Source organism: Oncorhynchus nerka, linkage group LG19, assembly GCF_034236695.1.
Source record: "Oncorhynchus nerka isolate Pitt River linkage group LG19, Oner_Uvic_2.0, whole genome shotgun sequence".
NCBI classification, from domain to species: domain Eukaryota; kingdom Metazoa; phylum Chordata; class Actinopteri; order Salmoniformes; family Salmonidae; genus Oncorhynchus; species Oncorhynchus nerka.
In genome coordinates, this window is record NC_088414.1 from 1,531,795 (window position 1) to 1,603,883 (window position 72,089).

Consider the following 72,089-nt stretch of genomic DNA (forward strand, 5'->3'; position numbering starts at 1 on the left):
AAAAAGCCAGACTACGGTTTGCAACTGCACATGGGGACAAAGATTGTACTTTTTGGAGAAATGTCCTCTGGTCTGATGAAACAAAAGAGAACTGTTTGGCAATAATGACCATCGTTTTGCTTGGAGGAAAAAGGGGGCGGCTTGCAAGCCGAAGAACACCTTCCCAACCGTGAAGCACGGGGGTGGCAGTATCATGTTGTGGTGGTGCACTTCACAAAATAGATGGCATCATGAGGTAGGGAAATGATGTGGATATGTTGAAGTAACATCTCAAGACATCAGTCAGGAAGGTAAAGCTTGGTCGCAAATGGGTCTCCCAAATGGACAATGACCCCAATCATACTTCCAAAGTTGTGGCAAAATGGCTTAAGGATAAAGTCAAGGTATTGGAGTGGCCATCATAAAGCCCTGACCTCAATTCTATAGAACATTTGTGGGCAGAACTGAAAAAGCGTGTGTGAGCAAGGAAGCCTACAAACCTGACTCAGTTACACCAGCTCTGTCAGGAGGAATGGTCAATAACAAAAGTTTATCTCAATACTTTGTTATATACCCTTTGTTGGCAATGACAGAGGTCAAACGTTTTCTGTAAGTCTTCACAAGGTTTTCACACACTGTTGCTGGTATTTTGGCCCATTCCTCCATGCAGATCTCCTCTAGATGTTTTGTTTTGGGGCTGTTGCTGGGCAACACAGACTTTCAACTCCCTCCAAATATTTTCTATGGGGTTGAGATCTGGAGACTGGCTATGCCACTCCAGGACCTTGAAATGCTTCTTACGAAGCCACTCCTTCGTTGCCCGGGCGGTGTGTTTGGGATCATTGTCATGCTGAAAGACCCAGCCACGTTTCATCTTCAATGCTCTTGCTGATGGAAGGAGGTTTTAACTCAAAATCTCACGATACATGGCCCCATTCATTCTTTCCTTTACACGGATCAGTCGTCCTGGTCCCTTTGCAGAAAAACAGCCCCAAAGCATGATGTTTCCACCCCCATGCTTCACAGTAGGTATGGTGTTCTTTGGATGCAACTCAGCATTCTTTGTCCTCCAAACACGACGAGTTGAGTTTTTACCATAAAGTTATATTTTGGTTTCATCTGACCATATGTCATTCTCTTAATCTTCTTCTGGATCATCCTCTCTAGCAAACTTCAGACGGGCCTGGACATGTACTGGCTTAAGCAGGGGGACACGTCTGGCACTGCAGGATTTGAGTCCCTGGTGGCGTAGTGTGTTACTGATGGTAGGCTTTGTTACCTTGGTCCCAGCTCTCTGCAGGTCATTCACTAGGTCCCCCCGTGTGGTTCTGGGATTTTTGCTCACCGTTCTTGTGATCATTTTGACCCCACTGGGTGAGATCTTGTGTGGAGCCCCAGATTGAGGGAGATTATCAGTGGTCTTGTATGTCTTCCATTTCCTAATAATTGCTCCCACAGTTGATTTCTTCAAACCAAGCTGCTTACCTATTGCAGATTCAGTCTTCCCAGCCTGGTGCAGGTCTACCATTTTGTTTCTGGTGTCCTTTGACAGCTCTTTGGTCTTGGCCATAGTGGAGTTTGGAGTGTGACTGTTTGAGGTTGTGGACAGGTGTCTTTTATACTGATAACAAGTTCAAACAGGTGCCATTAATACAGGTAACGAGTGGAGGACAGAGGAGCCTCTTAAAGAATAAGTTACAGTTCTGTGAGAGCCAGAAATCTTGCTTGTTTGTAGGTGACCAAATACTTATTTTCCACCATAATTTGCGAATAAATTCATTAAAAATCCTACAATGTGATTTTCTGGATTTGTTTTCTCATTTTGTCTGTCATAGTTGAAGTGTACCTATGATAAAAATTACAGGCCTCTCTCATCTTTTTAAGTGGGAGAACTTGCACAATTGGTGGCTGACTAAATACTTTTTTGCCCCACTGTATCTCCATAGGCGTACAGAGGCCCATTATCAGCAACCATCACTCCTATATTCCAATGGCACGTTGTGTTAGCTAATCCAAGTTTATAATTTAAAAGGCTAATTGATCATTAGAAAACCCTTTTGCTATTATGTTAGCACAGCTGAAAACTGCGTTCATCCACCTCTGGCCTGCTCGCCTCCCTACCACTGAGGAAGTACAGTTCCCGCTCAGCCAAGTCAAAACTGTTCGCTGCTCTGGCCCCCCAATGGTGGAACAAACTCCCTCACGACGCCAGGACAGCGGAGTCAATCACCACCTTCCGGAGACACCTGAAACCCCACCTCTTTAAGGAATACCTAGGATAGGATAAAGTAATCCCTCTCACCCCCCTTAAAAGATTTAGATGCACTACTGTTCCACTGGATGTCATAAGGTGAATGCACCAATTTGTAAGTCGCTCTGGATAAGAGCGTCTGCTAAATGACTTAAATGTAAATGTAAATGTAAAACGGTTTATTCTGATTAAAGAAGCAATACAGCTGGCCTTCTTTAGACTAGTTGAGTATCTGGAGCATCAGCATTTGTGGGTTCGATTACAAGCTCAAAATGGCCAGAAACAAAGAACTTTCTTCTGAAACTCGTCAGTCTATTCTTGTTCTCAGAAATGAAGGTTATTCCATGCGAGAAATTGTCAAGACACTGAAGACCTCATACAACGCTGTGAACTACTCCCTTCACAGAACAGGGCAAACTGGCCCTAATCAGAATAGAAAAAAGTTGGGAGGCCCCGGTGCACACGCCTCACAAGTCCTCAACTGGCAGCCTCATTAAATAGTACCCGCAATACACCAGTCTCAACATCAACAGTGAAGGGGCGACTCCGGGATATTGGCCTTCTCGGCAGAGTTCCTCTGTCCAGTGTCTGTGTTCTTTTGCCCATCTTAATCTCTTATTTTTATTGGCCAGTCTGAGATATGGCTTTTTCTTTGCAACTCTGTCTAGAAGGCCAGCATCCCGGGGTCGCCTGTTCACTGTTGACGTTCAGACCGGTGTTTTGATCTTGTTTAATAATTAATGATCTGCTTAACGTGGACAGATTTTGGGCGGAGTAAACCCTTCGCCTCATCCTTTTGGATATTATAGTAGATATATAAAAGTCTAATTCTCACTCTGACCAGCGAAAGGCAGCAATAAGCAAGATAGCGTCTAGTCTGCCAAAGAAGAAGAAAGTTAAAAGGTGATGTCATCAAAACCTTACCACAGAGTTTCTAAACCCAGAGACGCAACATTGTGAGACGTCCCTGAATGCTTGCGAAGCAGTCCAAGCAGAACAGGCTGGGGGTTTGAGAAATCAAATCTAATTTTATTTGTCAAATGCGCTGAATACAACAGGTGTGGACCTTACAGTGAAATGCTTACTTACAAGCCCTTAAACAACAATGCAGTTTTAAGAAAATAAGTGTTAAGTAAAAAATAGATGAGTAAAAAAGAAAAATAAGAAAAATAACAATAGCAAGGCTATATACATTGGGTACCCGTACAGAGTCAATGTTTGGGGCACAGGTTATTCAAGGAGTCAATCACCACCTTCCGGAGACACCTGAAACCCCACCTCTTTCAGGGATACCTAGGATAGGATAAAGTAATCCTTCTCACCTCCCCCCCCTTAAAAGATTTAGATGCACTATTGTAAAGTGGCTGTTCCACTGGATGTCTTAAGGTGAACGCACCAATTTGTAAGTCGCTCTGGATAAGAGCGTCTGCTAAATGACTTAAATGTAAATGTAATGTAAATGTAATTAAGGTAATATGTACATAGAGGTAAAGTAACTATGCATAGACAATAAACAGAGAGTAGTAGCAGCGTAAAAGAGGGGGAGGGGAACGAAAATAGTCCGGGTAGCCATTTGATTAACTTGGCGCTCCAGTACCGCATGGCGCTAGCAGAGAGAACAGTCTATGACTAGGGTGGCTGGAGTCTTTGACTATTTTTAGGGCCCCAGTGGCAGGAGGTCCTGGATGGCAGGAAGCTTGGCCCCAGGGATGTACTGGGCCATGTGCACTACCCCCTGTAGTGCCTTGCGGTCGGGGGCCGAGCAGTTGCCGTACCAGGCAGTGATGCAACCAGTCAGGATCTTCTCGATGTTGCAGCTGTAGAACTTTGGATCTGAGGACCCATGCCAAATTTGTTCAGTCTCCCGAGAGGGAATAGGCTGTGTTGTGCCCTCTTCACGACTGCTTTGATGTTTGGACCATTATAGCTTGTTGGTGATGCGGACACTAAGGAGCTTGAAGCTCTCAACCTGCTCCACTACAGCCCCGTCGATGAGAATGGGATGTGCTCGGTCCTCCTTTTCCTGTAGTAACAATCATCTCCTTTATCGTGATCATGTTGAGGGAGAGGTTGTTGTCCTTGCACCACACGGTCAGGTCTCTGACCTCCTCCATATAGGCTGTCTCATCGTTGTCGGTGATCAGGCCTACCACTGTTGTGCTGTCAGCAAACTTAATGATGGTGTTGGAGTCATTCCTGGCCATGCAGTCATGGGTGAACAGGGAGTACAGGAGGGGACTGAGCCACCACCCCTGAGGGGCCCCCGTGTTGAGGATCAGCGTGGCGGTTGTGTTGTTACCTACCCTTACCATCTACGGGCGGCCCGTCAGGAAGTCCAGTTGCAGAGGGAGGTGTTTAGTCCCAGGGTCTTTAGATTAGTGATTAGCTTTGAGGGCACTGTGGTTTTGAACGCTGAGCTCTAGTCAATGAATAGCATTCTCACATAGGTGTTCCTTTTGTCCAAGGGGAAAAGGGCCGTGTGGAGTGCAATAGAGATTGCATCATCTGTGGATCTGTTGGGGTGGTATGCAAATTGGAGTGGGTCTAAGGTTTCTGGGATTATGGTGTTGATGTGAGCCTTGACCAGCCTTTTAAAGCACTTCATGGCTACAGACGTGAGTGCTATGTGTCAGTAGTCATTTTGGCAGGTTACCTTAGTGTTCTTGGGCACAGGGACTATGGTGGTGTGCTTGAAACATGTTGGTGTTACAGACTCAGTTGACAGACAGGTTGAAAATGTCAGTGAAGACACTTGCCAGTTGGTCAGCGCATCCTCAGAGTACACGTCCTGGTAATCCGTCTGACCCTGCGGCCTTGTGAATGTTGACCTTTTTAAAGGTCTTACTCACATCGGCTACGGAGAGTGTGTTCACACAGTTGTCCGGAACAAATTATGCTCTCATGTGTTTTTCAGTGTTGCTTGCCTCGAAGCGAGTGTATAAGTAATAGGTAGGCTCGTGTCACTGGGCAGCTCGCGGCTGTGCTTCCCTTTGTACTCTGTACTCTGTACTAGTTTACCACATCCGACAAGAGTCGGAGCCGCTGTAGTATGATTCAATCTCAGTCCTGTATTGATGTTTTGCCTGTTTGTGTGTTCGTCGGAGGGCATAGCGGGATTTCGTATAAGCGTCCAGGTTAGAGTCTCCTTGAAAGCGACAGCTCTACCTTTTAGCTCAGTGCGGATTTTGCCTGTAATCCATGGCTTCTGGTTGGGGTATGTACATACGGTCACTGTGGGGATGACATCCTCGATGCACTTATTAATGAAGCCAGTGACTGATGTGGTGTACTCCTCAATGTCATCGGAAGAATCCCGGAACATATTCCAGTCCCTGCTAGCAAAACAGTCCTGTAGCTTATCATCTGCATCATCTGACCACTTCTGTATTGAGCGAGTCACTTGTGCTTCCTGGTTTAGTTTTTGCTTGTAAGCAGGAATCAGGAGGATATAATTATGGTCAGATTTGCCAAATGGAGGGAGAGCTTTGTACGTGTCTCTGTGTGTGGAGTAAAGGTGGTCTCGAGTTTTCTTTCCTCTGGTTGCGCATTTAACATGTTGGTAGCAATGAGGTAAAACGGATTTAAGTTTCCCTGCATTAAAGTTCCCGGCCACCAGGAGCGCCACCTCTGGATGAGCATTTTCCTGTTTACTTATGACCTTATACAGCTCGTTGAGTGCGGTTTTAGTGCCAACATCAGTTTGTGATGGTAAATAGACAGCCATGATTACTATAGATGAGAACTATCTTGGTAAATAGTGTGGTCTACAGCTTATCATGAGATACTCTACCTCGGGCGAGCAAATACCGCCTACCAAATAGGGCTGTATACCACCCCTACCTTGTCACAACATAACCGATTGGCTCAAATGCACTAAGAAGGAAAGAAATGCCACAAGTTAACTTTTAACAAGCCACACCTGTTAACTGAAATGCATTCCAGGTAGTCACCTGATCATCGGATCAGGTGGTCATCAGGTAGTCATGAAACTGGTTGAGAGAATGCCAAGAGTGTGCAAAGCTCTCATCAAGGCAAAGGGTGGCTACTTTGAAGAATCTCAAATATAAAATATATTTTGATTTGTTTAACACTTTTTGGGTTACTACATGATTCCATATGTGTTATTTCATAGTTTTGATGTCTTCAATATTGTTCTACAATGTAGAAAACAGTAAAAAATTAAAGAAAAACCCTGTAATGAGTATGTGTGTCCAAACTTTGGACTGGTACTGTATTTTAGAGGGATCATGCAGACACAATGATTATTTCCTTTCTTTTTTTTCTTTCTAGGCTGACACGGACAGCATTTAATTATCTTTCTCGGAATCACGAGTCTAACATAGTGCAGCATTAGAAGTAGGAGCAGAAGTTGATACAGGATCAGATCGTTTTAAAACCCCGTAACGGTTAAAGTTAGGAGTGGGGATATGGTAATCTGACCCTGTGGTTAAGGCAAAGGAAACTCTAGCTATTGGGACACAGCTGATATGCCTTGACAAGACTTGACTAGTCTCAACATCTACTCTTCAGGCTCCTCCCCCGAAGATGATACACCACATATCTCTGTCGATCAGACCTTCATGGTGCCCAAAAAGGAGATCAGCATGGTTTCTGATTACGGGAAGTGAAAATGTTCCCAGGTACTCCACACCTATGATGTGTCTATAGGCTCAATTCTTAACCCCTATAGCCCCCAGGGTTTAGGTCTATTGCTAGGGTCTTGGAGACACCCACTACAGGGACTCCCTAGCCTTGTCCAGTAAGACACCCCCTTTTAAGTTTTCCATTGTAAAATGTTTTCCATGTCTTCCTTTGCATACCCTAAAGAACGCAACCCAGATAATCAGCATGCCTCAGTTTATGTTCATGTAGATAAGTCTTTATTATCCCAACCGAGTAAACAAATGGTACGGGAAACCTGTGGCAACATTGCAATCTCTCAGGTCCTCCAGAGTACTGACTTGCCATTGTCTCTCTCTTTTTCTCTCTGTGTGTGTGAAGGCGTACACTGATTACATAGGATTCATTCTGATGCTGAACAAATGAGTGAAGGGGAAGAACACACACACTACTATTGTGCCGCCTTCTCGTGAGTTATTGAGTTGTTTGAGAGGTGAAGGGCATCTGCAGCCATAGCGAAGCTGTCTATCAATCAGTGTGAAGATGGGCAATGCCCCCCTCTATAAAGGGTCCTTTCCATCATCAGGTTGACAGAGGGAGAAATGGGGAGAATGGGATCATATTAAGCCACAATGCCTTTGGCTGTTGTTGGTGAGCAAACAACCATTCGAGTTTTGGAAAAGTGTTCACACCCTTTGTGTTCTTTTCACATTTCTTGGCCACGACTGGTGTCAATACATGGTGAAAGCACCTTAGGCAGCGATTACAGCTTTAAGTCTTTTTGGATAGGTCTCCATTAACTTTGCATGTCACCTCAATAATAATTGCCCACCCTTCTTGGCAAAATTGCTGAAGTGCTAATAAGAATCAAACATACCAAAAGAAAAAGAGTTAAATGTCAGGAGGGTTTGTTTTGGGGTTTTATGTGTTTATGTTCTCATTTCAACCCATAGAGAAGCTTCTGGGGTTTTATGTGTTTATGTTCTCATTTCAACCCATAGAGAAGCTTCTGGGGTTTTATGTGTTTATGTTCTCATTTCAACCCATAGAGAAGCTTCTGGGGTTTTATGTGTTTATGTTCTCATTTCAACCCATAGAGCTGGCTTTGTTGGAGACTCTGGACCAGTCGATAGATGAGACCCCTCCTGCAGACCAGCTCTCTCGCTTGGGCGACAAGGCCTATTGTGCCTGGTACTCTCAACCAGGTAAGTACACACACACACGGACACAGACACACACACACCCATGCACACACAGAGAAAGAAAAATAATATAAAGACTACCTTCGTCTTCAGTGTTTTTTGCATAAGTGGGAAGCACACAGGTTCCTTGGATAATGTACATTGAGACAGGGAGTTTGCCTTATTTCTAGCTCTTCAGCATAGAAAGAATACACACACACACACACACACAGGGTTTATCCTATCCACAATAATAAAATATGAATTTAAATTGTTTGTGTGTGTTGAAGATTTTGTTGTGGTATGTGGTCGTTTTGCCTTTAGTTAAATACGGTGATTGTAAGTCGCTCTGAGTTTCTGCTATATGTATTGTGTGTGTGTGTGAAGGAAGCAGAGGCCCTGGTTGCAGCAGTCTTCCCAGAAAACAAGGCTGCTGCAACTCCAGAGATAGCTGTGTATTTGAAGGAGGCGGCGGGCACCAGGATATAATTTTTACTCCATGATAACCCCCTTATTGTGGTGACTGTCACAGGGAATATCAGATTCTGTGCTAAACAAACAGGCCTAGGCTAGCGCAGAATCAGCACAATGGACAGCGCAGTGGAGCAATTGCCCGTAAATCTGACCAGTAGGCCACCATGCCAGTGTTTTCCACAAGTCCATGGAGTAGCCAGCCAAATAGAAAAAGTAGCTAGACCGGCTCCCCCGGGCTAGGGAGGTCCCCCCGGCGAATAAGCTCTATTTTGGTGGCCTCTGGTAGACTCCAATGCTGGAATGTATTTTCAACTAGCAACTATCAGGACATGAAACTGATCACGTATTCACACTTTTACAGTGTTAGTTTCATCCGCTGTTGTTACAAGATTATTTAAGAGGCATTTTCTCAGCTTTCTGCGACACAGGTAGGATTGAAGGCCGAAGCAGGTGTTAAACATGGGCTTTACTACACAGAAAGCAGCAGTTGATTACTACATTGTCAACACTTTGATTAAATCAGTAGACATATATCAATATCTTTAATGATGCCATGTAAATATGATTAGCTTCTAAAACAATTCAATCTGTTTTCTTTTATCATATTTTGAACCGAAGTGAGGCTGTCTGTCCACTTGCTTAACTATTGTTCCCGCAGTGAGGTGGATTGACCATCTTCATAGAATGTTTTCATAATATTATCTGCAGATAATGGCTAAAAAGCCTACCCGTAAGCATAATAGGGAGCTAAATGAACAGCTCTTAACGATGCAATTTGCTACTGACGAGTCACTCACTTTAATGTGTCACCGTCTGGCAAGTTCCTTATGTACATCATGTCGAAAATAAAAACGAGCTCTTTAGTTTACTTGTCCGGATGCGATGCCACGGACATATAATTACGTTGTATGATTTATGAATGGTAAGGATATATGAGATCAACTTTATCCAATCAGTTCAACACCTTTTTATAAATCTAGTCAAGCTTGCACACATCAGCCCGCTTGGGCTAGTTGGCCAAAAATCTGAACAGATTTTCTACTGGCACGGACATTGTGTAGTTCTTAAATGCATTGGGGTCATATGTTGGCATGCTTTCTCTATGTATTTAGCTATTAATAGGCTACTTTTGGTTATTATAATATGTATAAAAAAATCAGTGTAATATAATTTAGCAAAGCAAGACATTACTCTATTCTTTAGAATTGCATTGTTTCTAAAGTATGTCATTGTCAGAAGATTTGAAAATGGGACGCTGACCCTTTAAGACAGGCATTCCAAAATAGATATCAACATGGCTACAGTAGGCTAGCCAAGATGAACTCTAGGTGTCTTTTTGTAGATTATCAACAGTAGCCAATATATTGCTAGTCTGTTAACTATTGAACGTTTACTTTTGGAAATGACTTTCCCTAAAATAAATAGGCTCAGCGAGTAGATTGATGGGCACTTCTTTTTGCTCTGAACAACTTGCGTGTGCTGTGCGAAGGCATCAACTCATGTACTGCTCGAGAAGTTATGACTTGCGGGAGCGTGTGTTAAATGAACGGCCAATCATATTGCTCAAGAACAAATCATATGACATACGAGTGTAGTCTTTGGTGGTTTTCAGTTGTAGACTGCGACCAAGCAGGTAAATGTTGAACTGGAAAGAAAAAGTGACCGCTGGCCCAACTGACACATGTTTTTACTGACCCCGAGCCATTAACCCGATAGCCTATTGTTTTCTGGCACATTCATTTATTTTCTAAGTGGATTTTGACTCATCGTTACCACATTATATGTATGGGATGTGGAAATTCATGCTCCCTCCCTCAGTGTAACTGAAATTTGACCGCAAACACCGAGAGGCGGGACAATACAGTAGACTGTCAAACCAGCAGCGTTTCCCTGTCATCGCTCACTTTGTGACTGACAGACTCCAATCCTATCAATAGATTGCTAGAAGATGCATGTCGTTCAGTCTAGCCGGAGAGGGCTCTGCAGACCTTTTTTCTGACTAGCGAATTGAAAAGTAGCCTAGTTCATTTAAGTGGAAAAAGTAACCGGCTGAAAAAGTGTCTGTAATCGGCCGTATGGCGGCGCTGGTGGAAAACACTGCCATGCCCCCACTTTTGTAAGCGTAGTGTCGTGAAACAATGTTGTGGACACTGTGTATTAGCCGTTTTGTGATTAGCAACAGTTTATATTTGAGCCTCTGTCAGAGATTTTAATGTGAGATGGAGGTTGCATCGAGCGGTCGTGTGTAGCCTGCAATTACTGTAGCCTAAGAAAATCATGCAAAAAGCATAAGGCAGGAATCATCAAATATATGTTTTTCTTGAGTGAGTGGTCAGAGGGATGGAACATAATTACAAATCATTTGTAAACTGCAAAATGACCTCAAGAAGCCCAGACAGCTAAATTATTATGTTTTAGTTAAATATTTTAAAACCTTGCTTACATTTTGTATGTGATCATATGTTATGCATGGAAATACAATGCATTTGGAAAGTATTCAGACCTCTTGACTTTTTCCACATTTTTTACTTTACAACATTATTTCAAAATTGATTAAATATATGTTTCCCTCAAATCTACACACAACACCCTACGATGACAAAGCAAAAACAGGTTTTTCTAGTTTTTTGCAACCCCCCCCTAAAACCCCTAAAATAACACATTTACATAAGTATTCAGACCCTTTACTGAGTACTTCGTTGAACCCCTTTAGCAGCGATTACAGCCTCTAGTCTTCTTGGGTATGACTCTACAAGCTTGGCACACCTGTATTTGGAGAGTTTCTCTCATTCTCCTCTGCAGATCCTCTCAAGCTCTGTCAGGTTGGATTGGGAGTGTTGCTGCACAACTATTTTCAGGTTTCTCCAGAGATGTTCGATCGGGTTCAAGCCTAGGCTCTGGCTGGGCCACTCAAGGACATTCAGAGACTTGTCCCGAATCCACTCCTGCGTTGTCTTGGCTGTGTGCTTAGTGTTCCTGAGCACTCTGGTGCAGGTTTTCATCAAGGATCTCTCTATACTTTGCTCCGTTCATCTTTCCCTCGATCCTGACTAGTCTCCCAGTCCCTGCCGCTGAAAAACATCCCCACAGCATGATGATGCCACCATCATGCTTCACCGTAGGGATTAGGGTCCTTTAGGTGCCTTTCAGCAAACTCCAAGTGGGCTGTCATGTGCCTTTTACTGAGGAGTGGCTTCCGTCTGGCCACTCTACTATAAAGGCCTGATTGGTGGAGTGATGCAGAGATGGTTGTCCTTCTGGAAGGTTCTCCCATCTCCACAGAGAAACTCTGGAGCTCTGTCAGAGTGATCATCAGGTTCTTGGTCACCTCCCTGGCCAAGGCCCTTTTCCCCGATTGCTCAGTTTGGCCGGGCGGCCAATTCTAGGAAGAGTCTTAGTAGTTCCAAACTTCCTCCATTTAAGAATGATGGAGGCCACTGTGTTCCTGGAGACCTTCAGTCTGCAGATATTTTTTGGTACCCCCCCCAGATCTCTGCCTCAAAACGTCCTTTCGGAGCTCTACGGACAATTTCTTTGACCTTGTGGCTTGGTTTTTGCTGACATGCTGTCAACTGTGGGACCTTATATAGGCAGGTGTGTGCCTTTTATAAATCCAATGGAAACAGGATGCACCTGAACTCAATTTCGAGTCTCATAGCATAAGGTATTTCTGTTTCTTATTTTGTATAAATGTACAAACATTTCTAAAAATCTGTTTTTGCTTTGACGTTATGGGGTATTGTGTGTAGATTGATGAGGGAATCATTTGTATTCAATCAATTTCAGAATAAGCCTGTAAGGTAACAAAGTGGAAAAAGTCAGGGGGTCTGAATACTTTCTGATTGCACTGTACTTTGGAACAGATTTTCAAAATTAAAATCTGTTGGAGCTGATTGGCTGGTGTTTCGACAGTAAATAACGAAATATAAAAACATATACATTTTGCCTAGAAAATGTTGCGGGGTCAAATGGCCCTGCTTTCTATTGGGGATTTTATGTTGAGTAAATATGGCAGGTTGCTAGCGTTGTGATGACTGGTCTAATGTATGAATGAAGCCAGAGAGGTGATATGTCGCTCGTGCATATTTTATATTTTTGCATCTCAGCTAATTTACCCTCATCTTTCTTTCTTGGCATATCCTCTCACCAGTTGTGATGTGTTCAAGGGATTCTTTGGGAGGGTAGGCTATAGCCATGTTTTTTTGCTCTGATCTAGGCCTACTTGCTGTTTACAATAGAACGGGAACCCGTCAAATGCAGCGCTTTGAATTCATGCCGACTTTGTGTAAGTAAATAGGTCTACGATAAGCAACAACAGCACACACACACTCAACGTAAATGATTGATTATGCAGAAAGCAGAGAAGGATGCAGAGAAGCCTGATTTTAGACTTTGTATAGCATTTAACATTTCACGTCTCGCTGTTCATATAAATAAAAGCTAGACAGTCAAAACATATATATATATAATTTAGCAGTATTGATTTTGTTATGTTTAAGCAAAATAACACAGCATTAGCCATAAAAAAATGCATAGAATTGCAGGAAATTAGCTTTAAAACTCCAAAAAAAAAATGTAGAATTGCAGGAAATTGGCTTAAAAATGCAAAAATGTCTCTATACCGCCAAGACGGGAAACTCAATTCAACCGCACCGACAGGCCGAACCAAACCCATTAACACGCCCCCTGCCATACCCACCACCTAAGCCCCTTTTTGATCCCGAAAGAAACCTGTTTTATCACGTCACAAAGCTGCACTTGCTGTCTTCTTCTGCTGTCTCTGCAAGATCAGAGCTCTCAGGGTAGATGATCAGTTGGCCATCATTTTTAAGGTGTTTGGCAGGTGAGGCCGGCACTGTTTCATGTGTGTGTTTGTCCTGCATGGCTAAGTTTTCTGGAGCTGCACCAACCCCATGCCGGCCACATCAATACTGAGCCCCACCCGATCAGGACAGGTTATTCTCTGGAACCTGACCCACCCGCATACAGTTGTTCCGAGAGCCGATCCACTATCCGCCATTTAACATACATTTTTTAAATGTTTTTTCATGACTCCAGAGTAGTAGACTTTATTATTATTATAATGATTAGTATTATTCTTTCATTTATATTAAAGTTTTATATATATATTTACTTAACTTTTATTAAACAAGTCAGTTAAGAACAAATTCTTGTTTAGCCTATCCCGGCCAAACCCTAACATCCATACCCCGTTCAAAAGCACTTCAATCTTTTGTCTTGTCCATCTTGGCTGCTCCAAGATGCCGCTGGCGGAGAAGAGGTATTCGGAGTGGACTTCTAGTACGACTCAGGATGCATGCACACCATCCATCGCTTCCGAGTATATTACTCGCTAATGTTCAGTCTCTGGACAATAAAGTGGACGAGCTCCATGCGAGAATCTCCTTCCAGAGAGACATCTGTAACATACTCTGTTTCACGGAATCATGGCTATTTTGGGATATACTGTCCCCATCCATACAGCCAGCTGGGTTCACAGTACAATGCGCAGACAGGAATAAAGAACTCTCCGGGAAGAAGAAAGGTAGGGGTGTATTTTTCATGATTAATCATTGGTGTGATTGTGATAACGTACAGAAACTCAAGACCTTTTGTTCACCCGACCTAGAATACCTCACAATGCCATACATATTATCTCCCAAGATAATTATCTTTATTAGTCATATTCCCCCTCAAGCCGATACCATGACGGCTCTCAAGGAACTACACTGGAAATTCTACAAATATGAGGAAAATGCTACTGATGTTCTATCAACACATTTACTGTAGTACTCTCACTGCTAAAACACTGGACCACTGTTACCCCCAACTTCCGGGATACCTAAAAAGCCCTCCCACGCCCTCCATTCGGCAAATCAGATCATGACTCCATTACAACGCTGGTCTGACCAATTGAAATGTGACTGTGACTATTAAACCCTAATCAGAAAACGTGGATAGATGGCAGCATTCGCGCAAAACTGAAAAGCGCAAATCACAGCATTTAACCATGGCAAGGTGACTGGGAATATGGTTGAATACAAAGTGCAGTTTAATGATCAAATCAAACAGGAAAAACGTCAGTATAGAGACAAAGTGGAGTCGCAATTCAACGGCTCAGGCACGAGACGTATGTGGCAGGGCCTACAGACCATCATGGATTATAAAAGATAAACCAGACACGTCGCGGACACCAACATCCTGCACCCGGACAAGCTAAACACCACCTTCGCCCGCTTTGAGGATAACACAGTGCCCCTGACATGGCCCGCTACCAAGGACTGTGGTCTCTCGTTTTCTGTGGCCGATGTGAGTAAGACATTTAAACGTGTTAACCCTCACAAGGCTGCCAGCTCAGATGGCATCCCTAGCCGCCTCCTCAGAGCATGCACAGACCAGCTGGCTGGACTGTTCACGGACATATTCAATCTCTCCCTATCCCAGTCTGCTGTCCCTACTTTCTTCAAGATGTCCACCATTGTTCCTGAACCCAAGAAAGCAAAGTTACCTGAACTAAATGAATATTGCCCGTAGCACTACCTTCTGCCATCATGAAGTGCTGTGAGAGGCTAGTTAAGGAGCATATCACCTCTGCCTTACCTGACACCCTAGACCCACTCCAATTTGCATACCGCCCCAATAGATCCACAGACAATACAATCGCCATCGCACTGCACACAGCCCTATTCCACCTGGACAAGTGGAATACCTATGTAAGAATGCTGTTCATTGAATATAGCTCAGCCTTTCGGCAGCATACCCTCTGTACCCTCCATGTTCATCATTAAGCTTTGGGCCCTGGGTCTAAACCCCGCCCTCAGCAACTGGGTCCTGAACTTCCTGTCGGGCCGCCCTCAGATGGTGAAGGTAGAAAATAACACCTCTACTTCACTGATCCTTAACACAAGGGCCCCACAGGGATGTGTGTTCAGCCCCCTCCTGTACTTCCTGTTCACCCATGACTGCGTGGCCACCCATGCCTCCAACTCAATTATCAAGTTTGCAGAAAACACAATTATCAAGTTTGCAGAAAACACAACAGTTGTAGGCCTGATTACCAACAATGATGAGACAGCCTACAGGGAGGAAGTGAGGGCCCTGGCGGAGAGGTGCCAGGAAAATACCTTCTCCCTCAACTTCAACAAAATGAAGGAGCTGATCGTGGACTTCAGGAAACAGCAGAGAGAGCACCACCTTATCCACATTGAGGGGACCGCAGATTCAAGTTCCTCAGCGTACACATCACAGATGATCTGAAATGGTCCACCCACACAGACAGTGTGGTGAAGAAGGCGCAACAGCGTCTCAGCAGGCTGTCGAAATTCGGTTTGGCCCTTATCACTCCCACAAACTTTTACAGATGCACAATTGAGAGCATCCTGTTGGGCTGTATCACTGCCTGGTACGGCAACTGCACTGCTCGCACCTGCAGGGCTCTCCAGAGGCTGGTTCTGTCTGATTTTGGAGTGGATTTAACAGGTGACATCAACAATGGATCATTGGATTCACCTGGTCAGGTTATGTCACGTTTCTAATGTTCTGTACACTGTGTATATTTACATTTAGATCTGTTTTGCCTTTTAGTAGACACACAACTGACAATGTATTCATCTTAAAGGGGCAGTGCAGTGATTTTCTTTCTTTATGATATTTACACACTGAGGTTGAAATAACATTCTGAAATTGTGAAAAGGGTAAAGCCCTTTTTGTGTTTGAAAAGAAATGCATGGAATTTAGCCTGTTCAGGTGGGATGGAACTTCATGTGTTCTGATTATAATCGACCAATGACTGTTCATCTAGGCTCTAGCCTGTTACTCCTACCCACTACTTTTTCGAACATTCTGTTAAAAATCGCGCAACATTTCAGCACCCTGCTACTCATGCCAGGAATATAGTATATGCATATGATTAGTATGTGTGGATAGAAAACACTCAGACGTTTATAAAACTGGTTAAATCACGGCTGTGACTATAACAGAACGTGCGTTTCATCGAAAAGTGCAGGAAAATCTGATCACTGAAAATGGAAAAATATATCCATGCGCCACTTCAACCCATTGATAAAGGTGAACCACATTTAATTGGGGCCGAGGTTGCAATACCTTCAGCTTCCACACGATGTCAACAGTCTTGTCATTTGCCTACTATTTGTTTCTTGGTCAAACAGACGCAAGGCAGCGCAGTTCTTCCGGTCTCCGACCGGATATTTTGGTTGAGATTTACCCGGACATTATTTCCAGACGTACAACTATAGAATATACATCGCCTCGTGATCAATTTGATCGCTTATTAACGTTTACTAATACCTAAAGTTGCATTACAAAAGTATTTCGAAGTGTTTTGTGAAAGTTTATAGTCGACTTTTTTAATTAAAAAAAATGACGTTACGTTATAAAACGCTATTTTTTTCCTTGATCACAGTCTTCATAGATCGATATCTAGGCTATATATGGACCAATTTAGTCGGGAAAAAAAAGACCCAATAGTGATGTTTATGGGACATCTAGGAGTGCCAACAAAGAAGATGGTCAAAGGTAATGAATGTTTTATATTTTATTTGTGCGTTTTGTGTAGCGCCGACTATGCTAATTATTTTTGTTTACGTCCCTTGCGGGTCTTTTGGGGTGTTACATGCTATCAGATAATAGCTTCTCATGCTTTCGCCGAAAAGCATTTTAAAAATCTGACTGGATTCACAACGAGTGTAGCTTTAATTCACTACCCTGCATGTGTATTTTAATGAACGTTTGAGTTTTAACTAGTACTATTAGCATTTAGCGTAGCGCATTTGCATTTCCAGATGTCTAGATGGGACGCCTGCGTGTCAGGTAGGAGCAAGAGGCTAGACCAGTGATGGGTAACTGGCGGCCTGCGCCCAACTTTTGTAGGCCCGCGGGACTGATTAAAAAAATGAAAAGGGTACTCAATTTGCTGTTGAGAGTTAAAATAATAGAATGCCCAAGGTGCCATTTTGAAATTGTCGTGCGTCAGCAGTCACACAATTAGCCTATGTCAGCTATTTTTATGTATTTTTTGTTAAGTTAGTCCAGCGGCCAGCTATCTAAACTTGTAGTAAGGATAATCGAATTACGGACCAGGGTGGGGCCCATTGATCATCCGTTGTCATATTAAAAACTGCAAACATTTGCCTCCACCCTAAGGCAAAATGAGTAGAATTGCATGAAATAATGTATAAAATTGCACAATCTTCTCTCTGCCCCATGGAAAAATGTGTAGAACTTCAGGAAATTATTTGAAACGTTTTTTTCTTCTCCTCGCTGTCACGAGGGGGGTTGCAAAAATGTTTTGCTCGCAAGGTGGAGGGTATGGATGTGTGTGTTCAGACCCACAAGCCACTGCGGTCCCTCATGATGAGTTGGCCTCAACCCTCATCAAAGTTGCCCATCCCTGCTCTAGACCATTATATCAGCCAATCAGGGCTGTGTATGTAAATGTCTTCACATTTGTTTAGTAAATTATTTTAATTAAATAAACACACGGTGATGATTAAAACAATGTATTACAAAGACTGCATGAGGGCTTTAAGGTAGCTAGCTACAACAACCACATCTCACAGTCATAGTGAGTCAAACTTTCTTCAATAAAGCAGCTACCAGCAAAAGTCAGTGCTCGTATGAAAAGGCAAGTGTTAGTGCAAGAAAGGTATTGACTGATTTCTGTATGCTACCGACAAGACACACACACAATACCTTATATCCAGCCTTTTTATTTAACCTTTAACCTTTATTTAATTAGGGAAGTCAGTTAAGAACAAATTCTTATTTACAATGACGCCTACCCCGGCCAAACCCTAACCCGGATGACGCTTGGCCAATTGTGTGCCGCCCTATGGGACTCCCAATCACGGCCGGTTGTGATACAGCCTGGAATCAAACCAGGGTCTGTAGTGATGCCTCTAGCACTGAGATGCAGTGCCTTAGACCACTGCGCCACTCGGGAGCCAGGAAACCTGACCAAAAGAGTCAAGGGTGTGTGGGGTAGAGTGGAGGAGAGAGGGGAGTTTGATTTTGAGACTGTGGAAGAAAAGGAATGGGAGGAAAGTAGGGAAGGAGGTACAGCTATGTCCTGTTCCTCCCCCCGAATGACAGGCTGAGCCAAGAAATGATGCTGCAGCTGTGCTTAGGGGGCCTCCCTCTCTCGCTCCCTCTTTCTGTCGGTACTCTCTCTTTCTGTTTCTTTCTCTCTGTCCTGCTCTTTCTTTCTCTCCATCTTTCTGTCGGTACTCTGTCTCGCTGTCAGTCTGTGTGTGTTGGTCTCTCTTTCTCTCCATCTTTCTGTCGGTACTCTCTCTTTCTGTCAGTCTGTGTGTGTTGGTCACTCTTTCTCTCCATCTTTCTGTCGGTACTCTCTCTTTCTGTCAGTCTGTGTGTGTTGGTCTCTCTTTCTCTCCATCTTTCTGTCGGTACTCTCTCTTTCTGTCAGTCTGTGTGTGTTGTTCCCTCTCCTTTTCTTTTTTCTCCGTCGGTTGTTCTGACTCAGTTTCCCAGAGCCAAGGGGAGGAGAAAGGAAAGGGAGGGGGAAGAGGGCTGCAGGGAGAGGGGGAGAAGAAGTGGAAGGCCCTGCCTCAGACTGAATCCTTTACTGAATCCAATCTTACTATCATTCCCTATCTGTCTCTTCTTTGTCTCCCTCTTACTTTCCTGTGAAGAGGCTGAATATGTTCGTTTGTCAGTGTGTGTGTATGTGTTGTGTTGTTTATATGCACGTCTCTTATGTCTTCTCAGTTCTACAGCTCTGCAGTCTTTTTTTAATGGATTTGTGAATGTACACATTCCACTCTTTTCTTTCTCTCCCTCTTTTGCATTTGTATGCCTGTGTTATTTGACCTTTTTGTCTAACTCGACCACTGTTTCACACATACTATTTGTATGCTTACGTATTTTGTCTCTTACTACTCACATGCTCTCACGCACACTGCACTCTCTCTTCCATGCTCACACACTGGTCACTTTCATAATGTTTACATACTGTTTTTCCCACTTTATATTTATATACTGCATTCTAGTCGAGGCTCATCCTATACCGCTGTACACACCCTTCTATTCATTTTGGTATTTGGTATTTGATTACTATCCCCAGTAGCTGTTGCAAAAGCAGCAGCTACTCTTCTTGGGGTCCACACAAAACATGACATAACACAGAACATTAATAGACAAGAACAGCTCAAGGACAGCACTACATATGTTTTTCTTTTAAAAGGCACACGTAGCCTACATATCAATGCATACACACAAACCATCTAGGTCCAATAGGGGAGAGGCGTTGTGCCGCGAGGTGTTTATCTGCTTTTTGAAAGCAGGTTTGCTGTTTTATTTGAGCAATATGAAATCAAATCAAATCTAATCAAATTGTATTTGTCACATACACATGGTTAGCAGATGTTAGTGCGAGTGTAGCGAAAAGCTTGTTTATGAGATGGAGGTTTCATGCAGTAAGGGCTCTATATAATACTGTACGCTTCGTTGAATTAGTTCTGAATTTGGGGACTGTGAAAAGACCCCTGGTGGCATGTCTGGTGGGGTAAGTGTGTGTGTCAGAGCTGTGTGTAAGTTGACTATGAAAAGACCCCTGGTGGCATGTCTGGTGGGGTAGGTATGTGTGTGTCAGAGCTGTGTGTAAGTTGACTATGAAAAGACCCCTGGTGGCATGTCTGGTGGGGTAGGTATGTGTGTGTCAGAGCTGTGTGTAAGTTGACTATGAAAACAATTTGGAATTTTCAACACATTCATATTTCTTATAAATAGGAAGAAGTGACACAGTCAGTCTATCCTCAACTGTTACCCAAAAGAGACTGGCATGCACAGGATTAATAAACTATCCATACTGTCTATTCACACCATTATATACTATTTCTTCAGAAGGTATTCAAAACCTTAATTAACCCTTGACTTATTCCACATTCTGTTGTTACAGCCTGAATTCAAAATGGATGAAAAAAATATCACAAAAAAGGCCATGATGGCAGTGAAATCATGTTTTTAGACATTTTTGCACATTTATTGAAAATGAATTAAATGAATTATAAAAATATCTCATTTACATAAGTATTCACACCCCTGAGTCAATACTTTGTATAATCACTTTTGGCAGTGATTACAGCTGTGAGTCTTTCTGGGTAAGTCTCTAAGAGCGATTACAGCTGTGAGTCTTTCTGGGTAAGTCTCTAAGAGCGATTACAGCTGTGAGTCTTTCTGGGTAAGTCTCTAAGAGCGATTACAGCTGTGTGTCTTTCTGGGTAAGTCTCTAAGAGCGATTACAGCTGTGTGTCTTTCTGGGTAAGTCTCTAAGAGCGATTACAGCTGTGAGTCTTTCTGGGTAAGTCTCTAAGAGCGATTACAGCTGTGAGTCTTTCTGGGTAAGTCTCTAAGAGCTTTCCACACCTGGATTGTGCAACATTTGCAACAATCTTTTCAAAATGTTTCAAGCTCTATCAAATTGATTGTTGAGGATTGCTAAACAACTATTATCAAATACACAAAAATATAAATGCAATGTAAAGTGTTGGTCCCATGTTTCATTAGCTGAAATAAACGATTCCAGAAAATGTCATGAGCACAAAAAGCTTATTTCTTTGAAATGTTGTGCCCACATTTGTTTACATCCCTGTTAGTGAGCATTTCAGGCATGGCATATCAAGAAGTTGATTAAACAGCATGATCATTACACAGGTGCACCTTGTGCTGGGTACAATAAAAGGCCACTCTAAAATGTGCAGTTTTGTCACACAACACAATGCCACAGATGTCTCAAGTTTTGAGGGAGGGTGCAATTGGCATGTTGAATGCAGGAATGTCCACCAGACCTGTTGCAAGAATTGAATGTTAATTTCCCTACCATAAGCCGCCTTGGTCATTTTAGAGAATTTGGCAGTACGTCCAACCAGCCTCACTGTAACGGTTTTCTGTATGTGAAGGAGAGTCAGACCAAAATGCGGCGTGGCTATTGCGATCCATGTTTAATGAAACAAAGTGAACACGAATCAAATACAAAAACAATAAACGTACCACGAAAACCGAAACAGCCTAATACTGGTGCAAAGTAACACAGAGACAGGAACAATCACCCACAAACACACAGTGAAACCCAGGCTACCTAAGTATGATTCTCAATCAGAGACAACTAATGACACCTGCCTCTGATTGAGAACCATACTAGGCCGAAACATAGAAATTCCCAAAACCTAGAAAAACAAACATAGACTGCCCACCCAACTCACGCCCTGACCATACTAAATAAATACAAAAGAAAGGAAATAAAGGTCAGAACGTGACACTCACAAACACAGACCATGTGTATGGCGTCAGTTTTTGCAGCATTACTTTGGTGCATTTTGGCAAACAGGATGTTTTGGAATATTTATATTCTGTACAAGGTTCCTTTTCACTCTGTAAATTAGGTTAGTATTGTGTTGTAACTACTATGTTGCTGATGCATCCTTAGTTTTCTCCTATCACAGCCGTTAAACTCTGTGAAAAAAATGGCGTGTTTTATTGTGCACATTTTTTTTTACAATCTTGGTCTCATCGCTGCAACTCCCCAATGAGTTGTGCTACTTCTTAACACACTGCTCACTTAACCCAGAAGCCAGCCTCCTCAATGTGTCAAAGGAAACACATTCAACTGACACCCAAGGTCAGCTTGCAGGCACCCAGCCTGCCACAAGGAGTCACTAGAGCGCAATGAGCCAAGGAAAGCCCCTTGGCCAAACTCTCCCCTAACCCCTCCCCTGTCCGTTGTCCTATGGGGCTCCCAGTAACAGGATCGAAACCCCAGGCCGTAGTGGCGCCACTCAGGAGGCTCAACTCTGTAACCGTTTTAAAATCGCCATTGACCTCATGGTGAAATCCCTGAGCGGTTTCCTTCCTCTCCGGCAACTGGGTTAGGAAGGACGGCCATGTCTTTGTTGTGACTGGGTGTATTGATACAACATCCTAAGTGTAATTAATAACTTCACCATGATCTAAGAGATATTCAATGTCTTCTTTTTTGTTGTTGTTGACCCATCTAGCAATAGGTGCCTTTCTTTGCATTGGAAAACCTCGCTGGTCTTTGTGGTTTAATCTGTGTTTGAAATCCCCTGCTCGACAGAGGGACCTTACAACTCATTTTATGTGTGGGGTACAGAGATGAGGTAGTCATTCAAAAATCACGTTAGACTATTGCACACAGAGTGAGTCCATATAACTTATGTGACTTGTTAAGCACATTTTATTTAGGTTGCCATAACAAAGGGTTTGAATACTTATAGACTCAAGACATTCCAGTGACGCAGCGGTCTAAGGCACTACAGTCCCTGGTTCGATTCTAGGCTGTATCACATCCGGCCGTGATTGGGAGTCCCATAGGGCGGCCCACAATTGGCCCAGCGTCGTCCAGGTTTGGCTGGGGTAGGCTGTCATTGTAAATAAGAATTTGTTCTTAAACTGACTTGACTAGTTAAATAAAGGTTAAGTTAAAATAATATTGCAGATAGATTTTAACTTCCATCAATCTAATTGTCTGCATCACTTCCAATCCCCCATATATTTTTTTGCAAATATATATTTATTTATTTATTGTATTTTTTTTCCAAATATATTTTCTTTTGTTACCCTCCAACCCTACCACCCCTCCCCATTTATGTTTATGTTTATGTTCCGGACTCTGGCATTTCTTATTTTCATTAATCTTGGGGATTTGTGTTTATTGTGTTGTATTGTTAGGTATTAGTGTTGGAGCTAGCGACATAAGCATTTCGCTGCACCTGTGATGACATCTGCAAAATATGTGGACACAAACAATAAAATTTGATTTGACACGCACATATAGACACACACGCTCTTACATAGTCTCAGCCTCTCTCTGGGAGGTTGTGTGTAGTGTACTAAGCTCACATGAGTCATTTCCTTCCCCACATGCTGTTGTGAATCACTCTTTCCCCCAAGGGACCCTTGCTCGACCCCATCCCTTTCTCCCTCCCCCTCTCTCCTTCTCCCTTCCCTCTGGAAAGTCTGGTGTAGTGTCTCTCTCTTGTGTGCATGGGGGAGTGAATGGGGGAGCTGTGGAGGAAGTGTCCAGACACTACCACTACATCCATTAATTCATTTATTTCAAGGGCCTCCCATTCATTCAAGGGCCTCTCTCTCTCTCTCCCCATCTCTCTTTCTTCTCTTAGGGCAAATATAAGGACATGCACACGCACATACACACAAGGCAATTCACTCTCCTCACTGGCACCCCAAAAGGTATGAGATAGACAGTGGGACAACTGTTGACCTGCCTACCATAAGGTCATAATATCTAAGGCCTATGTCTTCCATTAAACTCTTATTATTTTATTTATCTCTCTTTCCAGATGAAAATGGGTCCATATGCTGAGCACTCCAATCAGCTGTGGAACATCAGTGCTGTCTCCAACTGTTCCAAAACCGAATGTTGGGGAGGTAGCGTAGCCTAGTGGTTAGATCGTTGGACTAGTAACCAGAAAGGTTGCAAGATCGAATCCCTGAGCTGACAAGGTACATAAGTCTGTTGTTCTGAACAAAGCAGTTAACCCACTGGCCGTCACTGTTCCAAAGTCAACCAGAGCCTGATCTGAATGTACAAGGCAGAGCTAAGACTACACACACCCACAGAGTGAAAACACTCTTAAGGTGCACTTTGTAAGATGATGACATTTTAACATGGAAGCTAAATAACTTTATGCTCGCTTCGAGGCAAGCAACACTGAAGCATGCATGAGAGCATCAGCTGTTCCGGATGACTGTGTGATCATGCTCTCCATAGCCGATGTGAGTAAGACCTTTAAACAGGTCAACATTCATACGGATTACCAGGACGTGAACTCCGACCACGTGCTGACCTAACAAGTGTATTCACTGACATTTTCAACCTGTCTCTGACTGAGAATTTAATATCAACATGTTTCAAGCAGTCCCTGTAACCAAGAACACTAAGGTAACCTGCCTAAATGACTCCCGACCCGTAGCACTCACGTCTGTAGCCATGAAGTGCTTTGAAAGTGTGGTCATGGCTCACATCAACACCATAATCCCAGAAACCCTAGACCAACTACAATTTGCATACCGCCCCAACAGATCAACACCTCCCTCTGCAACTGGATCCTGGACTTCCTGAAGGGCCGTCCCCAGGTGGTAAGAGTAGGTAACAACACATCTGCCTTGCTGATCCTCAACATGGGGGCCCTCAGGGGTTCGTGTTCAGTCCCCTTCTGTACTCCCTGTTCACCCATGACTCCAACACCATCATTAAGTTTGCCGACAACATAAGAGATGATTGTTACTACAGGAAAAGGAGGACCGAGCACACTCCCATTCTCATCGACGGGGCTGTAGTGGAGCAGATTGAGAGCTTCAAGCTCCTTAGTGTCCACGTCACCAACAAACTATCACGTTCCAAACACACCTAGACAGTCGTGAAGAGGGCACAACAAAACCTATTCCCTCTCAGGAGACTGAAAAGATTTGCCGTGGGTCCTCAGATCCTCAAAAAGTTCAACAGCTGCACCATCGAGAGCATCATGACTGATTGCATCACTGCCTGGTATGGCAACTGCTCAACCTCTGACCAAAGGCACTACAGAGGGTAGTGCGTACTGCCCAGTACATCACTGGGGCCAAGCTTCCTGCCATCGAGGGCCTCTATACCAGGCAGTGTCAGAGGAAGAACCTAAAAATGGTCAAAGACTCCAGCCACCCTAAGCATAGACTGTTCTCTCTGCTACCACACGGCAAGCGCTACCGGAGCGGCTTCATAACAGATTCTACCCTCAAGCCATAAGACTCCTGAAACAGCTAGTCAAATGGCTACCCGGGCTATTTTCATTCCTCTCCCCCTCTTTTACGCTGCTACTACTCTCTGGTTATTATCTATGCATAGTCACTTTAACTCTACCTACATGTACATATTACCTCAATTACCTTGACTAACATGTGCCCCTGCACATTGACTCTGTACTGGTACCCCCTGTATATAGCCTCCACATTGACTCTGTACTGGTACCCCCTGTATATAGCCTCCACATTGACTCTGTACTGGTACCCCCTGTATATAGCCTCCACATTGACTCTGTACTGGTACCCCCTGTATATAGCCTCCACATTGACTCTGTACCGGTACCCCCTGTATATAGCCTCCACATTGACTCTGTACTGGTACCCCCTGTATATAGCCTCCACATTGACTCTGTACTGGTACCCCCTGTATATAGCCTCCACATTGACTCTGTACTGGTACCCCCTGTATATAGCCTCCACATTGACTCTGTACCGGTGACCCTGTATATAGCCTCCACATTGACTCTGTACCGGTACCCCTGTATATAGCCTCCACATTGACTCTGTACCGGTACCCCCTGTATATAGCCTCCACATTGACTCTGTACCGGTACCCCTGTATATAGCCTCCACATTGACTCTGTACCGGTACCCCCTGTATATAGCCTCCACATTGACTCTGTACCGGTACCCCCTGTATATAGCCTCCACATTGACTCTGTACCGGTACCCCTGTATATAGCCTCCACATTGACTCTGTACTGGTACCCCTGTATATAGCCTCCACATTGACTCTGTACCGGTACCCCCTGTATATAGCCTCCACATTGACTCTGTACTGGTACCCCTGTATATAGCCTCCACATTGACTCTGTACTGGTACCCCTGTATATAGCCTCCACATTGACTCTGTACTGGTACCCCTGTATATAGCCTCCACATTGACTCTGTACCGGTACCCCCTGTATATAGCCTTCACATTGACTCTGTACTGGTACCCCTGTATATAGCCTTCACATTGACTCTGTACCGGTACCCCCTGTATATAGCCTCCACATTGACTCTGTACTGGTACCCCTGTATATAGCCTTCACATTGACTCTGTACCGGTACCCCTGTATATAGCCTCCACATTGACTCTGTACTGGTACCCCCTGTATATAGCCTTCACATTGACTCTGTACCGGTACCCCCTGTATATAGCCTCCACATTGACTCTGTACTGGTACCCCCTGTATATAGCCTTCACATTGACTCTGTACCGGTACCCCCTGTATATAGCCTCCACATTGACTCTGTACTGGTACCCCTGTATATAGCCTTCACATTGACTCTGTACCGGTACCCCCTGTATATAGCCTCCACATTGACTCTGTACCGGTACCCCTGTATATAGCCTTCACATTGACTCTGTACCGGTACCCCTGTATATAGCCTCCACATTGACTCTGTACCGGTACACCCTGTATATAGCCTCCACATTGACTCTGTACCGGTACCCCCTGTATATAGCCTCCACATTGACTCTGTACCGGTACCCCCTGTATATAGCCTCCACATTGACTCTGTACCGGTACCCCCTGTATATAGCCTCCACATTGACTCTGTACTGGTACCCCCCTGTATATAGCCTCCACATTGACTCTGTACCGGTACCCCCTGTATATAGTCTCCACATTGACTCTGTACCGGTACCCCCTGTATATAGCCTCCACATTGACTCTGTACCGGTACCCCCTGTATATAGCCTCCACATTGACTCCGTACCGGTACCCCCTGTATATAGCCTCCACATTGACTCCGTACCGGTACCCCCTGTATATAGCCTCCACATTGACTCTGTACCGGTACCCCCTGTATATAGCCTCCACATTGACTCTGTACTGGTACCCCCTGTATATACCCTCCACATTGACTCTGTACTGGTACCCTGTAGATAGCCTCCACATTGACTCTGTACCGGTACCCCCTGTATATAGCCTCCACATTGACTCTGTACCGGTACCCCCTGTATATAGCCTCCACATTGACTCTGTACCGGTACCCCCTGTATATAGCCTCCACATTGACTCTGTACTGGTACCCCCTGTATATAGTCTCCACATTGACTCTGTACCGGTACCCCTGTATATAGCCTCCACATTGACTCTGTACCTGTACCCCCTGTATATAGCCTCCACATTGACTCTGTACTGGTACCCCTGTATATAGCCTCCACATTGACTCTGTACCGGTACCCCCTGTATATAGCCTCCACATTGACTCTGCACCGGTACCCCTGTATATAGCCTCCACATTGACTCCGTACCGGTACCCCCTGTATATAGCCTCCACATTGACTCTGTACCGGTACCCCCCTGTATATAGCCTCCACATTGACTCTGTACTGGTACCCCCCTGTATATAGTCTCCACATTGACTCTGTACCGGTACCCCCCTGTATATAGCCTCCACATTGACTCTGTACCTGTACCCCTGTATATAGCCTCCACATTGACTCTGTACTGGTACCCCTGTATATAGCCTCCACATTGACTCTGTACCGGTGCCCCCTGTATATAGCCTCCACATTGACTCTGTACCGGTACCCCCTGTATATAGCCTCCACATTGACTCTGTACCGGTACCCCCCTGTATATAGCCTTCACATTGACTCTGTACCGGTACCCCCTGTATATAGCCTCCACATTGACTCTGTACTGGTACCCCCTGTATATACCCTCCACATTGACTCTGTACTGGTACCCTGTAGATAGCCTCCACATTGACTCTGTACCGGTACCCCCTGTATATAGCCTCCACATTGACTCTGTACCGGTACCCCCTGTATATAGCCTCCACATTGACTCTGTACCGGTACCCCCTGTATATAGCCTCCACATTGACTCTGTACTGGTACCCCCTGTATATAGTCTCCACATTGACTCTGTACCGGTACCCCCCTGTATATAGCCTCCACATTGACTCTGTACCTGTACCCCCTGTATATAGCCTCCACATTGACTCTGTACTGGTACCCCCTGTATATAGCCTCCACATTGACTCTGTACCGGTGCCCCCTGTATATAGCCTCCACATTGACTCTGTACCGGTACCCCCTGTATATAGCCTCCACATTGACTCTGTACCGGTACCCCCTGTATATAGCCTTCACATTGACTCTGTACCGGTACCCCCTGTATATAGCCTTCACATTGACTCTGTACCGGTACCCCCTGTATATAGCCTTCACATTGACTCTGTACTGGTACCCCCTGTATATAGCCTCCACATTGACTCTGTACCGGTACCCCCTGTATATAGCCTCCACATTGACTCTATACTGGTACCCCCTGTATATAGCCTCCACATTGACTCTGTACTGGTACCCCCTTGTATATAGCCTCCACATTGACTCTGTACCGGTACCCCCCTGTATAAAGCCTCCACATTGACTCTGTACCGGTACCCCCTGTATATAGCCTCCACATTGACTCTGTACCGGTACCCCCTGTATATAGCCTCCACATTGACTCTATACTGGTACCCCCTGTATATAGCCTCCACATTGACTCTGTACCGGTACCCCCTGTATATAGTCTCCACATTGACTCTATACTGGTACCCCCCTGTATATAGCCTCCACATTGACTCTGTACCGGTACCCCCCTGTATATAGCCTCCACATTGACTCTGTACCGGTACACTCTGTATATAGCCTTCACATTGACTCTGTACCGGTACCCCCTGTATATAGCCTCCACATTGACTCTGTACCGGTACACCCTGTATATAGCCTCCACATTGACTCTGTACCAGTACCCCCTGTATATAGCCTCCACATTGACTCTGTACCGGTACCCCCTGTATATAGCCTCCACATTGACTCTGTACCGGTACCCCCTGTATATAGCCTCCACATTGACTCTGTACTGGTACCCCCTGTATATAGTCTCCACATTGACTCTGTACCGGTACCCCCTGTATATAGCCTCCACATTGACTCTGTACCGGTGACCCCTGTATATAGCCTCCACATTGACTCTGTACTGGTACCCCCCTGTATATAGCCTCCACATTGACTCTGTACCGGTACCCCCCTGTATAAAGCCTCCACATTGACTCTGTACCGGTACCCCCTGTATATAGCCTCCACATTGACTCTGTACCGGTACCCCCTGTATATAGCCTCCACATTGACTCTGTACTGGTACCCCCTGTATATAGCCTCCACATTGACTCTATACTGGTACCCCCTGTATATAGCCTCCACATTGACTCTGTACCGGTACCCCCTGTATATAGTCTCCACATTGACTCTATACTGGTACCCCCTGTATATAGTCTCCACATTGACTCTGTACCGGTACCCCCTGTATATAGCCTCCACATTGACTCTGTACTGGTACCCCCCTGTATATAGCCTCCACATTGACTCTATACTGGTACCCCCCTGTATATAGCCTCCACATTGACTCTATACTGGTACCCCCTGTAGATAGCCTTCACATTGACTCTATACTGGTACCCCCCTGTATATAGCCTTCACATTGACTCTGTACCGGTACCCCCTGTATATAGCCTTCACATTGACTCTGTACCGGTACCCCCTGTATATAGCCTCCACATTGACTCTGTACCGGTACCCCCTGTATATAGCCTCCACATTGACTCTGTACCGGTACCCCCTGTATATAGCCTCCACATTGACTCTGTACCGGTACCCCCTGTATACAGCCTCCACATTGACTCTGTACCGGTACCCCCTGTATACAGCCTCCACATTGACTCTGTACCGGTACCCCCTGTATATAGCCTCCACATTGACTCTGTACCGGTACCCCCTGTATATAGCCTCCACATTGACTCTGTACTGGTACCCCCTGTATATAGCCTCTACATTGACTCTGTACCGGTACCCCCTGTATATAGCCTCCACATTGACTCTGTACTGGTACCCCCTGTATATAGCCTCCACATTGACTCTGTACTGGTACCCCCTGTATATAGTCTCCACATTGACTCTGTACTGGTACCTCCTGTATATAGCCTCCACATTGACTCTGTACTGGTACCCCTGTATATAGCCTCCACATTGACTCTGTACCGGTACCCCTGTATATAGCCTCCACATTGACTCTGTACCGGTACCCCTGTATATAGCCTCCACATTGACTCTATACTGGTACCCCCTGTATATAGCCTCCACATTGACTCTGTACCGGTACCCCCTGTATATAGTCTCCACATTGACTCTATACTGGTACCCCCTGTATATAGTCTCCACATTGACTCTGTACCGGTACCCCCTGTATATAGCCTCCACATTGACTCTGTACTGGTACCCCCCTGTATATAGCCTCCACATTGACTCTATACTGGTACCCCCTGTAGATAGCCTTCACATTGACTCTATACTGGTACCCCCCTGTATATAGCCTTCACATTGACTCTGTACCGGTACCCCCTGTATATAGCCTTCACATTGACTCTGTACCGGTACCCCCTGTATATAGCCTCCACATTGACTCTGTACCGGTACCCCCTGTATATAGCCTCCACATTGACTCTGTACCGGTACCCCCTGTATATAGCCTCCACATTGACTCTGTACCGGTACCCCCCTGTATACAGCCTCCACATTGACTCTGTACCGGTACCCCCCTGTATACAGCCTCCACATTGACTCTGTACCGGTACCCCCCTGTATATAGCCTCCACATTGACTCTGTACCGGTACCCCCCTGTATATAGCCTCCACATTGACTCTGTACTGGTACCCCCTGTATATAGCCTCTACATTGACTCTGTACCGGTACCCCCTGTATATAGCCTCCACATTGACTCTGTACTGGTACCCCCTGTATATAGCCTCCACATTGACTCTGTACTGGTACCCCCCTGTATATAGTCTCCACATTGACTCTGTACTGGTACCCCCTGTATATAGCCTCCACATTGACTCTGTACTGGTACCCCCTGTATATAGCCTCGCTGTTGTTATGTTACTGCTGCTCTAACTATTGTTATGTTACTGCTGCTCTAACTATTGTTATGTTACTGCTGCTCTAACTATTGTTATGTTACTGCTGCTCTAACTATTGTTATGTTACTGCTGCTCTAACTATTGTTATGTTACTGCTGCTCTAACTATTGTTATGTTACTGCTGCTCTAACTATTGTTATGTTACTGCTGCTCTAACTATTGTTATGTTACTGCTGCTCTAACTATTGTTATGTTACTGCTGCTCTAACTATTGTTATGTTACTGCTGCTCTGACTATTGTTATGTTACTGCTGCTCTGACTATTTGGTATTATTTTTTATTTGTGTAAACTTATTTTTTTACTTAACACATATTTCTTAAAACTGCACTGGTGGTTAAGGGCTTGTAAGTAAGCATTTTTACTGTAAGGTCCAAACCTGTTGTACTTGGCGCATGTGACAAATGAGAACTGATTTGATTTGAACACCAATCGATTTCTATGATACAGCATCAAACAGTAACATTCCATGAGAGATACATTACTTTCCCCAAAAATTATTTTTATAAGATTTAACATTTTATTAGGAACTCTTTTAGCCCTAGGGCTAGTCTTCCATGACCCCTTAATTAAAAAATATAAAAATATAAATATATTTAAAAAAATAAGTAAAAGCACAAAGATCCACATTCCTACAGTATTACCTATACATATGAGTTACCTCATGTGCACAAATTAATTTAAATACAACATAACATATTACATGACCCACTCTAGTCATTCAAGACATTTTGTGTATTCAACTCTTAAAACAACTATTTGGCAGGTTTTTGTAACTTTCTGGCAAAGAGTTCCAGGACTTCACTGCCCTGAAACTAAAAGCTCTTGGCCCAGCTCTAATTTGGGCTTTGGTGGTCTATAGTCCTTGGTTCTGTTCCGTGTGTTACGAGAGTGTCTTTAACCATATCCAGTTTATCATATATAGCGGTTGGTCTTTCAGAGTGGTGAATTTGAATAAATAGGATTAGCATATTCTTTTCTATATAATTTCCTTGACTGTCGGCCATTTGAGTTTATTATGTAATTCTATGGAGGACCTCTCGTAACCACATTATAGAACCATTCTGGCTGCCTTATTTTGTGCTATCTGCAGTCTCGTTAGGTCACCAACACTTGCATTATTCCAGACGACAGAGCAGTAGTTAATTTGACTATGGATGAGAGCTTGTTAAATTTGTTTTAGGATTTGCTCTGGCATATCCTTCTGAGCGTACAGGAGGTGCCGATGATTTTGTTACAAAGCTGTGAAATGTGTGAATACCAAGAGAGACTGTTGTCTAGCAGCACAGCTGCGTCTCTGAAACCTCTTCTATGGGTGTCCTGCCAACTGTCAGCTGTAAGGAGGGTAGTTTCTTCCCTGAAACCTCTTCTATGGGTGTCCTGCCAACTGTCAGCTGTAAGGAGGGTAGTTTCTTCCCTCTCCTCTTTGTACATATTAGCATTTCCATGGTTTTCTTGTTGTATTTAGCACTAATTTGTTTGGGTTATCCAATTTGAAATATTTCATGTCAGATTCAAGAGCCTCTTTAAGCTGCCCTGCAGAATTGCCTGTTACTTAGACAGTGGTATCATCAGCAAACATTGTTGCCATAACATCGGAGCGCCCCAGAGGGAGATCATCTGTATACAGCAAGTACATAAGACATCTTAGGCAGCTGCCGTGTGGCACACCACAGTATACAGAATCAGGTTCAGAATGGGCACCATTTACACATGTATATTGACAAGATAGGACCGTAACCATCATATGAGGTGGTATCAAATCCATAGTGACACAATTTCATCAAGGTGATGTCACATGTCTTCACTATTATTCTACAACGTAGAAAATTGTTAAAAAAAATAAAGAAAAACCCTGGAATGAGTAGATGTGTCCAATCGTTTGACTGGTACTATAGATTTGAATCATGTCCTATATTGTGGTGCTATTATAAATACTAATTTGTTATGAAGAGAGAAGGCTAATTATTATATTGACAAGTCAGAGAGAGGCAGTCAAGGGTTAAATGAGAAAGGAACTGAGAGTGCGGAACTGTGTGTGTGCAGCGCTGGCCCCACCCCCTTCTCCTGCCTGATCCCACATCCTGTGTATTTGAGAGCTGGCCTGCAAGTCCTCCCAGAGCTGAGGGGCCAAGCTGTCTGCTAACTCTCTCCCCCCTCCTCCATCCTCCCCCTCTCTCTCTATCTGTCCCAGGCTGGAGCAGCCATCAGAGGCTCGCATTCCACTCTCCCTCCCCTGGCCCCACATAGGGAATCTCTTCACCTCTGCCAGGGCTCAACAATAAAACATGAAACTCCCAGAAAATATGTTCTGTTCAAAAGTTTATCCTGACACTGGCGTGGGTGTTTTTTTGGTGTGTTAATTTACAGACTTAATCGAGTCTGATTGTACAAATACTTACTTTAGATACCTCTGTTACTGGGTACCAGTGTCCTATCTCACGGTGCCTGTTGTATGAACCACAAAGGAACCAAAATACTTTAGATACCTCTGTTACTGGGTACCAGTGTCCTATCTCACGGTGCCTGTTGTATGAACCACAAAGAAACCAAAATAGTTTAGATACCTCTGTTACTGGGTACCAGTGTCCTATCTCACGGTGCCTGTTGTATGAACCACAAAGAAACCAAAATAGTTTAGATACCTCTGTTACTGGGTACCAGTGTCCTATCTCACGGTGCCTGTTGTATGAACCACAAAGAAACCAAAATAGTTTAGATACCTCTGTTACTGGGTACCAGTGTCCTATCTCACGGTGCCTGTTGTATGAACCACAAAGAAACCAAAATAGTTTAGATACCTCTGTTACTGGGTACCAGTGTCCTATCTCACGGTGCCTGTTGTATGAACCACAAAGGAACCAAAATAGTTTTTTTTATTGTGTATTGTTATGTCATTACCATGTAATATTGACGTAAATACCAGGTAAATACTGTAAAATAAAGTGTTACCCAAGGTTGTGCACCAATAATTTTGGCTCCACACATCTAAATCTTTTGTGAGTTTTTGGGGAAAAGTCCCACCTAGCCAATTGCTGTGGATTCACATCGTTTATTACTTTGAGCCACCAAACTTCCAGAAATAAGTCATTTCCAACGGAAGGAGGCACAAGGAGACATTGAATGATTTGACTCTTGGCCACTACAGATGTTGTGTATACAAATAAAAACAATTTCACACCAACATTTAAAGAGTAGAGCGTTGACAGGAGAAAGATTCATGTTTTTTTGCCTACCACATGGTTAGCCTACCGATCAAGTACACTATACACACTTGGTTATTATTTACTGCTAAAGAGAGCACCTTAGGTTGTGCAAATAAAATGTAGTAAGAGTAATTTGCAGATTATTTGAATGTCTTTTGGTCATGCATCGCACACCTTTGTGGGAATAGACATGAAAGTAAAAATTGCGCTTTGCGTAATGCAGAATTGCTAATCTAATGAGATCGATATGTGCGCTTGCACATCTATCGACTGAAGTATCGATCTGTAAGTAAAAAGATAAACTCAAGTCTCGCAAACAATCGAAACTAAAACAACAATTGATCCAACGCACTACAAATGTAGTCTGAAAAACTTCCCACTTCAATGCCTTTGAGACATCCAATCCATTGAGAGTATATATATAAATGTCTCGTTGGGTGTAAAGGAGTCCAGGTAGCTACACGAAAGGCAGATCCAATACTCAATGTTTAGACATTGTAAATACGACCAAATTGTAACAGTCCGAGGTAATTGAGCTGTGGAGGAGATGAAAGGTGAGCTGATAACGACCAATGCTAGCAACCCTGTGGTATCTCCAGTCGCTAAAGCCATACTTGTTCATGCTAACACTAGTCTCCCCTTGTGTTATCTTACCTAGACCAAACCATAGAATGGTTAATGGTTCTGAATGGCCTACAGTCCATAGCTATTGCTTCGGCTGGTATGGAAAACCAAAACCGGGCTAGAGTAAAGAGCAGACTGTACCACTTGCTCTCTGTTCTCATGATGTATTTCTCCCTCTCCTCTTGAGGCTCCATCTCCCTCTTTCTTTTTAATCCCCCATATTTATTTGTCTGATTTATTTCATCTTCTTTTTATCTCTATTAATTATTGTAACCCACCTCCTTTCTTTCTCCTCATCTCATTCTAGTGCTTGGAGAAGTTCCCTGTCATTCAGCACAACCCGTGAAGCCCTGACGGCCATGGAAGGAAACCCTGTGTGTGACGGAGAGACCAAATTCCCAACAATCCTTGTGGAGGAATGTTCCACCCTCACACAGCCCACCCCCCCCCAATTAATCCCCAATGTTAGCACACACACACACCCCAAAGCTAATGATGCCAAAACAAGAATCAGTGACTCGATTTGGTTTTGTTCTCTCCCCTGAAGCATCCAGAAACTATTTGTTTGTGTGTGTTCAAGTGCGTATATTACTGAAAGCTGTCAGTCATACTCAATGCAATACTAAAAGCGTGTGCACCTTTACCAGTGTGTCTATTTATTTCTGTAAATGTAAAAATGCTGATCGAGTAGTGTTCCTTAGCTTCCAGATGGATAAAAAACAGACTCAAAGAGGGACGAACTACCTGGACTCAAAAGAATAAGAAACGCTCATTTTCATTTTCCGTTGTGTAATATTTGTTTTCCGTTTTCCATTGCATGCCCTAATGAACACGACCCTGATCTACAGGGATAGGTGAGCCTTGTGTCACGATGTGCGCAACTGGTTGAAGGTACGTCAGGTGCAGGAGAGCAGAGATGGGTGATAACAGGCGCACTTTATTCATGCCCAAGGAAAACAGCGATAATTCCCAAAGTGCACCAACGGTACAATAAAGAAAACACACGGGGCAAACACATACCAGACGCAAACCAGCCTGATGCAAACCACACATAACAAAAATAACAATTCCACACACAGACATGGGAGGAACAGAGGGTAATAAACATTTAATCAGATGAGCGAATGTGAACCAGGTGTGCGGAAATCCAAGACAAAACAAATGGAAAATGAAAGTTGGAGGGGCGATGGCTAGAAGACAGGTGACGTCGACCGCCGCCCGAACAAGGAGAGGTGCTGACTTCGGCGGAAGTCGTGACACCTTGTTTTAGATAAACATTGGATGCATAGACAAGCACTTGCGCTTTGCTATGAGTGGCCTAATGTATAGCTCTTACCCCCTCCTCTCTGTATCAAACCCCCGAGCTGACAAGTTACATATCTGTCGTTCTGCCCCTGAACAGGCAGTTAACCCACTGTTCCTAGGCCGTCATTGAAAATAAGAATTTGTTCTTAACTGACTTGCCTAGTTAAATAAAGGTAAAATATATTTTTTTTAAATAAAATCAAAGACTCAAGGTCCCAGTATGGGGTATAATATAAATATGATTTGCATGTGTTTCTCTGCATTGGATGATTTGAGACACTAATTCTTAAGCAATTCTAAGATTGTTTTGTTTTTGGTTTGAGTGTCCACTGATGTGTTGGACAATTTTTTCCAGTTTTGTTGCATAATGTGTCAATGTCATTATTGCTTGTACGATTATCTAAGAAAAAAACAGTTTTTTTGTACATTTTTTGCAAATGTATTAATAATAAAAAACTGAAATACCTTATTTACATAAGTATTCAGACTCTGCCATGAGACACTAAATTTAGTTCAGGTGCCTCCTGTTTCAATTGATCATGCCCAAAATATTTCTACAAGTTGATTGGAGTTCACCTGTGGTAAATTCAATTGATTGGACATGATTTATAAAGGCACACACATGTCTTTATAAGGTCCCACAGTTGACAGTGCATGTCAGAGCAAAAACCAAGCCATGAGGTCAAAGGAATTGTCCGTAGAGCTCCGAAACAGAATTGTGTCAAGGCACAGATCTGGGTAAGGGTACCAAAAAATGTCTGCAGCATTGAAGGTACCCAATAACACAGTGGCCTCCATCATTAATGAATGGAAGAGGTTTGGAACCATCAAGATTCTACTTAGAGCTGGCCACCCAGACAAACTGAGCAATCAGGGGGAGAAGGGTCTTGGTCAGAGAGGTGACCAAGAATCTGATGTTCACTCTGACAGAGATCCAGAGTCCCTCTGTGGAGATGGGAGAACCATCCAGGACAACTATCTCTTCAGCACTCCACCAATCAGGCCTTTATGGTAGAGTGGTCAGACGGAAACCACTCCTCAGTAAAAGGCATATGAGAGCCCACTTGGAGTTTGCCAAAAGGCACCTAAAGGGTTCAGGTCACGAGAAACAAGATTCTCTGGTCTGATGAAACCAAGATTAAACTCTTTGGCATGAATGCCAAGCGTCACATCTGGAGAAAACCTGGGACCATCCCTATAGTGATGCATGGTTGTGGCAGAATAATGCTGTGGGGGTGTATTCAGTGTGGTGCCAGGACAACAACCTCTCCCTCAACGTGAGCAAGACAAAGGAGATGATCGTGGACTACAGGAAAAGGATGGCCGAACATACCCCCATTCACATCAACGGGGCTGTAGTGGAGAGGGTCGAGTTTCAAGTTCCTTGGTGTCCACATCACCAACAAACTATCATGTTCCAAACACACCAAGAAAGTTGTGAAGAGGGCACGACAATGCCTTTTTCCCCTCAGGAAGCTGAAAGATTTGACATGGGTAACACAGATCCTCAAACAGTTCTATAGCTGCACCATCAAGAGCATCCCGACCGGTTGCATCACAGCCTTGTATGGCAACTGCTCGGTATCCAACCGCTACAGTGAGTAGGTCGTACGGCCCAGTACATCATTGGGGCCAAGCTTCCTGCCATCCAGGACCTATTTGCAAGGCGATGTCAGAGGAATGTCCCAAAAATGGTCAAAGACTCCTGTAACCCAAGTCATTGACTGTTCTCTCTGCTACCATGCGGCAAACAGTACAGGGGAGCAAAGTCTAGGTCCAAATGGCTCCTTAATATCTTCTTCCCCCAAGAGTGCTGAACAATTAATAAAATAGCCACCCAGACTATTTACATTTGTTTTTACACTACTGCTACTCACTGTTTATTATCTATGCATAGTTACTTCACCCCTACATACAAGTTCAAATTACCTCGACTAACATTGACTCAGTACCGGTACCCCCTGTATATAGCCTCATTATTGTTATGTTATTTTATTGTGTTACTTTTTATTTTATTTTTTACATTCGTTTATTTCGTAAATATTTTCTTCACTCTATTTCTTGAGCTACATTGTTGGTTTGTAAGTAAGCATTTCCCAGTAAGGTCTTATTTGGTGCATGTACAAATCAAATTTGATTTGATTTTGATACAGCCAGGCTACACCAAGGATATATATAGACCTACAGATAGGTCCATCCAGTTATTCCTAAGTTTATAGTTAAATGTAAACATTCAACATTAATTCACTCTCTCTTTTTCCAAACTCTGCAGCTAATCTGAATTCTCCACGCAAATTCGTTATCAATTTTTGTCTCACCACTGTCGGGGTGTGCACAGAAAAGAGTGGCCCCTGAAATGTGTGCGGCTTGCTGCTGACTAATTAAAGCGAGGAGGCTGAGCAGAGCGGTCGGCATAACCTTATATTCACCCCTACTTATTATAAATGCATGGAGTGCTGTGGTCATCAACGCAGACGACACCAATAAGGATGGGGAGGGTGGAGGGGTTTTAGACCATGCACTAGGGTAAAGCGGCCTTCTGTCAGCGTAGCGTTAAGTTCACACAGCTGGCCTGACCAAGTGATCTAATGGCCTGATCATGTGACCTGCCAAGAGACAAAGATTTGTTTACCTCAACTTCTTCCCAGCACAGCTGTACATGCTAGCTAGCCATTATAACATAAATCTTAAATGTTTAATTTGCGTATCTACCAGCTAGGTGCCTTATTTTATTGTTGTGGTGTTTTACTGTTCACCTGGCACAAAAATGTTTTTACAAAGTTCACCTACCTGTCCGTGATCCACATCCTTTGCATATAAATGGCAACCAGAGAGATAAAGGACAATATCTATGATCGCACTATTGCCAAAAATACTTATTTAAATATGCCTTCGCTGTGTGTGAAATTTGGTGTCTCTATCATAAAGTCCACAATTTGTTCACGTAGCTGCTGGAATGTGGTCAAAATAACCTCAACATGACCCCTACTAAGGTCTTAAGAGTACTTTACTATCCAAATTATTGTCTATATTATCTGTGGAGTTCATTTAGTGGGTAGATAACATTAAAAAGTCATTTTGATAATGTTTGGAACGATTTTACCCTATTTTCTTCCAGAAGGGAATCCGGATGGCAGCCATTTTATTCAAATGGCCGCCCTGGTTGACTGACAGGCTTCCCAGACTGCCTCCAATCTTTAAAATGTTCCTTAAAGTATCTAGTAGTAGTGTACCAAGTTTCATGCTTGTACCATAAAATGGAAAATAATTTAATCTCTCAACTGGACTAATGAGGATCCAAATAAATTATATTATGGGCAGTTGTGTCATTGTAACGTGAAACCACATTCTCTGACAGCACCAATCTTTAGAATTATATCTGAGATAGATGCTATTCCTTTGGAATCCACGCGGAGGAGCTCGCTCTACACCACTAAACGAACCCTAATTTGTTACAGTAGGAGAAGAACGCTCTCATTTTAAAGGTTTATTATATACAATTATTTTCCATCATCGCTTTCTGGAGATGAAACCAGTCTATAGCGACCTAATAATCCAAATTATAAAAAAGCACAATCAAATGTCCATTACCCGTTATTCAAAAATATCTCAATTAACTGTAACCTATAGTCTATTTAAAAAATGGTAGATCTTCCATTATTTGTCGTAGTTTCGTCCAATCATGCTAAATAATAGTCTAATCTAAGAAAACCGACGCGCAGAGTTAGTTAAGCTTTCTATTTACGACCTACCTATACCAAATGAATATGCCCAAGGGCTAATGGCAAGCAGTGTCAGCAACGGAGACTTGAAAGAGTAGGTTAGGCTAAACCATAGCTGCGTTGACGTGTTGGACGTACTGCGGTGTGTTAAATTGAGCGGAGTCGAGAGGTTTCTGGTTGGAATAAAAACGAGGGCGACAGGAGGAGGGGTGGGAAGCGGGGTGGATGACTGTTGGGGGGAGGGGGGAGAAGCAGAGAAGCCGAGGTCAGCCTGAGGTGCCGCTACAAAGGCTTTCTAATACCTTCATTCATTGATTTCGAAGAACACCACCAAGTGGCATATAGCAGAGATAACACGACTGCAAGTTTGGGCAAAATGTCGGGCCAAAAATGTGCACGCGCAGAGTCCCAGTCAGCTAGAGCGTGCACTAAACTAACCAATACAGGCAGTCCTATGCGAGTTTGGGACTAGAAATTAGCCACTGCCTTTTCAAGTAAACCAGTTTAAAAAACACTATTAGATATTGTTCTTACAGCATTGCACTCCACATGGTTGTAACAACCAAGTTGTAACGTAACAACTCATAGCAGGCTACTTATTTTTTTTATATATATATTTTTTTACATTTAAACGAGGATGCCCCATCAATAACAGTAATGCTGTAAATAATAGTCCAAAAAGGTCTAGCTATACAAAAGTGTTGGCTATACTATGAGTTTCTTGAAATTAAATGTAGTATCCCAAAACACACAATATATTTCATGGATACCTTTGTGTTGATAACAAGGTCTTCCTGGTCTACAATGACGTGAGAAGATAATGTGGTGTAGGCCTATGCAACATATCAGTGAATGAAGGGTCCATTCTTCTTTTGTAACACTGGTTACCAAATAGGCCTACCTCTCTCCCTTATAGGAAATAACATTTGACCAGCATGTGCCACTCAAACAATAAATCAAGGAGAGTTGATTGTTTTCAATTTTTTATTAAGATTATAAATTTAACAAATATTTTCTTAAACAGTTTTACCCGGTGATATACCATTTAATATGCACAAAAATACAAGAATACAAACAAAATATGAAGAGGAAGTCTGGAAACAGCTTTCAGTACACATAGTGCTTATAATGTGTGGATGTATGGCTAAATCAGGAGCTTGCCTTTTTAGAACAAAAGGTAATAAGATTTAAGAAAATAAAACAAAAACTCACAAAACCAAGCCATGTTGGCATCATGAATTACTGTGAAGGCTTGATCAATAACTTTTTGTTATAGGTTAAGAGGGAGGGGGGAGCTCAACAAACAAAACTGTCAAAAACTACCTGGATTTATTAGATTACACATGCACTCTGGGAGTTCATGGTTCTGATCAGAGGTGAGGTGGGAAGTTGGGTACAACTAGCAGATCAATGGAGACACAGCAAGCTGGTTCAGAGTTAATGCACCCAGGAGTTTGATAGGGACATTTAAGTCTGAACCATTGCGCCTTCACCTGTCAATTTATATGTGGTGAGAATGTACCACATAGTTCCCATGTAACATAGCCTACCACTGATGTGCTTAGAATAAGAGTCTCTATACACAAGGTTTAAATATCAACCCAGAGATAGATGCATGATACCCAAGTACAACACAACCGTGCTTGTGTAATAAATAGCCTGCCAAGGCTTTATGTTAGTTATTTTGCCGAATGAAACTGCGACGCATAACAAAAGCATTTTGTAAAGCCCTCCATGGCCACACTTTTCCAGTTAGGTTGAGCTGGGGCTACATTATATGATTGCTATTCGGTCACACTACTTGTGTAGTGTCTTTAAAACGAGACATTGTGTTCAAAACTGTTCTGGAGTGATCAACAACATAATCCGCGATCTAGACATTCAACCACTTTCAATGTTAGCAACAATAGCTACCAGTAGTATGCGTTGGGTTTAAGGCAACGAAATCAACTTCGTTAGATAAAATTCACAACTACTATGTAAAATGTGTTATGTAGACATTTTAGGTTTCAAATTAAAGCTTGCCCATCACATGCGGCAACAACCTTTCTCTCCCTCCCTGTGAAAACAAAAGTCAACAAACAAACGGTTCAATGTTTAAATACCCTTTCCTGCAAAAAATAAAGCCGATTTGATTTATACTTTGTACAATTTCATAAAGTGTTTCATTCTAGTTTACCATGGAGTCAAAAAGCTACTATAGCTCTAGTCATTGCCCCAAGACTCGATAGGGCTTGTTTGCTACAGAACTGTCCGTTCAAGGCTAAGGCTTGCTCTATGTCCGCCTGTCTGCTCACCAGCCCCGAAAACCCCGAACCGAAGATCGAGATCAGATTGGAAATGTTCGAAGTGTCCAAGTGTTCCGAATTTGCATAGGAACAATCCTCAAATTTCGCTCTTTTACACGGCGTAAAATCCGGTACCTCCTCAATATCGGATATATAATATTCAAAGTCAACCTTGCGTTTCTTGCCTGAGTTCTGTGCGCCCTGGCAGCACTGTTGGAGAGACGCGCAGCAGTCCTGGTGAAGGTACCCATTCTCCACAGTAGTCACTACGTGCGTGTCCAAATCGAGCACCGTCGTTTTGTTGCAGTGTAAGTTGTTCACCGGGGAAAACTCGCAATTCGATACAGGGTAAGCCTCCGCACAACAGCTCTGGTAAAACGAGGGCTCTGTCTCCTTGCAGACCTCGTCGCTTTGGAGAGAGAGAGGCGCGGAGCATGCGGAGGGGGGTTGCATATGCGCCGACTGCACTGCTACTAGTTGGCTCACTGGCAGCAGAGCACAACACAGACTCGCCGGCTCGCTCACCCCGCCGTTGCCGCAGCAGTCCCCCCTCTGCTCCTCACAATCCTCGGCCAAATCCAGCGGGTTTAACTCCTGGATCTCGTTGCAGACGGTCATCACCTCCTCGTACTGCTGCATCCTGTAAATCTCCGCGTACTTCTCGTTCATGTAGACCTGCCTGGCGTTCCTCAACACATAGGACACCAGGAGGTTTTTGTGCAGCTTGATGCCTCCTCTCTGCGTCCTGGAGTTGTGAATCTTCCGTAAGGAAATAGATATTAGACTTTGTGCATCCACTGCACACTCCGTCGTGTTGATCATGACGGTGATCTAGTCGTTTCCCGCTCCTCTCTGACGCAGAAAAGCGACTTTCTCTCAGTGGAAGTCACGATATTTCTATTGGGGGCGAAGGCTAAGTCAGCTCTGTGGTGAAACATTGAACACGGCTGTCCGCTTCCCTCTGTAAGCGAGCAAGAAATCATTTGCTAGGCACACATTGCCGGAGTATATATATTTCAAAGAGTCTGCCCACAACGGCTTGCGCCAATAGAGACCTGCGTTCGCCATTGATTGACATGCAAACTCCACCCATTTGAGATGATCAGGCCCTATCAGACAGAGGCGGTTCTTCTGTGCTATTCAAATTTCAAACGGACTTTACCAAACCGGAATGCTCTCATGAGACTCACTGGGCTAAAGCGCCCTGTCAAATAGTACAAGCCTACAACATGGGTGAAACTATTTCTGACTTAAAAATGTCTGTAATATTGAGGATATTAATCTTCAAATTATTTTCTGATCTTAATTCTGTTCAAAACAAAAAATAAAGTCTAGGGCACATAAACATGAGTTTTAGTGTTTAGAATAAGAACATATTGAATATTTGTCTATGCACATTATGATATTAATTTCTCATTTGATTGATTGATTCATTCTTGAACTATCTCTGAACTATTCTGATTACATTTGAATATATATACTTATCAGGTGTAAATAAAATGTGTGTACATTTTAAAAGCCAACTAACCCATAATACATACAAGGACTGTAAACTACAATCAGGAATCAGTGGAAATATTTTGCTATAAAAACAAGAAATGACATTGACAATGACACTGAGGAAATGACAAACAAATAACATACTATTTTGTTGTTGTTCTGCTTCCGGGTTGGAGCGAGCCGGTCGCATCCGCGCTTCGGTCTGCAGGTTGTATAACTTTTTCATTACATTTCATTACATTTCATTATAGTACAACGGTCTGATTTGTCTAATCTTAGCAATTTCTTCTTAGCTAGCTACATAGTCGTCGTTGTATCAAAGATAATTGCGTAATTATCGTATTTCGTCGTCTCCTATCTGCCCAACACGTTCACCGTCTACCGTAGCACTGTAGTAACTATCACACTCAACTGAACGACTTGATTAGTGTAGTGTTAGCTAGCTACATAGTTGTCTTTGCTGTCTTCGTATCCAAGATAATTGTGTAGTTTAGAGTCTTAGAGTGATAATTGCGTTATTATCGTATTTCGTCGTCCTCCTATCTGCCTAGCAGCTAGCCAGCTAGCATACGTTCACCGGCTACCGTAGCACTGTAGTAACTATCACACTCAACTGAACGACTTGATTAGTGTAGTATTAGCTAGCTACATAGTTGTCTTTGCTGTCTTCGTATCCAAGATAATTGTGTAGTTTAGAGTGTGTAGTCTTAGAGTGATTATCTTAATTCACCGAGGTTAGCTAGCCAGCTATTTTGTCGTCCTTAACGTAGGAGACACTCCTAGCTAGCCAACAGCCAGCCAACGTCTACTGAATAGAACTTTCGCATTCCGGTCGCATTCCGCTTCGCTCCACAGGTAGTATCACATTTTCATTTCATTTCTTTACAGTCCCAACGGTGTAATTTGTTTGATCGTAGCTAGCTACATAGCTAGCTACATAGCCGTCTTTGTTTCAAAGATAATTGTGTAGTCTAGAGCGATTTTCTAGGTTAGCTAGCCAGCTATTGTCGTTCTCCTAACGCAACGTAACGTAACCAACACTGCTAGTTAGCCAGCTAGCTCCCGAAAAGCAGCATTGTAGAAACTTCACACTCAACGGTACGACTTGACTAGGGTAGTGTCAACAACGCAGCTAGCCTACCCCAGCAGTACTGTATCATTTTAATCATTTTAGTCAATTAGATTCTTGCTACGTAAGCTTAACTTTCTGAACATTCGAGACGTGTAGTCCACTTGTCATTCCAATCTCCTCTGCATTAGCGTAGCCTCTTCTCTAGCCTGTCAACTATGTGTCTGTCTATCCCTGTTCTCTCCTCTCTGCACAGACCATACAAACGCTCCACACCGCATGGCCGCGGCCACCTAATCTGGTGGTCCCAGCGCGCACGACCCACGTGGAGTTCCAGGTCTCCGGTAGCCTCTGGAACTGCCGATCTGCGGCCAACAAGGCAGAGTTCATCTCAGCCTATGCCTCCCTCCAGTCCCTCGACTTCTTGGCTCTGACGGAAACATGGATCACCACAGACAACAAACTCCTACTGCTCTCTCTTCGTCCGCCCACGTGCTCTCGCACACCCCGAGAGCTTCTGGTCAGCGGGGTGGTGGCCGGGATCCTCATCTCTCCCAAGTGGTCATTCTCTCTTTCTCCCCTTACCCATCTGTCTATCGCCTCCTTTGAATTCCATGCTGTCACAGTTACTAGCCCTTTCAAGCTTAACATCCTTATCATTTATCGCCCTCCAGGTTCCCTCGGAGAGTTCATCAATGAGCTTGATGCCTTGATAAGCTCCTTTCCTGAGGACGGCTCACCTCTCACAGTTCTGGGCGACATTAACCTCCCCACGTCTACCTTTGACTCATTCCTCTCTGCCTCCTTCTTTCCACTCCTCTCCTCTTTTGACCTCACCCTCTCACCTTCCCCCCTACTCACAAGGCAGGCAATACGCTCGACCTCATCTTTACTAGATGCTGTTCCTCCACTAACCTCATTGCAACTCCCCTCCAAGTCTCCGACCACTACCTTGTATCCTTTTCCCTCTCGCTCTCATCCAACACTTCCCACACTGCCCCTACTCGGATGGTATCGCGCCGTCCCAACCTTCGCTCTCTCTCCCCGCTACTCTCTCCTCTTCCATCCTATCATCTCTTCCCTCTGCTCAAACCTTCTCCAACCTATCTCCTGATTCTGCCTCCACAACCCTCCTCTCCTCCCTTTCTGCATCCTTTGACTCTCTATGTCCCCTATCCTCCAGGCCGGCTCGGTCCTCCCCTCCCGCTCCGTGGCTCGACGACTCATTGCGAGCTCACAGAACAGGGCTCCGGGCAGCCGAGCGGAAATGGAGGAAAACTCGCCTCCCTGCGGACCTGGCATCCTTTCACTCCCTCCTCTCTACATTTTCCTCCTCTGTCTCTGCTGCTAAAGCCACTTTCTACCACTCTAAATTCCAAGCATCTGCCTCTAACCCTAGGAAGCTCTTTGCCACCTTCTCCTCCCTCTTGAATCCTCCTCCCCCCCCTCCTCCTCTCTGCAGATGACTTCGTCAACCATTTTGAAAAGAAGGTCCGACATCCGATCCTCGTTTGCTAAGTCAAACGACACCGCTGGTTCTGCTCACACTGCCCTACCCTGTGCTCTGACCTCTTTCTCCCTCTCTCTCCAGATGACATCTCGCGTCTTGTGACGGCCGGCCGCCCAACAACCTGCCCGCTTGACCCTATCCCCTCCTCTCTTCTCCAGACCATCTCCGGTGACCTTTCCCTTACCTCACCTCGCTCATCAACTCATCCCTGACCGCTGGCTACGTCCCTCCTGTCTTCAAGAGAGCGAGAGTTGCACCCCTTCTGAAAAAACCTACACTCGATCCCTCCGATGTCAACAACTACAGACCAGTATCCCTTCTTTCTTTTCTCTCCAAAACTCTTGAACGTGCCGTCCTTGGCCAGCTCTCCCGCTATCTCTCTCAGAATGACCTTCTTGATCCAAATCAGTCAGGTTTCAAGACTAGTCATTCAACTGAGACTGCTCTTCTCTGTATCACGGAGGCGCTCCGCACTGCTAAAGCTAACTCTCTCTCCTCTGCTCTCATCCTTCTAGACCTATCGGCTGCCTTCGATACTGTGAACCATCAGATCCTCCTCTCCACCCTCTCCGAGTTGGGCATCTCCGGCGCGGCCCACGCTTGGATTGCGTCCTACCTGACAGGTCGCTCCTACCAGGTGGCGTGGCGAGAATCCGTCTCCTCACCACGTGCTCTCACCACTGGTGTCCCCCAGGGCTCTGTTCTAGGCCCTCTCCTATTCTCGCTATACACCAAGTCACTTGGCTCTGTTATAACCTCACATGGTCTCTCCTATCATTGCTATGCAGACGACACACAATTAATCTTCTCCTTTCCCCCTTCTGACGACCAGGTGGCGAATCGCATCTCTGCATGTCTGGCAGACATATCAGTGTGGATGACGGATCATCACCTCAAGCTGAACCTCGGCAAGACGGAGCTACTCTTCCTCCGGGGAAGGACTGCCCGTTCCATGATCTCGCCATCACGGTTGACAACTCCATTGTGTCCTCGTCCCAGAGCGCTAAGAACCTTGGCGTGATCCTGGACAACACCCTGTCGTTCTCAAATAACATCAAGGCGGTGGCCCGTTCCTGTAGGTTCATGCTCTACAACATCCGCAGAGTACGACCCTGCCTCACACAGGAAGCGGCGCAGGTCCTAATCCAGGCACTTGTCATCTCCCGTCTGGATTACTGCAACTCGCTGTTGGCTGGGCTCCCTGCCTGTGCCATTAAACCCCTACAACTCATCCAGAACGCCGCAGCCCGTCTGGTGTTCAACCTTCCCAAGTTCTCTCACGCCACCCCGCTCCTCCGCTCTCTCCACTGGCTTCCAGTTGAAGCTCGCATCCGCTACAAGACCATGGTGCTTGCCTACGGAGCTGTGAGGGAACGGCACCTCAGTACCTCCAGGCTCTGATCAGGCCCTACACCCAAACAAGGGCACTGCGTTCATCCACCTCTGGCCTGCTCGCCTCCCTACCACTGAGGAAGTACAGTTCCCGCTCAGCCCAGTCAAAACTGTTCGCTGCTCTGGCCCCCAATGGTGGAACAAACTCCCTCACGACGCCAGGACAGCGGAGTCAATCACCACCTTCCGGAGACACCTGAAACCCCACCTCTTTAAGGAATACCTAGGATAGGATAAAGTAATCCTTCCCCCCTTAAAAGACCTAGATGCACTATTGTAAAGTGGCTGTTCCACTGGATGTCATAAGGTGAAAGCACCAATTTGTAAGTCGCTCTGGATAAGAGCGTCTGCTAAATGACTTAAATGTAAATGTAATGTAAATGTTGCGCCATGTCATTATTTACTTGTTGTATTCTATCCATTAGGTTATGTTAATCACACATTGGTCCCACAATAGCTTCCAATGTGTTGAGTAGAAATCCATTTCCACTGGTTAATGTGAGAATTAGGATCCCCATTAGCTGTTGCAAAAGCAGCAACTACTCTTCCTGTGGTCCATACAGAACATTAAACATGACATAATACAGGACAATAATAGACAAAAACAGCAACTACTCTTCCTGGGGTCCATACAGAACATTAAACATGACAATAATACAGGACAATAATAGACAAAAACAGCAACTACTCTTCCTGGGGTCCATACAGAACATTAAACATGACATAATACAGGACAATAATAGACAAAAACAGCAACTACTCTTCCTGGGGTCCATACAGAACATTAAACATGACAATAATACAGGACAATAATAGACAAAAACAGCAACTACTCTTCCTGGGGTCCATACAGAACATTAAACAGGACAATAATACAGGACAATAATAGACAAAAACAGCTCAAGGACAGAACCACATACATTTAAAGGGACACTCTAGTCTCCACCTAATTTAACACCTGATTTACTTAACAAAAGACACATCTCTAGGGGTTGTCCAGGTATGTCATGACATAGCACAAGTGGAGGAGCGGGGGGGTTGCTCTTTTGATCTATGTTGTTCCTCAAGCAAGGGGGGTGGCTGATGACATCACGGATTCCCATCAGACCAACCTCTTGCAGTTTGCAGTTGTCTAAAAAAAACTATTTTGCTAAAAAAAATGTTTGTTTACGCTTTAGTGTGTGTACTTTGATATATTTAAATTTGGGATATTCCCTTTTTAAAGTATTTTTTTTATTTTCTGAAGGACATCTTTAAAATAAGATTCTAGAAAAAAACAGCTCGGGTACAGACAAAATACTGAGAAAAAAGAGAGGCCTATACCATTGGCCTACATTCAGTCACATCTATCAATGTAATGCTTTCTTACATATCAGTTGACATATACTGTACATACAAGTTATTTGTATGTAGTGCATGTGTTACAACATGCATGCGATGTAGTGCACGTCTATCCAATGTAGTGTATGTCTGATTGTCAAACCACAAAGCTATTTATCCCATTCATAGTAAGCATATTTCTGTTTAATATTGTAAATCAATTCAAAATTATCCACCTGATTCACACCTCAGACCCCTACTCTCTCTCTAAATTCAATTGTAAATTTAATGGGCTTTATTGGCATAGGAAACATATGTTTACATTGCCAAAGCAAGTGAAATACATAATAAACAAAAGTGAAAAAAATCATTTAAAAAAATGCACAGTAAACGTTACACTCACAAAAATGCCAAAATAATCAAACATTTCAAATGTCTTATTATGTCTATATACAGTGTTGTAACGATGTGCAGATAGTTAACGGGAAATAAATAAATATATGGGTTGTATTTACAATGTTCTTCACTGGTTGCCCTTTTGTGGCAACAAGAATGATTGCACCCTGTGGTATTTCGCCCAATAGATATGAGCTTTTCAAAATTGGATTTGTTTTTCAAATTCTTTGTGGTTCTGTGTAATCTGGGGGATATATGTGTCTCTAATATGGTCATACATTTGGCAGGAGGTCAGGAAGTGCAGCTCAGTTTCCACCTCATTTTGTGGGCAGTGTGTACATCGGCTCTCTCTCTCTCACGAGAAGGCAGGCTGTCTGTCTACGGAGGCCTTTCTCAATAGCAAGGCTATCCTACTGAGTCTGTACATAGTCAAGGCTTTCCTTCATTTGAGGTATTCTGCCACTGTGTACCAAAGGGCCAAATAGCATTGTAGTTTGCTCAGTTTTTTTGTGAATTCTTTCCAATGTGTCAAGTAATTATCTTTTTGTTTTCTCATTATTTGGTTAGGTCTATTTGTGATGCTGTTGCTGTCCGTCCTGGGGCTCTGTGGGGTGTGTTTGTGATCAGAGCCCCAGGACCAGCTTGCTAAGGGGACTTTTCTCTAGGTTAATCTCTCTGTAGGTGATGGCTTTGGTATGGTAGGTTTGGGAATCGTTTCCTTTTAGGTGGTTGTAGAATAGGACAGTTATTTTCTGGATTTGGATAATTAGCGGGTATCAGCCTAATTCTGCTCTGCATGCATTATTTGGTGTGTTATGCTGTACATGGATGATATTTTAGCAAAATTCTGCATGCAGTCTCTCTTTCTCACACACACCTCACCAAGCCACCTCTACGCCCTCCCTTTGTGATGGGAGAATCATGCAGATATAGCAGATCTAAGGTAGCACGGCTATTGCAGCGCTGCTTCAGATGTTCTGCCTGCTCGGCTCTCCTCAGAAAGAGAGAGAAGCGCCTCTGCACGTTAACAATGCCTGGGAAGCCAGGCCGCTTCTTTTCTATTCTCTTAGCTATGTATTGAGACGAGACCTTGATGATGCCCATCTCTGCATGATTCAAGAAGGCAATGAGCTCCTTCGGGTCTTTTTAAAAATGGCGGGTGGGGAAGCGAAACTACTGCGTGATAGGGAAAGGGGGAGATGAGCCATGAGTGGAAATAACTTTTTTCACCCAATCTGTCCACCTTATCACCTCTAAAATGTAAAAAAAAAAAAAAAAAAACACTATAGAGAGTTTATATAATGTGTCATTACATACCTATTTGAAAGTTTGTGTCAAATTTGAATCAGGATTTTAGGGCAGCTCTAAAGTTATCTTCAGAAGTAAACAGCGGCTGTCGCAGCTTTTGAGTGTCATGATGGCTTGCAGTGATGACGCAAAAAAATGTACGCATTCAGTTGTACATTTGACTAGGTATCCCCCTGTCCCTTTGTTGTTTGCGTGAGAAGCACTGCACCTGGTGGAGAGAGGATGTATGACACAGAATGAGTTGCTTTATGCATGTAAATGTTACGTCACGACACGTCACAATTTAACGTACAGCGTCGGAGAGGTCAGTTTTTTCAACTTTTCTCCAATACTATAGAGCCATTACCATGTCAATCAATGCTTGAATAGAAACATAGTTCACACCCCAGATTTTGATGCCAACGCAGTTGCTACAGTCCCATTAGTTTTCGTTGCACTCTCGTTTGAATGCCACGGTTGTGCAAATTTGTACAGAATGGGGTTAGTCAACAGTAAATGGCTATGACTATCCAACACAACACTGGAACTCTTCCAAGTCAAGGTAAGCTTTTGGTTTCATTAATCTATTGCCACCGCTGGTGTAACTGCTTGCTGACGATACACTGTAACGTTACTGTATGATTGTAGCGAGTTTACTAACACATTAGTTCTATTAGCTATGTCGACTAGGACATTACTTTAACTAGTATGGGGACAACGATGTAGGCTGTGTGTAGCGGTTATGACATGGTTTTGGCTTGGAAAGGTTTTTTCACCTGGTAACATACAGCTGATGTGTTGTGCATTGAAGTCCACAAGCAAAGGGAAGAGAAGGAATACCACCTGGCTGTTATGAGAGTGAACTGTGTTAATGCATGATCAGGGTTGTATTCATTCATTGTGCATTGTATTCCACAAATGAAGGGAAAAGGTGACAGGAGTAAAGTGCAATGAGGCGAGAAGGAATACAATGTGGCTACTATGAAAGTGAACTGTGTTTATGCGTGATCAGGGGTGTATTCATTCTGATGATTCTGTTGAAAAACATTTCTTAAACGGAAGAAAACGAAACAGGGATAGAAATACCTGAATTTGTCCAATAGAAACTCTCGTTTGCAACAGTTGGACTAATGATTACACCCCAGATAAGCCAAATGCAGGCAAGAGTGAGCAAGGTGGTATTGATTGTGTCACTGTCTGTCCATGTGTCACTGTCTGTCATATCAAATGTTTCTCTCGACCTACGTTGTAAACATTCATTCATAGGCTAGGTTGAGTATCATGTAGTAGCCTAAACCTATTGATTTTACATTGAACTGGTTGAATGGAATATGAATGAGTCATCCAATATGCCGTAATAGAAATAAGGCCATGCTCATGAAAATAAAATTGTTGTCCTCCCTTATCATAAACAGCACTGACTGCCACTGATTGAGAGAGGGGAGGGAGGGAAGAAATCAATAACCACATGTGTAACTAAGACAGACTACCAAACTGGAATGGTGACCACATTGAGATGGTGTGTGTGTGTGTGATGGTGTGTGTGAGAGAGTGTTTATGTGGGGATAGAAAGTGTGTTACATAACAAGAGTGTGTGCAGGGCCGGTTCCAGGCATAAGCGACATAAGCGCTTTAAAATTTTTGGGGAACTCAGTCGGGGTCTCAACTTAACACATTGTATATTTTATTTCACCTTTATTTAACCAGGAAGGCAAGTTCAGAACAAGTTCTCATTTACAACTGAAAAATAAAAATAAAAATATTTATGTACAGTGTGTGCAAATGTAAAAAAGTAGGGAGGTAGGCAATAAAAAGGCCATTAGAGGCTAAAATAATTCGAATTTAGCATTAACACTGGAGTGATAGATGTGCAGATGATGATGTGCAAGTAGAGATACTGGGGTGGTAAAAAGAGCAAGAGGGTAAGTAATAATATGGAGATGAGGTGCTATTTACAGATGGCTGTGTACAGGTACAGTGATCGGTAAGCTGCTCTGACAGCTGATGCTTAAAGTTAGAGAGGGAGATGTAAGACTCCAGCTTCAGAGATTTTTGCAAATTGTTCCAGTCTTTGGCAGCAGAGAACTGGAAGGAAAGGCGGCCAAAGGAAGTGTTGGCTTTGGGTATGACCAGTGGAATATACCCGCTGGAGAGCGTGCTACGGGTGGGTGTTGCTATGGTGACCAGTGAGCTGAGATAAGGCGAGGATTATCTGGGAGGCGGGACTGGGAGACTAGTCTGGATCAACGGAAAGATGAACGGAGCAAAGTACAGAGGGATCCTTGATGAAAACCTGCTCCAGAGCGCTCAGGACCTCAGACGTGGGTGAAGGTTCGCCTGCCAACAGGACAACAACCCCAAGCACACAGTGAAGACAACACAGGAATGGCTTTGGGACAAGTCTCTGAATGTCCTTGAGTGGCCCAGCCAGAGACTGGACTTGAACCCGATCCAACATCTCTGGAGAGACCTGAAAATAGCTGTACAGCGATGCTCCCCATCCAACCTGACAGAGCTAGAGAGGATCTGTAGAGAAGAATGGGAGAAACTCCCCAAATACAGGAGTGCCAAGCTTGTAGCATCATAACCAAGAAGAATCGAGGTTGTAATCGCTGGCAAAGGTGTTTCAACAAAGTACTGAATAAAGGGTCTGAATACTTATGTAAATGTGATATTTTCTTTTCTTCTTTTTAAAACATTTGAAAACATTTCTAAAATCAGATTTTTGCTTTGTCATTCTGGGGTACCGTGTGTAGATTGATGAGGAAAATAAACAATTTAATACATGTTTTAGAATAAGGCTGTAACGTAACAAAATGTGGAAAAAGTCAAGAGGTCTGAATACATTCCAAATGCACTGTGTTTCTCCCATGGGCAAAAAATGCAAAAGGAGTGATCCGAATGCACTGTGTTTCTCCCATGGGCAAAGAAATGCAAAAGTGGTGATCCGAATGTGCACATGTTTCTCAAACAGGCCAAGGAAATGGAAAAGTTATTGATCCATAAACACTATGCTTTAACCCATGGGCAAAGAAATAAAAGGGGTGATCCGAATTCACTGTGTTTCTGCCATGGTAATTGATCAATGCAAGCAGTGATACAAGCACTGTTATTCTCCCATGGCCAAAGAAATTCAAAATGGGTCTCAATGTACAAATTGTCCAAACAGATCCTCAAGGTAGATGGAAATCACAAAATATGATTATTGGAACTAGTGGATATATGGAATAAACACATATGGCTCATTAACCTATGTACCCTAGGTGTAAAAGAGTAAATAATGGCTACTTCTCAGAAAGTTTTAAACTGTCAAGAGGAGTAAAACAAAGTTGTCCACTATCAGTATATTATTTACAGAATTGCTAAATGTGCAAGGATATTAAATGTTAACCAAATAATTTACAACGGACTTTCCCAACATAACTAGGTAAATGAAAATGCGCTATTGTATGGGAATGCTAATAGTATTAGTTAAAACTCAAAAGTTCATTAAAACAAAACATGCAGGGAAGAGTCCATATTAACAAAGGAAATTGAAGGAATACCAGGCAACAATAAATATTTTAAAATGCTTTACTACAGAGGCATGAGAATATTATCTGATAGCATGCAAACCCCAAAAGAAATGGGGAACTTAAACAAAATCATTAGCATTTACTGAAACTTGTTACACAAACCGTTACAATAAAATATTTTGAAAACATTCATTACCTTTCACCATCTTCTTTGTTGGCACTCCTAGATGTCCCATAAACACTATTTGGGTCTTTATTTCGATTAAATCGGTCCATATAAAGCCTAGATATGTCTATTTAGACTTGTGATAAAATAAAAAACATCAGCTTTCAAAACGTAACTCATTTTTAAAATTAAAAAGGAAGATATTTTTGATGCAAAACATTAAATACTTTTGTAATGCAACTTTAGGTATTAGTAAACGTTAATAAGCAATAAAATTCATCAGAGGACGATGTAAAGATTTTAGCTGTCCGTCTGGAAAAATGGTAGATTAGAAACTCAACGAAAATATCTGATTTCCTAGACCTGAGGAACAGGCGCCCTGCATGTGTTTAAAGAAAAGTCCATGAAAAATGACAAGACTCTAGACACCGTTGGAAGCTGTAGGTACTGCAAAACCTCAGTCAATTAATTGTGGAAACCTTTATCAATTGGTTCAACCAGGCCTGGATATATTTTCCCATTTTCAGTGATCAGTTTTTCCTATTTCAATTTTGTGCTTAAAACCGATGTAAATGCAGTTCTGGTAAAGCCACAGCAGTGATTTAACCAGTTTTATAAACCCTGAGTGTTTTCTATCCAACAGACTAAGCAAATGCATATACTATATTCCTGGCATGAGTAAGTTTTAAATGTCAAGAGGATTTTTAACAGAATGTTCAAAAAAGTAGAGGGTCGACTTAAGAGGTTAAAATTAGATCCAACAATAATATTAAAGGGCTAGAAATCCAGGTGTCATTGTACGCTGATGATTCATGTTATCACGTTCTGACCATCGTTCGTATGTGTTTTTCTTGTTTTAGTGTTGGTCAGGACGTGAGCTGGGTGGGCATTCTATGTTGTGTGTCTGGTTTGTCTATTTCTATGTTTGGCCTGATATGGTTCTCAATCAGAGGCAGGTGTTAGTCATTGTCTCTGATTGGGAACCATATTTAGGTAGCCTGTTTTGTGTTGGGTTTTGTGGGTGATTGATCCTGTCTCTGTGTTTGCACCAGATAGGACTGTTTAGGTTTTCACTTTTCTTGTTTTGTATAGTCTGTTCATGTATAGTCGTCTTTATTAAAAACATGAATAACCACCACACTGCATTTTGGTCCGCCTCTCTTTCCCCAGAAGAAAACCATTACAGATGTTTCCTTATAAATCCACAATTTGAATCCCTCCACAGCCTCATAGAGAATCTAGTTAATTTTTCTAACCTCTCTGGATTAAAACCAAATGATTGGATCACTAGAAAACACAACTTTTCCATTACCGTGTAGTCTATCAATATAATTGTCTGATGGGGATGTGGACAAACTCGGTATACATATCCCAAAAGAAAGAAACTACCTCAACTCCAATAAATTTGAATAGAAAATTTGCAAAAATATATAAGATACTGCTACCATGGAAAAGACAATACCTGTCTATTGTTGAAAAATCACCCTGATTAACTCTTTAGTCATAGTTTAACAATTTGATTATTGTCTTGCTACATCTACCGACCTGTTTTTTTTATAATATGGGCAAAGAAATATTCAATTTTACCTGGAATGGCAAGCCAGACAAAATTAAAAGGGTCTATTTATATAATGAATATAAATCTGGATGCCATGATTTAATAGTAAAGCATTAGACTTCTCACTAAAGGTGTCAGTCATACAAAAGTTATATTTAAATCCAAACTGGTTCTTAAGCAAATTAGTAAGAATGTCTCACCGCATGTTTAAGAATGGCCTTTTTCCCCTTTATTCAGATTACAAGCTCTCACTTTCGGTTATTTGAAAAAGAAATAATCCCCAAAATATGGTTCTTTTTAAAACAAGCCATAGAAAATTGTTTGCAATTTCAGCTTAATCCACCAGAAAAGACAGAACAAATAATAAAACGAATATTGTAGTTAAATTCAAATATACTAATTGATTAAAAAAACATTTTCAATAACGTAAAAAAAGAAGGTAGAATTGTAGTAAATAATAATTTGGACTGGTGGCGTTATGCCAGACATGCAGCTAACAAAAATATATGGAAATATATTTAGCTCTACCCAAAATTACAACCAACTAATAGCAGCATTACCACAAAAAAGGAAGAGGCAAGAGGAAGGGGGAAAAGGTAAGGAACTTGTCTGTCGGCCCTGCATTAATAAAATGGGGAGATTTTTTTATTTATTACCAGTTTCATTTAAGGACCAAAAAATTGATTGCTGTGCCATATAGATTGCAAAATAGTGGTGAAGAAATTTTCGATGCACCGATTCCATGGCACATGGTTTATCAAATAAAAGTGTATTTGTCACGTGCGCCGACTACAACAGGTGTAGTAGACCTTACAGTGAAATGCTTACTTAAAGGCTCTAACCACTAGTGCAAAAAAGGTATTAGGTGAACAATAGCTAAGTAAAGAAATAAAAACAACAGTAAAAGAAAGTGAAAATAACAGTAGCGAGGCTACATACAGACACCAGTTAGTCAGGCTGATTGAGGTAGTATATACATGTAGATATGGTTAAAGTGACTATGAATATATGATGAACAGAGAGTAGCAGAAGCGTAAAAGAGGGGTTGGCGGGTGGTGGGTGGCGGGACACAATGCAGATAGCCCGGTTAGCCAATGTGCGGGAGCACTGGTTGGTTGGGCCAATTGAGGTAGTATGTACATGAATGTATAGTTAAAGTGACTATGCGTAAATGATAAACAGAGAGTAGCAGCAGTGTAAAAGTATGGTTGGGAGGGGAGGCACACAGTGCAAATAGAGAGAACAGTCCATGACTGGGGTGGCTGGGGTCTTTGACAATTTTTGGGCCTTCTTCTGACACCGCCTGGTGTAGAGGTCCTGGATGGCAGGCAGCTTGGTCCCAGTGATGTATTGGGCCGTACGCACTACCCTCTGTAGTGCCTTGCGGTCGGAGGCCGAGCAATTGCCGGACCAGGCAGTGATGCTCTCGGTGTTGCAGCTGTAGAACCTTTTGAGGATCTCAGGACCCATGCTAAACCTTTTTAGTTTCCTGAGGGGGAATAGGCTTTGCCGTGCCCTCTTCACGACTGTCTTGGTGTGTTTGGACCATTCTAGTTTGTTGCTGATGTGGACACCAAGGAACATGAAGCTCGCAACCTGCTCCACTACAGACCCGTCGATGAGAATGGGGAGTGTGCTCGGTCCTCTTTTTCCTGTAGTCCACAATCATCTCCTTTGTCTTGGTTACGTTGAGGGATAGGTTCTTATTCTGGCACCATCCGGCCCGGTCTCTGTCGGTGATCAGGCCTACCACTGTTGTGTTGTTTGCAAACTTAATTATGGTGTTGGAGTCATGCCTGGCCATGCAGTTGTGGATGAACAGGGAGTACAGGAGGGGACTGAGCACGCACCCCTGGGGGGCTCCAGTGTTGAGGATCAGCGTGGCAGATGTGTTGCTACCTACCCTCACCACCTGGGGGCGGCCCGTCAAGATGTCCAGGATCCAGTTGCAGAGGGAGGTGTTTAGTCCCAGGATCCTTAGCTTAGTGATGAGCTTTGAGGGTACTGTGGTGTTGAACGCTGAGCTGTAGTCAATGAAAAGCATTCTCACATAGGTGTTCCTTTTTTCCAGGTGGGAAAGGTCAGTGTGGAGTGCAATAGAGATTGCATCATCTGTGGATGTGTTTGGGCGGTATGCAAATTGTTTTGGGTCTTGGGTTTTTATGAGCTGATATGCATAACCGCGCCTGATTCAAAATGTAGAATTTTTTCATTTAAATGATTATACAAAATTCTTGCAACCGGGCCCCCCAAGTGGCTCAGCAGTCTGAGGCGAGGCGCCACTGCAGACCCAGGTTTGATCCCGGGCTGTATTACAGCCAGCTATGATCGGGAGTCCATTAGGGCGGAGCATAATTGCCCCAGCGGTGGCAGTGGTGAAAAAAGTACCCAGTTGTCATACTTGAGTATAAGTAAAGATACAGTTGAAGTCAGAGGTTTACATACACTTAGGTTGACTAATTTTTCAACCACTCCACAAATTTCTTGTTAACAAACTATAGTTTTGGCAAGTCGGTTAGGACATCTACTTTGTGCATGACACAAGACATTTTTCCAACAATTGTTTACAGACAGATTATTTCACTTATAATTCATTGTATCACAATTCCAGTGGGTCAGACGTTTACACACAGTAAGATGACTGTGCCTTTAAACAGCTTGGAAAATTCCATAAAATGATGTCATGGCTTTGGAAGCTTCTGATAGACTAATTGACATCATTTGAGTCAATTGGAGGTGTATCTTTGGGTGTCAGGGAAAATGTATGGAGTAAAAAGTACATTATTTTCTTTAAGAATGCACTGAAAAATTGTCTAAAATATAAATAGTAAAGTAAAGTAGAAATACCCCAAAAAGTAGAACTTTAGAGTATTTTTACTTAAGTACTTCACACCATTGACCGTGGGGGGGGGGCTTTTACTTGACTCATCGTGCTCTAGGGACTCCTTGTGGCGGGCTGGGCACCTACAGGCTGACCTCGTCGTCAGGTGAACTGTGTTTCCTCCGACATATTCGTGCCACTGGCTTCTGGGTTAAGCGGCGGGTGTTAAGAAGAGCGCTTTGGCGGGTCATGTTTTGGCGGGTCATGTGTTTTGGAGGACGCATGACTCGACCTTCGCCTCCCGAGCCCATTGGAGAGTTGCAGTGATGGGACAAGATCGAAACTGAGGAAAAAAAGGGTAAATAAATAAAAATGTATAAATCTTGCCACCAATAGAATGTTATATTTATGGTTGATACAAACTTCCCAGCTCTGCAGAATTTGCTGCGAAGAGACAGATCGTTTATTTTGGTACTGTCCATATGTAGCTTGTTTTTGGTTACAAGTCCAGGAAGGGAATTGCAACATATACCTGGAACTAATAATGCAGATAACAATACTGGGTGATTTGAAAAGGCATAGTCAATCGATCAATAATATAATAATACATTTAGCAACATATTGTTCTTTCATTTACAATCTGTAGAAACTATGAGAATAGAAAGGTTCAGTACTTTTGTCAAGCATCACAGCACAGTTGAAAAATATATGGCAAATAGAAATCCAATATGGATGGTGTTAAGAGATAGATTGGGAGTGGTTGAATGGAGCTGAAGGGTGGGACTAATAACAACAAGATAACGAATATAAAATATACTGGGTCTGTAAAATGTATGTCAGAACTTATATCAGAACTTTTGTGAAACAGCACAGTTACAAATATATGGCAAATAGAAATCAAACTGGATGGACATCAGAAATAGATGGGAGAGGTTAAATAGATTCTGTCCATAAAATGCATAGAGTGTGTATCAGCTGGAAGTCTAAGTGTTGTTGTTCATTCGTTTACTATATAATACAGATATAAAATAATAAATATAGATTTTTTTTTATGATAATAAAAAAATATATTATTTAAGTGTGTAGAATGGCAGGAAATTAGCTTTAAAACTACAAAAATGTATTTCTGCACCATTGCACAATATATAGAATTGCAGAAAACTTTCTTTAAAACTACAACATTTTCTCTACACCCCATAGCAAAATGAGTAGAACTGCAGGAAATAAACCTCAAGAGAGGGGCTACTAAAATGTTTTGCAGTGAGGTGCCCCCCCCCCCCCCCCTCACAAAAATAAAATAAAAATCTTGCTCCGGGCCCCCAAAAGGCTAGAACTGGCCCTGTGTGTGTCAGTCTGTGTGTGTATGTGTTTTAAGCATTTAGTGCATGTATGTGCAGTGCACTTGTCTTTCTAGTTTGTGTGTCTGCATTTCAGATGGCTTGATTTAACCAATCATATAAAATACAAACTCAAATATACATTTATTTCAACCACAAAGACAGGTGAAGTTTTCCAGTGCCTAGCAAAGAACAGCACTTTTTGGTAGATGGTAGAATTAAAGGATCTGTCAACCGTAAAGGGTGTCACGCGCCAATGGTGGTCTTTTGACATGCGTCTTTACACGTCACGTCAGTCGACTATTGACAACAATGACAGACATGTTTTTTCCCCAGGTGTGTCTTTCATGCATGACATCTGTCATGCAGCAGATGTAATCTTCAACATTTTTATAGATACATAATATTAGGCCTACTCCAATATAACAACTTAACGTTTTCACGCTCAAATGTGATTTTTATGCACAAAAGTACAATGGTTATTCAATACCCTATCAGGACATTGCAATTACATTATATTTGAATATATAACAACAAGTTTTTTAAACTATTTGGAGGTAACATTAAGCTAAGTAATGTCATTTGCTTTCATAATGAAATATTATTCTTATTGAATGCTTCATACTCAATCTTGATTTGTAACCACAACTCCAGACATAAATGCTCAGAAATAACATACCGCGTGTGAATTCAAACTCTTGCAAGTGATGCAAAATGGAATATTATTGTGGTATAATATGCCTCATCCATCAAAAGTCCCTCAAATGAGGTCAGAAAAGTAGTCTAAAAGACCTCACATGAATGCATTGTGCGAATTGACATTACCTGAGACATTGGCAGGAAGTCCAGGGGCAGGAGGGCTTTGAAGGTAAAACATCAGGGGCGGAGCTTGCGGTGCTTGGTAGATCGATGCCTTCTGAATTTAAAGGCAAAAGTAATAAACTAAACATAAATCGCCGGTTGCTGCTTCAGAGAGCCGCTCGCCTCCTTTATTTCGGGTAATTTTGGACAGAAAACGCTTCACGGGGTGCACAGGGTTTGCTGAGAAGATGCTTATTTTCCCACGACTTGCTTCGCATCTGATATCTATGTGACTGATTGTTGATAGATCAGACAAAAGTCACGTTATTGACCAAAATAGCACAGTTCTTTGGTTGTTTTTGGCTAGATGTATAGCCTTTAGTCGATGCGTTGCAGCCTATGACGATGATGTGTTGTAACGGTATGGTAAGGTTCTATTTTCTATATTAATCAACTCATGTTTTATGGAAAGTGCCTTCTAAATAAATAAACATATATTGCGCAATGTATATCCTCTTGTGATGTCTGAATCGAAAATGATTTCAACAAGCTTTCTTGGCCGATAAATATATCATGTTTTGTGCTAGTTGATATATAATGCTTTGTGCTAGTTGATAGATAATGCTTTGTGCTAGTTGATAGATAATGCGTTGTGCTAGTTGATAGATAATGCTTTGTGCTAGTTGATAGATAATGCTTTGTGCTAGTTGATAGATAATGCTTTGTGCTAGTTGATAGATAATGCTTTGTGCTAGTTGATAGATAATGCTTTGTGCTAGTTGATATATAATGCTTTGTGCTAGTTGATAGATAATGCGTTGTGCTAGTTGATAGATAATGCTTTGATAAGGTTATGCCCTGTACCATCCCAGCTGTGACTAATGCTGTGTTTGTAATTATGTTGGAGGAAGGAATTTACCGGTTGTGAAGTTGTAAATACCATTTGGATGCATTCATATGCTTTGAACTCTGCTGAGAAACGCTGATATGCTGCATAAACTATAAATATAGCTATCATGCATGAAACAAATGATTGTGTTCAAAACCCAAATGAATCGATTACTTTTTATAAATAAAATGTTTTTGCAATTAACTACCGAAAATGCTGTTATGGAGATAATTTCGTTAGTAGGGGATGTCAGACGTCAGCATGTGGGAGCTCAAATCAAAGCTTATCGGTAACATACACATGGTTAGCAGATGTTAATGCAAGTGTAGCGAAATTCTTGTGCATCTAGTTCTGACCATGCAGTAATATCTAACAAGTAATCTAACAAATTCACAACAACTACCTTATACACACAAATGTAAAGGGATGAGAATATGTACATTTAAAAATATGGATGAGCGATGGCCGTATATACATATCCTACATTACTCATCTCATATGTAAACATTAATAAAGTGGCTTTAAATAAAGTGACTAGTGATACCTTTTATTAAGTCAATTTATTAAAGTGGCCAAAGATTTGAGTCTGAGTGTTGGCAGCAGCCCTCTATGTTAGTGATGGCTGTTTAACAGTCTGATGGCCTTGAGATAGCAGCTGTTTTTCAGTCTCACGGTCCCAGCTTTGATGCACCTGTACTGACCACACCTTCTGGATGATAGCGGGGGAAACAGGCAGTGGCTCGGGTGGTTGTTGTCCTTGATGATCTTTTTGGCCTTCCTGTGACAATGGGTGATGTAGGTGTCTTGGAAGGCAGGTAGTTTGCCCCCAGTGATGCGTTGTGCAGACCGCACTACCCTCTGGAGAGCCTTACGGTTGAGGGCGGTGCAGTACCAGACAGTGATACAGCCCGAAAGGATGCTCTCGATTGTGCATCTGTAAAAGTTTGAGTGTTTTGGGTGACAAGCTAAATTTCTTCAGCCTCCTGAGGTTGAAGAGGCACTGTTGCGCCTTCTTCACCACGCTGTCTGTGTGGGTGGACCATTTCAGTTTGTCAGTGATATGTACGCCGAGGAACTTAAAACATTCCACCTTCTCCACTAATGTCCTGTGGATGGGGGATGGGGGGGCTCCCTCTGCTGTTTCCTGAAGTCCACGATCATCTCCTTTGTTTTGTTGATGTTGAGTAAGAGGTTATTTTCCTGACACCACACTCCGAGGGCCCTCACCTCTTCCTTGTAAGGCCATCTCGTCATTGTTGGTAATAAAGCGTACCACTGTAGTGTTGTCTACAAACTTGATGATTGAGTTGGAAGCGTGCATGGCCACGCAGTCATGGGTGAACAGAGAGTACAGGAGAGGAATGAAAATGCACCCTTGTGGGGCCCCAGTGTTGAGGATCAGTGGGGTGGAGATGTTGTTTCCTACCTTCACCACCTGGGGGCGGCCTGTCAAAGTCCAGGACCCAGTTGCACAGGGTGGAGTCGAGACCTTAATGACAAGTCTGGAGGGTACTATGGTGTTAAATTCTGAGCTGTAGTCAATGAACATCATTCTTACATAGCTGCACAAGAGGTATTCCTCTTGTCCAGATGGGATAGGGCAGTTTGATGGCGATTGCATCGCCAGTGGACCTATTGGGGCAGTAAGCAAATTGGAGTGGGTCTAGGGTATCAGGTAGGGTGGAGGTGATGTGATCTTTGACTAGTCTCTCAAAGCACTTGATGACAGAAGTGAGTGCATAAGTCATTTAGTTCAGTTACCGTAGCTTTCTTGGGAACAGGAACAATGGTGGCCACATTGAAGCATGTGGGGACAGCAGACTGGGATAGGGATTGATTGAATATGTCTGTAAACACATCAGCCAGCTGGTCTGTGCATGCTCTGAGGACCCGGTTAGGGATGCCGTCTGGGCCTGCAAATGTTTTACTCATGTTGGCCACGGAGAAGGAGAGCGGTCTGTGTCAGTGGTAGCGGGCCATGTCAGTGGCACTGTATTGTCCTCAAAGTGAGCAAAGAAGTTGTTTAATTTGTCTGGGAGCAAGACGTCGATGTCCGTGATGGGGCTGGTTTTCTTTTTGTAATCGGTGATTGACTGTAGACCCTGCCACATACGTCTTGTTTTTGAGCCATTGAATTGCAACTATACTTTGTCTCTACGCTGACACTTTACTTGTTTCATTGCCTTGCGAAGGGAATAGCTGCACTGTTTGTATTCGATCATGTTTCCAGTCGCCTTGCCATGATTAAAAGCGGTTGTTCGCGCTTTCAGTTTTGCACGAATGCTGCCATCAATCCACGGTTTCTGGTTAGGAAAGGTTTTAATAGTCACAGTGGGTATGACATCGCCGATGCACTTGCTAATAAACTCGCTCACCGAGTCAGCATATACATCAATGTTCTTGTCTAAGGATATCCGGAACATATCCTAGTCCACGTGATCGAAGCAATCTTGAAGCGTGGAATCCTATTGGTCAGACCAGCATTGGATAGACCTGAGCACGGGCGTTTCCTGTTTTCATTTCTGTCTATAGGCTGGGAGTATCAAAATGGAGTCATGGTCAGATTTGCTGAAGGCTGGGCGGGGGAGGGCTTTGTATGCATCACGGAAGTTAGAGTAGCCATGGTCCAGAATGCTACCAGCTCGAGTCGCGCATTCAATATGCTGATAGAATTTAGAAAGTATTGTTCTTAGGTTAGCTTTGTTAAAAATCCCCAACTACAATAAATGCATCCCCAGAATGTATGGTTTCCAGTTTACATAGTCCAGTGAAGTTCTTTCAGGGCCGACGAGGTATCTGCTTGGCGGGGGTTACACGGCTGTGACTATAATCGAAGAGAATTATCTTGGAAGATAAAGCTGTTGGCATTTGATTGTAAGGAATTCTAGGTCAGGTGAACAAATGACTTGAGTTCCTGCTCAGGATGATAGAGGAATTAGTTTCCCACTCGCAATTACCAGTTGGAGGGCCGTTCAAGTGGATTTTTCCCAGTCTTATTTGGTAAATTTACACTTTTCCCAGTCTTAGTGGTGAATTTAAAATTTTAAAAGTTTAAATACAGCTTCTTAAATATACAATACCAGTCAAAAGTTTGGACGCACCTACTCATTCAAGGATTTTTCTTTATTTGTACTATTTTCTACATTGTATAATAAAACGATGAAATAACACATATGGAATCATGTAGCAACCAAAAAAAGTGCAAAACAAATCTAAATATATTTTAGATTTTAGATTCTTCAAAGTAGCCATCCTCTCGACCAGCTTCACCTGGAATCCTTTTCCAACTGTCTTAACCTGTTGCCTCTACTTGGGACGCTTGCGTCCCAACTAGAGCTCTGGAAATGCAAATATGCTACGCTAAATGCTAATAGTATTAGTTAAAACTCAAAAGTTCATTAAAATACACATGCAGGGTATCAAATTAAAGCTACACTCGTTGTGAATCCAGGCAACAAGTCCGATTTTTAAAATGATTTTCGGCGACAGCATGAGAAGCTATTATCTGATAGCATGCACCAATACACTACAACAGAAAAGCACAGCAGGGGACGTAAACAAAATAATTAGCATTTCGGCGTTACACAAACCGCACAATAAAATAGAAAACAGTCATTACCTTTCACCATCTTCTTTGTTGGCACTCCTAGATGTCCCATAAACACTATTGGGTCTTTATTTCGATTAAATCGGGCCATATAAAGCCAAGATATCGTTATATGTAGACTGTGTGATAAACGAAAAAAACAGCGATTTCACAACGTAACGTCATTTTTTAAAATTCAAAAAGTAGACGATAAACTTTCACAAAACACTTCGAAATACGTTTGTAATGCTACTTTAGGTATTAGTAAACGTTAATAAGCGATAAAAATCATCCGTAGGCGATGTAAATATCATTAGCTGTCGTCTTGGAAAAAATTTCAGGAGAGAGCTCTTCCGGAATGATCTGGGCGGAGACCGGAGGTAAGCGGTGCCCCTCTTTCGGTTCAACCAAGAATCAAAGATGATTAAATTCACAAGACTCTCGACAACATGGGGATGCTGTGGGAGTTGAATGCTCGGTCTTATCTAATTCGGCTCACTGTTAACAATTGCTGGAAGTGGCGCAAGGATATTTATTTCCATTTTCTGTGATCAGGTTTTCCTGCGCTTTCCGATGTAACGCACGTTATGTAATAGCCACAGTCGTGATTTAACCAGTTTTAAAAACGTCCGAGGGTTTCCTATCCACACATTCTAACCATATGAACGTACTATATTCCTGGCATTAGTAGCAGGGCGCTGAAATGTTGCGCGATTTTTAACAAAATGTTCAAAAAAGTAGAGGGTCGACTGAAGAGGTTAAAGGAGTTCCCACATATGCTGAGCACTTGTTAGCTGCTTTTCCTTCACTCTGTGATCCAACTCATCCCAAGTATCTCAATTGAGGTGAGGTCAGGTGATTGTGGAGGCAAGGTAATCTGATGCAGCACTCCATCACTCACATTCTTGGTCAAATAGCCCTTACCCAGCCTGTAGGCGTGTTTTGGTTCATTGTCCTGTTGAAAACCAATTATAGTCCCACTAAGCGCAAACCAGATGGGACGGCTTATCACTGCAGAATGCTGTGGTAGACATGCTGGTTAATTGTGCCCTGAATTCTAAATAAATCACTGGCAGTGAAACCAGCAAAGCACCCCCACACCATCACACCTCCTCCTCCATGCTTTATGGTGGGAACCACACATGCAGAGATAATCCGCTCACCTATTCTGCGTCTCACAAAGACACGGTGGTTGGAATGCGTCAGACCAAAGGACAGATTTCCACTGGTCTAATGTCCATTGCTTTTGTTTCTTGGCCCAAGCAAGTCTCTTCTTCTTATTGGTGTCCTTTAGTAGTGGTTTCTTTGCAGCAATTTGACCATGAAGGTCTGATTCATGCAATCTCCTCTGAACAGTTGATGTTGAGATGTGTCTGTTACTTCTGAGGTGCAGTTAACTTGGTCTTTTATCTTCTGTATACCATCCCTACCTTGTCACAACACAACTGATTGTCTTAAACACATTAAGAAGGAAAGAGATTACACAAATGAACTTTTAACAAGGCACACCTTGTTAATTGAAATGCATTCCAGGTGACTTAATGAAGCTGGTTGAGAGAATGGCAAGCGTCTGCAAAGCTGTTATCAAGGCAAAGGGTGGCAACTTTGAAGTGTCTCAAATATAACATATAATTTGCCAACTGCAGATGTGGCCAGGGCAATAAATTGCAATGTCCGTACTGTGAGACGCCTACGACAGCTTTGCAGGAAGACAGGATGGACAGCTGATCGTCCTCGCAGTGGCAGACCACGTGTAACAACACCTGCACAGGATCGGTACATCCGAACATCACACCTCCAGGACAGGTACAGGATGGCAACAACAACTGCCCGAGTTACACCAGGAACGCACAATCCCTCCAGTAGTGCTCAGACTGTCCACAAATAGTCTGAGAGAAGTTGGACTGAGGGCTTGTAGGCCTGTTGTAAGGCAGGTCCTCACCAGACAACAACGTGGCCTACGGGCACAAACCCACCGTCGCTGGACCAGACAAGACTGGCAAAAAGTGCTCTTCACTGGCGAGTTGCGGTTTTGTCTCACCAGTGGTGATGGTCGGATTTGTGTTTATCGTCAAAAGAATGAGCGTTACACCGAGGCCTGTACTTTGGAGCGGAATCAATTTGGAGGTGGATTGACCATCATGTTCTGGGGCGGTGTGTCACAAGATCATCAGACTGCCTGCAATGACAACAAGCTCAATCCCAACGCTGTGCGTTACACGGAAGACATCCTCCTCCCTCATGTGGTACCCTTCCTGCAGGCTCATCCTGACATGACCCTCCAGCATGACAACGCCACCAGCCATACTGCTCGTTCTCTGCGTGATTTCCTGCGAGACAGGAATGTCAAGTGTTCTGCCATGGCCAGCAACGAGCCCGGATCTCAATCCCATTGAGCACATCTGGGACCTGTTTGATCTGAGGGTGAGGGCCATTCCCCCCAGAAATGTCCGGGAAGAGTGGGTAACCTCTCACAGCAAGAACTGGCAAATCTAGTGCAGTCCATGAGGAGGCGATGCACTACTGTACTTAATGCAGCTGGTGGCCACACCAGATACTGACTATTACTTTTGATTTTGACCACCCCTTTGTTCAGGGACACATTATTCAATTTCTGTTACTCACGTCTGTGGAACTTGTTCAGTTTATGTCTCAGTTGTTGAATCCTATGTCCATATCAATATTTACACAAGTTAAGTTTGCTGAAAATAAACAGTTTATTTTGCTGAGTTTGTATTTTCCTTTATTATTTTGCCCTAACCCTACCACCCCTCCCTTAACTGGAGTAAACTTCCAGGGTATACAAACTATATACATTTTATAGACATTTTACAATAGTTATCTTCTGTTTGTTTCCACACTCGTCATTCAGCTACCCTCAATAACTCCCATCAATGTCTGAAGAACATCCAGTTACATTTCTATTTGCCATATATTTTTAACTGTGCTGTTTCACAAAAGGTCTGAACCTATATACATTTTATGGACACAGTATATTTGACTTGAGTTATCTTGTTGTTTTTAGTCCCACCCTTCAGCACCACTCAACCCCACACCATCCATTTAAAAAAATGTATATTTGCCATATATTTATTTTTTATATTATTGATCGGTTGACTTGAGCCAAATTTAATGAACGGTATAGTATTACCTTTCCTTTCCCCTTTAAAAGCTTGAGACTCTGGAGGAGGTGTCAAGCCTAGAGACAGAATTTCAGCCAATTAAAAAACCCTGACCCACCCTTGTGAGCGCCAGTCGGAGAAAGTACCTCTTCATATCCCTCCACATCCCATCCACCCTCAGCCAATGGATTCGTTTCCATGGAGATGTCTCTAGCTGGGTATGGAAACATTTAGCTGCCCAAACTCAATTGGAAAGGCACATGGGCAAATTATAAATCATATGCGCTGAAAAGAACAGGTGTAGGCCTTACAATGCTTACTTACAAGTCCTTAACCAACAATGCAGTTTTAAGAAAAATACGTGTTCAGTAAAAAATAGATAAGTAAAACATTTGAAATAAAAGTAACAAATAATTTAAGAGCAGCAGTAAAATAACAATAGCGAGGCTATATACAGGAGGTACCGGTACAGAATCAATGTGCAGGGGCACCGGTTAGTCGAGGTAATGGAGGTAATATGTAGAGGAAAGTAGAGTTAAAGTGACTACATAGATAATAAACAGCGAATAGCAGCAGCGTTAAAGAGGGTGGTGGGGAGGAAATGCAAATAGTCTGGGTAGCCATTTGATTAGCTGTTCATGAGTCTTATGGCTTGGGGTAGAAACTGTTGAGAAGCTTTTTGGACCTAGACTTAGGGCTCCGGTACCGCTTGCCGTGCTGTAGCAGAGACAACAGTCTGACCAGGGTGGCTGGAGTTTCACAGTTTTTAGGGCCTTTCTCTGATCACCTGGTATAGAGGTCTTGGGTGGCAGGAAGCTGAGGCCCCAGCTTACTGGGTCGTTACGGACAACCATCTGTAGTGCCTTGCGGTCAGAGGCCGAGCAGTTGCCATACTGGGTGATTGCAACCAGTCAGGATGCTGTCGATGTTGCAGCTGTATAACTTTGAGGATCTGAGGACCTATGCCAATCTTTTCAGTCTCCTGAGGGGGAATAGGAGTTGTCGTGCCCTCTTCACGACTGTCGTGGTGTGTTTGGACCGTGATAGTTTGTTGGTGATGTGGACACCAACGAACTTGAAGCTCTCAACCTGCTCCACTACAGCCCCGTCGATGAGAATGGGGGCGTGCTCGGTCCTCCTTTTTCTGTATTCCACAATCATCTCCTTTGTCTTGATCACATTGAGGGAGCAGTTGTGGCACCACATGGCCAGGTCTCTGACCTCCACCCTATAGCCTGTCTCATCGTTGTCTGTGATCAGGCCTACAACTGTTGTCATCAGCAAACTTAATGATGGTGTTGGAGTCATGCATGCCATGCAGTAATGAGTGAACAGGGAGTACAGGAGGGGACTGAGCCACCACCCCTGAGGGGCCCCCGTGTTGAGGATCAGCATAGAGGATGAGTTGTTACCTACCCTTACCACCTGAGGGTGGCCTTTCAGGATGTCCAGCAACCAGTTGCAGAGGGAGGTGTTTCGTCCCAGGGTCCTTAGCTTATTGAAGAGCTTTGAGGGCACTAAGGTGTTGAACGCTTAGCTGTCGTCAATGAATAGCATTCTCACGTAGGTGTTCCTTTTGTCCAGGTGGGAAAGGGAAGTGTGGAGTGCAATAGAGATGGCATCGTCTGTGGGTATTTTGGGGGGGTATGCAAATTCGAGTGGGTTTAGGGTTTTGGGGATAATGGTGTTGATATGGGCCATGACCATTCTTTCAAAGCACTTTTTGGCTGCAGGTGTGAGTGCTACTGGTCTGTAGTCATTTAGGCAGGTTACCTTAGTGTTCTTGAACAAAGGGAATATGTTGGTTTGCTTGAAACATGTTGGTATTACAGATTCAGCCAGGGAGAGATTGAAAATTTCGGTCAAGTCACTTGCCAGTTGGTTAGCTCATGCATGGAGTACACGTCCTGGTAATCTGTCTGGCCCTGCGGCCAGAATGTTGACCTGTTTAAAGGTCTTACTCACATCGGCTGTGGAGAGCGTGATAACACAATCGTCCGGAACAGCTGATGCTCTCATGCATGTTTCAGTGTTACTTGCCTCGAAGCGAGCATAGAAGTAATTTAGCTCGTTTGTTAAGCTTATGTCACTGGGCTTCCCTTTGTAGTCTGTAATAGTTTGCAAGCCCTGCCACATCCGACGAGTGTCGGAGCTGGTGTAGTACAATTCGATCTTATTCCTGTATTGACGCTTTGCCTGTTTGATGGTTCGTAAGCGGGATTTCTTAAAAGCATCCGGGTTAGAGTCCCCTTCTTTGAAAGCGACAGCTCTACCCTTTAGCTCAGTGCGGATGTTGCCTGTAATCCATGGCTTCTGTTTGGGGTATGTACGTACAGTCACTGTGTGAACGACGTCATCGATGCACTTATTGATGAAGCCAGTGACTGATGTGGTGTACTCATCAATGCCCTCGGAAGAATCCCAGAACATATTCCAGTCTATGCTAGCAAAACTGTCCTGTAGCTTATCCTTATCTGACCACTTATTGACCGAGTCACTGGTGCTTCCTGCTTTAGTTTTTGCTTGTAAGTAGGAATATTGTATAGATTTGCCAAATGGAGGGCGAGGGAGGGGCAAGGGAGATTTTTTTTCCCTCTGGTTGCACATTTAACATGCTGGTAGAAATGAGGTAAAACAGATTTAAGTTTCCCAACATTAAAGTCCCCAGAAACTATGGGCTCCGCCTCTGGATCAGCGTTTTCCTGTTTGCTTATGGCCGTATATAGTTAATTGAGTGCGGTCTTAGTGCCAGCATCAGTTTGTGGTGATAAATAGATATCTATGAAGAATATAGATGAAAACTCTCTTGGTAAATGGTGTGGTCTACAACTTATCATGAGATACTCTACCTCAGGTGAGCAAAACCTCAAGACGTCCTTAGATATTGTGCACCAGCTGTTGTTTGCAAATAAGCAGTTGAAGTCGGAAGTTTACATACACCTTAGACAAATTCATTTAAACTCAGTTGTTCACAATTCCTGACATTTAATCCTAGTAAAAATTCCCGGTCTTAGGTCAGTTAGGATCACCACTTTATTTTAGAAATGCGAAATGTCAGAATAATAGCAGAGAGAATGATTTATTTCAGTTTTTATTTCTTTCATCACATTCCCAGTAGGTCAGAAGTTTACATACACTCAAATAGTATTTGGTAGCATTGCCTTTAAATTGTTTAACTTGGGTCAAACGTTTCAGGTAGCCTTCCACAACCTTCCCACAATAAGTTGGGTGAATTTTGGCCCATTCCTCCTGACAGTGCTGGTGTAACAGAGTCAGGTTTGTAGGCCTCCTAGCTCGCACATGCTTTTTCAATTCTAGCCTCAACTTTTCTATAGGATTGCGGTCAGGGC

General features: G+C 43.1%; 1 protein-coding gene and 2 long non-coding RNA genes across 3 annotated transcripts in view; 2 read left to right on the plus strand and 1 right to left on the minus strand.

Moving 5' to 3' along the window:
• The first annotated feature begins 5,268 nt into the window (after nucleotides 1-5,268).
• LOC115146974 (uncharacterized) lies at nucleotides 5,269-35,798 on the plus strand. Its single transcript, XR_003866242.2, has 3 exons — nucleotides 5,269-5,444; nucleotides 7,948-8,055; nucleotides 35,463-35,798. It is a non-coding gene; the product is annotated as an uncharacterized LOC115146974 (long non-coding RNA).
• A 5,354-nt stretch (nucleotides 35,799-41,152) lies between these two features.
• Nucleotides 41,153-43,437, minus strand: LOC115146973 (immediate early response gene 5-like protein). The gene has a single exon (XM_029688968.2). It carries the CDS (start codon nucleotides 43,290-43,292, stop codon nucleotides 42,369-42,371), a length of 924 nt encoding a protein of 307 aa, XP_029544828.1. The 5' UTR covers nucleotides 43,293-43,437; the 3' UTR covers nucleotides 41,153-42,368.
• Nucleotides 43,438-61,200: 17,763 nt separating this feature from the next.
• The window catches only part of LOC115146972 (uncharacterized), a 16,176-nt gene continuing 5,287 nt past the window's right edge, over nucleotides 61,201-72,089 (plus strand). The window contains exon 1 of the long non-coding RNA XR_003866240.2: nucleotides 61,201-61,568. This is a non-coding gene — a long non-coding RNA (uncharacterized LOC115146972). The remainder of the gene's footprint in view (nucleotides 61,569-72,089) is intronic.

What these genes read in the sequence shown, in the direction of transcription:
- LOC115146973 (XM_029688968.2), bottom strand. Translation starts at nt 43,292, where the DNA reads ATGATCAACACGACGGAGTGTGCAGTGGATGCACAAAGTCTAATATCT.